General features: G+C 43.8%; 1 protein-coding gene across 1 annotated transcript; it reads right to left on the minus strand.

Moving 5' to 3' along the window:
• Window positions 1–828: 828 nt before the first annotated feature.
• Window positions 829–38,863, minus strand: CBX6 (chromobox 6). The gene is made up of 5 exons (XM_073592541.1): window positions 38,712–38,863; window positions 15,129–15,172; window positions 8,726–8,791; window positions 8,339–8,405; window positions 829–5,832 (listed from the first exon to the last, which is right to left on the minus strand). Exons 1-5 carry the CDS (start codon window positions 38,778–38,780, stop codon window positions 4,987–4,989), a joined length of 1,092 nt encoding a protein of 363 aa, XP_073448642.1. The 5' UTR covers window positions 38,781–38,863; the 3' UTR covers window positions 829–4,986.
• Between the last annotated feature and the right edge of the window lie 33,226 nt (window positions 38,864–72,089).

Below are 72,089 nucleotides of genomic sequence, written 5' to 3' on the forward strand. Positions count from 1 at the left end.
CCAGGACAATTGCACTGGGTGTATAGAAGATGTAAAAGTTAACTTAGCACATTAGAAAACAGGTCACTATGCCCCGCTTATTAGCTAGCCATTTCATTCAACTCTTAAATCCTTCAGAACTTGTTGATAAAATAAAAACAAAACACACAAAAAAAAGGAAAAAAAAAAAAAAAAAGGATATACTCTGACTTTAGCACCAAGAAAGCCAATGGTTTTTGTTTTTTTTTTTTAGCAATTTCCCTTGCAAAACCATTTCATATATTTCAGACTTAAGTTAAACAGAAGGATAACCTTAAGTACCCAAATTAAATTTGTGCCCATTTGAAAAGAACGGTAACACTATTCTTTACCACTCTCTGCATACACAACAAATGCAATGTGGAAATCATTTTTTCCTTCAATGTCTATCAATGCAAAAGTATACTGGGATATTAGCACCAGGTGTTGACTTCCTATTACTGAAGAATCGTAGGAAGCATTGCAGAGCAGTGTCAGTTTACGGCTAGAAGCAGGCTAACCACTTTACCCATGCAGTTTACAGGCACCTATATATATATATATAATATATATATATATATATATATATATATATATATATATATATATAGGACATAAATAGGTGTTAGCACCAGTAATTCTAGAACACCATAGACCTTGAATTAATCGCAGAGATCCCATTTCATGTTATGAGATTCTCCATATCAAAATGTTAAAAGATGCATTCACTCAAAAGCTTGTTTTCAAGTTTTGTCTCAAAAGAGAAGGACGGGACTCTTTAAGACAATTAAAATATAATAAATTCAGAAATTTGAACAAAAGGCTACGAGCTACAGAACCATTCCAAAACATTTATTTTTTTTAACACAGCACCAGTGTAACGTTCTTGTGCTTGTTATTGAAATTTTGGAATTGGAAGCCTTAAATCAGAACATATTTAGATATAAAATGTGATGGAACAAACTATTACTTGGCCAAGGCAATGCCATATTATTTGTCTTCATAGTCCAGTCTGTTAACTTAATACAGTCGGTCAGACTGGAGACAGACTAAATCATGAGAAGGGAGGCACATGAGATCTGGAGGGCTGAATTTGAGAGCTGAAAGTCTGTGTAAATACTTTTCTGACATGTTCCAATACACTGCAACAACCATTTTTTAACCAAATCTGTACCCATTTCTAAAAAGCTGTCTTTGAAGCTCAAGGCAAGCAACTTTGCCTAGGCTGAGATGATGTCAGTCTGATCCATGAGAGAGGAAGCATTTCCTTAGTTTTCTCCCCCCGTGATCACACTGCAAATTTTTTTTGTAGGTCACAAGCTCAGAGGCTGCAGGGACTAATCTATGTGAAATTGTTGTGAACACAGCAAAGAACTGTGCAGGTACCAGGATTTACAGTGCACCTGGAAAGTATCCACAGCGCTTCACTTTTCCACACTGTTATGTTACAGCCTTATTCCAAAATGGATTAAATTAATTGAAGACTTGGACTTTTTAGGCATGACCACATGGGTAATTGATATATAAAACATTATTATACATAGAAAAAAACATTAAAAAAATATATCAACAATAGAAAAAGACTCCCGGCCACAGCTGTTCCTACCCGAGCGGTGGCTCATGACAGGGCTTTCACTTTACATGGTCATAATCAGGTTTCTGATCTGCCTATATACCCTTGGACTACCAGCAATTTGGCTATGCTGTAAAATCCTCCTTTTAAACTACTGTTATGGGATTTGCTATCCCTGCTGGAGGCTCTTTCTGCTTTAAAGTTTTCCTTACCCAGGAACTTCCTTAATGGGTTAATCCTGAGATACTTGTTTTAGTACTCCACCAACCTCTTTGGCGGTTACCAGTCATCTCAACCTGTATTGTTTATTGATACACCAGGTGTCATCAAGATCACCAATTATTTTGTGGTCAATTGTCTCACATCACTTTTTTGTATAGTTAATATAGCGTTTACTTTATAATCTATTTTGGTAATATCGCTAATATTCACAAAGTCTTTTTGATGCTCCTGAAGAAGTGCAAGGCGCGTAACATGTAGAGCCCAGGATATGAGTATCATCTTAACCTGTTACATAGCCTACTCTTGAAATCCAAAACTTGACTGTGGAACGAGTGGTTCTTCCCCTCCAGTATATACCATTCAACCCTGTTACTGACTTTTTCTATTGTCGATATATTTTGTTAATGTCTTTTTTTCTATGTATAATAAATAAAAAAAGTTATATATCAATTACCCATGTGGTCGTGCCTAAAAAAAAAAATCGAAGCCTTCTATTCCAAAAGAATTTGTCTCAAATTATAGGACGTGGCACAGAGTATTTTAGGAGTATCCACAGTACCACCCTGTGTTGATACTAAATATTTCATTCGGATTAAATTAATTATTTTCCTCATAATTCTACAAACAATACCCCATAATGACGACAATGTGAAAGAAGTTTGTTTGAAATCTTTGCAAATTTATTAAAAATAAAAAACAAAAAAAAAAATCCCATGTACATAAGTATTCACAGCCTTTGCTCAATACTTTGTTGAAGCACCTTTGGCACCACTTACAGCCTCAAGTCTTTCTGAGTATGATGCTACAAGCTTGGTACACCTAATTTTTGGGTAGTTCCTTCCATTCTTCTTTGCAGGACCTCTCAAGCTCCATCAGGATGGATGGGGAACGTCGGTGCACAGCCATTTTCAGATCTCTCCAGAGATGTTCAAAGTCTGAGTAACTCAAGGACATTCACAGAGTAGTCTCGTAACCACTCCTTTGTTATCTTGGCTGTGTGCTTAGGGTTGTCCTGTTGGAAGATGAACCTTCACCCCAGTCTGAGGTCCAGAGCGCTCTGGAGCAGGTTTTCATCAAGGAGGTCTCTGTACATTGCTATATTCATCTTTCCTTTGATCCTGAATAGTCTCCCAGTTCCTGCCGCTGAAAAACATCCCCACAGCATGATGCTGCCACCACCATGCTTTACTGTAGGAATGGTACTGGCCAGGTGATGAGCGGTGCCTGGTCTCCTCCAGACATGACGCTTGCCATTTAGGAGAAAGAGTTCAATCTTTGTTTCAGCAGAGCAGAGAATTTTTATTCTCATGGTCAGAGTGCTTCAGGTGCCTTTTGGCAAACTCCAGGTGGGCTGTCATGTGTCTTTTACGGGAGGAGAGGCTTCTGTCTGGCCACTCTACTAAACAGACCTAATTGGTGGAGTGCTGCAGAGATGGTTGTTCTTCTTGAAGGTTCTCCTCTCTCCACAGAGAAACGCTGGAGCTCCGTCAGAGTGACCATCGGGTTCTTGGTCACCTCCGTGACTAAGGCCCTTCTCCCCCCGATCCCTCAGTTTGGCCCGCTCTAGGAAGAGTCCTGGTGGTTCCAAACGTCTTCCATTTACAAATGATGGAGGCCATTGTGCTCATTGAGACCTTAAATGCTGCAGAAATTTTTCTGCACCCTTCCGCAGATCTGTGCCTCAATGCAATCCTGTCGGAGGTCTTCAGACAATTCCTTGGACGTCATGGCTTGGTTTGTGCTCTGACATGCACTGTTAACTGTGGGACCTTATATAGACAGGTGTATGCCTTTCCAAATCTAGGTCCAATAAACTGAATTTACCACAGGTGGACTCCAGTTGTAGAAACATCTCAAGGATGATCAGTGGAAACAGGATGCACCTGAGCTCAATTTTGAGTGTCATGGCAAAGGCTGTGAATACTTATGTACATGGGATTTTTTTTTTTTTTTTTTTAATACATTCCAAACCTACCTTTCATTTTGTAATTGCGGGGTATTGTTTGTAGAATTTTGAGGAAAATAATGAATTTAATCCAATTTGAAATAAGGCTGTAACATAACAAAATGTGTAAAAAGTGAAGTGCTTTGAATACTTTGCGGATGAACTATATAGGAATGTGTCAGCTCTGAGCCAGTATATCAGTTCAGAGATTAGATGCTAACCCTAGATGATGACAGAACAAATATTGTGCTGTCCTGGAAAGAAGAGCAGACGAGGGCATTGTCAGGAGTGCTGTGATCTCTAGATGTAACAAATACCTAAGCATGCAAAGAACATGAAAATAATATAATGCTAGGCCCAAATTAAAGACATCACTGTGTTCACATTAGTCCAACACCTTATCACTTTTTTTCTCTCTGGCTAAGGTACATGTATACAGGATAGAACAGCATAAAATTATATTGGGAAAAAGGCTGGATGCATAGATTATTATCCATAAAATTCCTTATATGCAACTATTTTTACTATCAAAATCTGATATTGATATAATGGAGAACGCTCATCTTTCTGCAACACTCACCTTTTGGCCTCATTCTGCCCACCTGAAGTTATGGTTTGTTTACTTCCATGAACTACTGATCAGCTAATTTTTCTACTTTGGTATTGGAAAGTCACCAAAGACTTCTGTATGTCCCATTCCAAATCAGACCAAGGTTTAAACTAGGGAGTTAATGAAGTGCATCAACAGGGGCCTTTAAATAGTGCTTTGAATGCTACTCCCTCAATTAGTTCTGCAATCCTGAAGAGTTTTTCAGCAAGCAGGCTGTAAGTGTGTGCGTGTGTGATATATAAATTAATTGTGTAATGTCCGCTTTAATAGCAAGCTATAGCTCTTACATAGTATACATGCACAATTCATTTCTGTGCTTAGCAGCCATGACAATATAAGCAAATATAGTAAATACAGTAATTTTGTTTCAGCTGTGCTATGCTATGAAATGTAAACTAGATGAAACTAGATATAGGGTGGAGAGGACATATGTAGATCCTCGGACCAAGTGCCATCACATTCTACATTTAATCTTGCCACACTGGGCAATGAAGTATAGGTTGTACTATCTTTTAGTACATCCTTATACATGATCATAAGGATGTAGCAAGAGGATATAGGGTGGTGCATTACAAGCTTTAGAGTGAAACAATCTTTAAATTGTTGTACATATTTCCTATTACTCGCCCCTCTCCTATTCTATTTGCCTACTGCTGCTACTTTCTCGAAGTCTTGTGCATTGCAAAACTCTTTGATGGTGACGGTCAACAGGTTACTGGTAACATCAGTCACCACCACATTGGAACATGGTGACATGTCTGGACGCCAATCTCCAGCTTCCTCTTCAGGTTCAGATTCTTCAGGCTCCCCTTGCCCACGTTTGCTTGCAGAGGATTCTGGTGGTATAGAAAGATCCAATGCCTCAGATTCCCTCCAGTCAGGAACAGCAGGGCTAAGAGTCTCAGGCAGTAATTTAGGGGGTCGATCATCTGATGGAGCTGGAGAAGGACACCCAGATGTGGCAGAGCTTTCATCCTCTAAGCCTTGGTGAGTGCTTTCATTATCTGCTTTCGCTTCATCTGGGCCTCGAAGGGCTGGCTTGTTGTACAGTGAAAATGACCCATATTTTATGTGACGAATCTGGTTACGCAACATGCTCTCACTGTACTTTTTACTTTTACCAATCACTCTATTTCGGGAAGGAATTTTGGGGCGTCCTAGAGGTGGCTTTGCAGCTTTATCAATGACCTTTAGATTGAGAATGATTCGATTACGCTTTGGCTCTCTGGGTTTTGCCTTGCGATTGATGATCCGCACAGTTTCTGAAAATGGTGACACAGGGGGGCGTAGACCAGAACTAGTACCAGAAGGCGCGGAAGGGTCTGGACGGGGAAGAGGGCGACGGGACATGCTATGGCAGCGTCGAATGTCCTTTTTTAATCGATGCACAGCAGCACTTGAGTGCAACTTAGCGGAGCCACTGGAGCCTGGTTTAACTCCATAGTGGAGATCATTTATACGAAGTGCTTCAGCCTGGGCTCTGGCCTGTTAACAATGACAGAAGATTAGTTACAAATAACCTGCTACTTTCTCCAATAATGTTGCTAAACATTTTCAGAATCTTACGTCTGTAACAGATTCCCAATTGGCAAACAATTAGTAAAAAAAAAAAAAAAAAAAAAAAAAACCCAACACACACCACATACATAAAGTGTTTTCAAGCAGCACATAATTTACATTACATTTCTTATTGTACGTACTACTGGGCCAGGGGGTCTGAAGATGTGCCTTTGACATGGATCTACTGACTAGTATTCTGCATAGATTACTGCGAACGAAGAAGACTGAAGGACACAAAATAGGATTCTTAATTATTTCCTTGCACCTATTACAGTTATCGGAAATCCTAATGCCCAAAATTGCATACAACGTTTTCCACAGTTATATTGGTGTGGCCCATCTACATAACATGTCCCTTTTAAAAGGATCATTTTGCTTAACTCAGCCTGCTTCTTCATTCGAATTTAACAAGCCTGTTCTGGTTTTAGCTGCTCATTTAAATATGGCTTGCATGGCAACTTTACCCAATATTCACCATACAGTCCCTATGAAAAAGTTTGCCTGAGCTGTAAAGCACATCTGAAACTTATCTTCAAATCAAGATTGAGGTTTTTTTTTTATCCACTTATTTATAAAGCAAAAAGTGTTATGCCGCATACACACGGTCGGACTTTCTAGAAAGCTAGGTCCGACGTACTTGCCGCCAGACTTCCGGCGGACTACCGCCGGACTTTCTGAACGGCCGGACTTGCCTACACACGGCCGGACTTTCCGGAATCCGGTCTTCCCGACGGACTTCCGCCGGACTTTCAGAATGAACGGACTTTCCCACACACGGACAAGTCCGTTCATTTTGAACGTGACTTGGGTACGACGGGACTAGAAAAGGAATTCAATCTCGCCGCTTTTTTTGGCGAGATTGAAACCTTGCGAGCCCCGTCGCAGGCCCTTAGGTCTGGTATGGAACTTTAAGGGGAACCCCCTACGCCGAAAAACCGGCGTGGGGGTCCCCCCAAAATCCATACCAGACCCCGATCCGAGCACGCAGCCCGGCCGGTCAGGAAAGGGGGTGGGGACGAACGAGCGCCCCCCCCCCCCCCCCCCCTCCTGAACCGTACCAGGCCGCATGCCCTCAACATGGGGGGGTGCTTTGGGGGAGGGGGCGCCTTGCGGTGCCCCCCCACCACAAAGCACCTTGTCCCCATGTTGATGAGGACAAGGGCCTCTTCCCGACAACCCTGGCCGTTGGTTGTCGGGGTCTGCGGGCGGGGGGCTTATCGGAATCCGGGAGCCCCCTATAATAAGAGGGCCCCCAGATCCCGGCCCCCCCACCCTATGTGAATGAGTATGGGGTACATGGTACCCCTACCCATTCACCTAGGTAAAAAGTGTCAATAATAAAACACAACACAGGTTTTTAAAATAATTTATTAAACAGCTCCGGGGGGGGGGGGGGTCTTCTTCCGTCTTCGGGGGTCCCTCTGGTTCATCTTCTCCCGGCGTCCGGTTGGTTCTTCTCCGCTCTCCGGCCTCTTCTCCCGGTGTCCCAGGTCTTCGGCCGGCCCCTCCGCTGTCTTCAGGTAGCTCTATTGCCAGCGGAGGTCCGGACTTCTTGGCTTCTTGTGTTCTCTTCTCTTCCCCCAGATGTTGACACGACGCTCTCTCCGGCTGGACTGGTCTCTGAGGGCTGCGTTGTGACTTATATAGGCGGAGACCCCGCCCCCATATGATGTCACAGTCCCTGGGCATGCTGGGACTGTGCCGTTTTAGGGGGTGTGGTCGACCACGCCCCCTAAAACGTCACAGTCCCAGCATGCCCAGGGACTGTGACATCATATGGGGGCGGGGTCTCCGCCTATATAAAAGTCACAACGCAGCCCTCAGAGACCAGTCCAGCCGGAGAGAGCGTCGTGTCAACATCTGGGGGAAGAGAAGAGAAGAGAACACAAGAAGCCAAGAAGTCCGGACCTCCGCTGGCAATAGAGCTACCTGAAGACAGCGGAGGGGCCGGCCGAAGACCTGGGACACCGGGAGAAGAGGCCGGAGAGCGGAGAAGAACCAACCGGACGCCGGGAGAAGATGAACCAGAGGGACCCCCGAAGACGGAAGAAGACCCCCCCCCCCCCGGAGCTGTTTAATAAATTATTTTAAAAACCTGTGTTGTGTTTTATTATTGACACTTTTTACCTAAGTGAATGGGTAGAGAACTTAGACATGCAAATGTATCTGGATTTCCCCAATATTTGTATTGTATTTAGTATTGCCTAAGGCAATGACAAATCAGATAAATACAATTAACATGCTGCAATTAGTGAGTACATTAAAAGGCCAAGTCCACCTTTTGCAAAAAATAAAATGCATCCATATTTGTAGCAACAGCTTGCAACCATGTTACAACCTAAATATCGATGTAACATATAATATGATCTAAAAGATCACCTTTAAGTAACAAAAACAAACAAAAAAAATAAAATACACACAGTTGGTTTACCTTTAATAAGAAAGTTTTTGGTTTTGGACCCCTTTTTTTCGGTCCATAGATCTCCTGTTCCCTCTCTCTGTACAAAACAGAAAACAAGATTAAGCAGAGATCAAAAGCAAGCCATGGTAATGGTATCAAAAGAATCTAAACAATACAATTCAAACGATCCATTCCAAACTCATAGACAAGCCTCAAAACATTCAGAAAAACGTGCTGCTTTCCAGATCAGTTTATATAATTTTTGTAAATAGACCTTGACCATGTTAAAAATTGGGTACATAGTGGCCACTGAAAATCATACACAATGCCCAAATCATTGGTGAAGAGCCAGGACACTAGAAATGTGCGTTATACAATTTCATTTTGTTACAGATGGGAAGTGACAATAAAACTTACTTTTGCTCAAATGCCACAATAAGGCGAGAATCCAGAATGTTCTCTTCCGGTTCCCAAGTGCTGTACCTGCAAAAAGTTACACATATCAAAATGTTAACAGTATTTGGTCCCTTCTTGCTTTTGAACATTGGACTTTAAAAATGTAGTCAGGTATTTAAAGGGGTTTTTTTTGTGTTTTTTTTAAAGCAAAAAAAAAAAAAAAATTGCAAGTGCCTCTCTGCAATACACGCACAAATGCATGTTAATCTCTGGGAAGTACAGAAAAAAAAAAAAAAATATAGGATTTTTACGTCATACCTGTAAAATCCTTTTCTTGGAGTACATCATGGGACACAGAGTCAGGCTAATATTCATTACCTGCTGGGTTATACTCCATCATTAGGTGAATGGACACTGGTAGACCAAAGGTCTTCAGACAGGAAGTGATCCCCTATATAACCCCTCCCATACAGGAAGCACTTCAGTTCTGTAGCAAGCACTGAATCCTCAAAAAAAGAGGAGAGGGATCTCTGTGTCCCATAATGTACTCAAAGAAAAGGATTTTACAGGCAAGTATGATGTAAAAATCCTATTTTCTTTTTCATACATCATGGGACACAGAGTCAGGCTAATATTCATTACCAGCTGGGACGTGCCAGAGTAATAGCCTTGAGGGGAGAGAGACACCCTGCCAAACAATAGCCATCAGAACTTATATAAGGCAGCCTGCAGTACACTGCGGCCAAAAGCCAAATCTTCGGCTGCTCGAACATCCACTTGATAAAATTTTGTGAATGTATGCATTGAAGACCAGGTAGCAGCCTTACAAATCTGAGCCACAGATACCTGATGGCGAAAAGCCCAGGAGGTTCCTACAACAATGGTAGAATGAGCTCTCACCCTAAAGGGAGGAGCTTTACGTTTTAGACCGTAGGCCTGAATGACTAATTGACGGACCCAATTGGCAACTGAAGCTTTGGAAGCTGCCTGCCCCTTCTTGGGTCCTTTTGGTGAAACAAAAAAACAAAAAAAAAATGACATTTAAATGAACGGCCGACACCACCTTTGGCAAAAAGGATGGAACATGACTGTCATGGTGAAGGATCAAGTACGGTTCCCTGAATGAAAGGGCCGCCAACTCCGACACCCTTCTAGCCGAGGTGATAGCCATCAGGAAGGCTAGCTTGTGTGACAGCAAGTCTAATGGAATTTCCTTAAATAGGTTCAAATGGTTGTTTCTGTAACACAGACAGCACCAAGTTCAAGTCCCAAGGACACATAGGTGACCTAATGGGGGGAAGCAAGCGAGTTGTCCCTTGCAAAAAGGTTTGGATCAGTGAATGGGAGGCTAAAGGCCTTTGGAAGAAGACTGATAGGGCAGAAACCTGACCTCTGATTGTACTAAAAGCCAATTTGATTTCCACAGCTGACTGTAGAAAAGAGAGAATTCTCCCAATCACATTTCCGAGGATGCCGTTTTCTGGCTTCACACCAAGCAATACAAAGTCTTCCAGACCTTATGATAAATCTTCCTAGTGAAAGCTTTTCTAGCATTCACTAAAGTAGACACCACTGGTCCCGAGATGCCACAGTCCTTTAACACCCTGGCTTCAATAGCCATGCCATCAAATTCTCACAATCTCCGGGAACCAGGGCCTTCTGGGCCAGGCTGGTGCTGCCAAATAACTGGAACCCCCTCTATGAATCCTGCGCAACAAAATGTGGAAGGAGTGGGATCAGAGGGAAAGCATAAACCAGGGAGCACTGGCTCCATGTAACTATCAGAGCATCTGCTCCAATTGCCAGAGGATCTCTTGCTCGAGACACAAACAGCTGTAGCTTGTTGTTGAACCTGGATGCCAGTAGGTCAACCTCTGGCCATCCACAATGTTGGAAAATTTCCTGGAACACCTCTGGGTGTAGGGACCATTCCCCCAGGCAGATCTGCTGGCGGCTGAGAATCCGCCTTGCAGTTCTCTACTCTCGGGATATGGATTGCCGATATCATTGGCACATGTCCCTCTGCTCAGGCTAGTATGTAGTTCACCTCCTTCAGAGCTGAACGACTCCTGGTACTGCCTTGGTGGTTTATATAGGCCACTGCCGTGGCACTGTCCGACTGTACCCTGATGGGGCAGTCCTGAAGCTCCACCATCCACGACCGCTGCCCGTAATTCTAGGACGTTGATGGGCAGGGTCTGCTCTGTCCCTGACCATTTCCCCTGAGCTGTGAGCCCATCTAGGGTCACTCCCCTGTCTGAGACTGGCATCTGTAGGTCAGCACTCTCCAAGTTACCGGGAGAAAGGATTTTCCCTTTCGTAGGTTCTGATCCTGCAACCACCAGTTTAAGCTTAAGCATGCCTGAGGAGATAAGCACATTGGATAATCCAGGGCTTTTCTTATTCTGTTCCAAGCCAAAAAGATGTCTTGTTGTAAAGGCCTGGAATGGAACTGGGCATAGGGCCCTGTCTCGGAGGAGGATACCATCCTCCCTAGAAGACTCATACAGAGCCGAATGGAGGGTTGTCTGGTGCTCTTTATCTGACACACCTGATCCTTTAGAGCACAGATCCTTACGGGTGGCAAGAATACTCTAGCTTGGACCGTGTTTAGAATCAGACCTAAATATCCTAGACTTTGAGCTATTTATGATCCAGCCTAAGCTTTTCAAATACCCCACTGTGTATATTGTGCTCTGTTCTAGAGCCTGTACTGAGTAATCTCTGAGCAGGAGGTCATCCAGATACCAAAGTACCAGGATCCCTTGGGCCCTTAAAAGACCCAGTACTGGTGCTAGGACCTTTGTGAACACCAGGGGAGCTGTAGCAAGCCTGAAATGTAGAGCCACAAACTGAAAATGACATTCCTCTACTGCAAAACGTAGGAACCTCTGATGAGCCTGAAAGATAGGTAGGTATGGAGTCTGTCCGCTCAGTAGTAGGTTACTACTGAGCGGATAGACTCCAGCCAAAAGGACTGAATCAATAGATACTTGTTCAGGGGGCCTTAGGTCCAAAAAGTGTCCCCGTTTCTGAACCGTAAACAGGTTTGAGTAAAACCCTGTGCCCCTTTCGAATACAGGAACCTCTAGAAATCACTCCTTGATACACTAGATGCTATAGTGCCTGAAGCAATAAGGTTTCTTTTTAGAGGATCCGAGGGAACGCTGGATCTTAGAAACCTCTGAGGAGGAACCCCCCCGTAACTTCAGATTGTAACCACGAGATACAATTGAGGTGACCCACTTGTCCTGAATTGTTATTTTCCAAATGTCAGCAAAGTGCAGCAGCCCCCCCCCCCCCACCCCATGGCTGGGGGCGTCCCCTCAAAGAGAGGGCTTGGTGCTGGGTTCAGAAGAATTCTGGACCCAGGGCCTTTTCTGGCCCTGGCCTTGCCCCTGGCCCTAGTGCCCTATTGGCGGCGGAACCGCCCTGACACAGACATTTAAGGAAGCAGTCCCTGGGTTTTTAAACAAGGGACGTTTGGTGCTTTTCTTTACAGGAAGTAGAGAACTCTTCCCCCTGGAAATCTTTTGGATATAGTTGTCCAAGTGATCACCGAATAAACATTCCCCATGAAACGGGAAACCTGCCAATAACTTTTTACAAGGAAGCTCGGCTGACCAGTTCTTAAGCCATAAAAGACTGCGCATATGTACAGACAAGAGAGCCAGACGAGAAACCTGCTGTATTGAATCCTTTAAAGCATCAACAGCAAAACACAGCACTCGAGGAATATCTGTCTTACTTTCAGGCAGATCATCCTCCTGGTTAGGTCTATCCGGCCGTTTGACTTGATCCTTTACGGACTGGCAAATACGAATTGCTGCAACAGCTGGCCGAATAGCTGAACTGGCCAAAGAAAAGGAAGCCTTTAATAATAACTCCAATTTCTTGTCAACAGGGTCTTTCAAGCCCTGTGCATTATCTACCGGACAAGTTAAGCTCTTGTTTAAGGAAGAGACTCCTGCATCTACAACTGGCATGCTCCATTTTTTGCCGAACTTTTCATCCATGGGATATAAAACGGAAAACCTTTTAGGAGGCAAAAAAGGACCAGGGGGGCTCAGTCACCTCTGCAAGAGGCAACTTAAAGGCAGAACGAACCATTTTGGTCAGAGTCAGGATCAAAAGCCTCTAAAACTGGGTGTAGTTAAAACACCTCAGAAGGGAGACCCTTTAATAGGGCTCACCAAGCCCCTATGCAACAATCCTGCTTGCAACTTTAGCCTGCCAAGCAACACCTGGTAAATCACGTGACCCAGCTAAAGAAAAAATGAACCACTGCAAGTGTCTGTTCAAAGCTTGCTCTGTGTCCCACAGCTGCCTTCTAGAAGCACCACATGCTTGGCCTATTCTATGTGTGTGTGCGCACGCATGTGCGCGGTCCCGGCAAGTGGGCACGACTTTATTCGCGTACGATGCAAATCTTCGTGCGCCCAGATAAATGGCTACGGCGCATGTGTGGTGAAGCCGTGTGCGCCATCGCCACCAAACAAACTGCTGAGCCCAGCGGCGCTCTTGCAAACACATGTGTGCCATGGCGAACCAAGGCGAAATGGCGCACTGCCGTGCACCATCATACAGGTAAAAACAGCCAAACACAAGCAAAAAAAAGGTACAATTTGCAAACACCCACAGCTAGCCCAAAACTTCCCCGTATGGTCACTGCACACAGGTGTCCAGCCTTTAGCTAGCTTGACTGATTGTACCAATCACTGGGACACCCCACAATAATAAAATAAAAGGGGTTTCACTTACCCATCCAGGCGCAGGGCCACTTAGAAGCTAAGGGTCCAAAATCTTCACCCTTCACGGTGGGTTCCTGTCACTTGGACCTTCAAGGACTGGCTACCCTTTCATGTTTAGGGTCCACTCCCTTGGACCTGTACAGCACCCTGCATGAAATGCCTTAGCACTGTAGTGTCCAGGATATCCACTCCGCAGGGTCCAGCGCCCGGAGGCAAAACCTCGCAGGATCTTGAGTCTTCTTTGCGAGGCTCAGGTACCATTTATCTAAGCATAAAAGCCTGTGTCAAATCAGAGAGCTCAAACAAACTACTTCCTGTATGGGAGGGGTTATGTAGGGGATCACTTCCTGTCTGAAGACCTTTGGTCTACCAGTGTCCGTCCATTCACCTGATGAAGTATAAACCAGCAGGTAATAAATTACCTGTCTCTGTGTCCCATGATGTATGTAAAAGAAGGTGTCTTTTCACCCCCCCAAATAATTTTTTTTTTAAAATCACGTTTGAAAAATTGCTCTGCAAATACTGTGCGACATAAAAAATTGCAACGTCATTTTATTCCCTAGGGTCTCTGCTAAAAAAAATATAAGGTTTGGGGGTTCCGAGTAGTTTTCTAGCAAAAAAAAAAAAAATAGATATTTACATGTATGAGATGAGTACCAGAAGAGGCCTAGGCTGGAAGTGGTTAAGGACCTGTTGCTTCCTGTAGTCTACAAAAAAAAAAAAAAAAAAATCCACCTATGATAACATTTTCATCTTGCGAACCTTGAAATTGTAGCCAGAACAGCAGCTGATCCAGGAATTTCCCTTGTCTGCCCACAGATACAAGTTTAAAGGGGGTTTCCAAGGTGGCTCTTGGCCAACATGAAGATATACTGTACCTCTTCCCAGTTGGATATATAGTTTCAAAGAGCGCTTGTAGGAACAACTTTGAAAAAAGTCCAAACTGCTTCACTTATCTCAGTATGAAATAATTCTCTAGAAGACATCCCTGATACAAATTTAAAGTAGCATTTGACATTTTTTTATCTCCCAGCTAGATGCACCATCTTTATTATATGCATGCAGATGAAGCAACTGATTATGTAATGTTATACTTATGAACTGGTAGAACATTCCCTGTAAGCAGCCTAATGCTATGCATTAACATAAAAAACCTTCTGTGTGTAGCAGGCCCTTCAGCACCCAACACTTACCCTGAGGCCCATTCTCTCTCCAGCAATGTCCACAAATCCCTCGGCCATCTGGGACTCTTCTCCTGATTGGCTGGGGCACAGCCGCAGCCCCATTGGCTCCGGTGGCTGTAAATCAAAGTCAGTTAGCCAATCAGGGGAGAGAGGGGGTGGGACGGCAGCTGCATGTCTGAATGGACACAGGGCTGCAGCTCAGCTGCCCCCATAGCAAGCTGCTGGTCTATGGGGGCACTCATCAGAAGGGAGGAGCCAGGAGCAGTGAAGATGGGCCTAAGAAGAGGGGGATCCAGGCTGCTCTGTGCAAAACCAACTGCATAGAGCAGGTAAGTATAACATGTTTGTTTTGTTTTTTTTAAATCAAGACTTTACAATCACTTTAACTGCCAAAAATATATTACGGATACGAATGGTCATAGAAATAAAAGTACAGTTTATCCACAAAAGTGAATTATGATGAGAATGAGAAATAAAATAAGTTCTTACTTGATAGCCCAACCTTTCCATTTCACAAGGTATTCAATACGACTCTGAAAAAAATAAAATAAATAAAAAGTGTAAGAAAGGAAGAAAAAAACAAAACCAAAAAAAACTCTCAGTAAAAATGTTCCGCTCTGAATTTCCTCAGGGCTTTATAAATAACAAATATGCAGAATCTCATTGGTATCAAGCTTCCAAATATGTTTAAACTATTACGTTCAAAAAATTCACAAGCCTTGCTTTCCAAAGAGAAATATTGTAGCTACCATTTCTAAAACTCCTATTTGCCTAGCTATTTGTTTAATCCTCGGAAATACATTCCAACTCAGTGGCCCAGAAGAAGAAGTCCTCATATCAGATAAGCCAGATAAGTTGCAAGCTCCTTTGTGCACATTGTTCTGACTTAATGACTCCGAAGGATGGATGCCAGCATTTTTAGAATGAGAATTCTACAATTCCTTTGACGCAAACCTGTACTATGCGCATATGTGGTGCATACAAGGCACCTTAGACAGGGTGTATTTTCTTTACCCATGCCCCCCCCAGCATCAGGGCCCAGAGACACACCCAGTACTTCTGGCTAAAGAATAACAGGTGATAAACCCCCCCCAATCATCTACTTTCCAAAATATATTGCTTGGTGTACTTCTAGTTAAACACCCGGCTTGACCACCATCACATGTACTACCCTTTTAAAGCTTCCACAGCAATTTTAAAGACAATCTGGCAGCAGATTTGGGTGGAAGGGGAGGACAGAAGGAGGTACCAGCCAGCCTACTGGCGCCTCCTTTGCCTTGTAAAAGCAGTTACAGTACGTTGAATTAATATATGCCACAAATCAATGCCATCTATCCATGCCACTCACTGCATGTATTCTACTGAATGGTAATGTGTTATTCTTCTGCTCTTCTGTCATTTGTTCCACAAATATGAATTAAAATTTTCCCAAACCAGTTTGTATTTAAAAATATGATAATATAAACACTGCAATTGGTGATCAATGATCCACACTTTATTGCCAATATACCTTTTTTTTTTCTTGTGGTATTTTTTTTTCTCCAAAACAGCACACTCATGAATGAAGAGTCCCGGGCCAGAACGACACCCAAGGGCCAAAAAGATAATCGGGGTAGTCAGGGGGCAGAACGGCCCTTGGGGGGCCAAAAAATAGCCCTCAGAAGCCAGAACGACCCTCGGTATGCTCAAGGGCCAGAATGGCCTGTGGTGGGTGCAGTGTTAGATTGAAATCTAAAGTCCTCTGTCACCAGATAACTCAACAGTGGTAATCTTCCAGTGCGGCAGGGGTTAATATGAACAGCTGCATCTGTGGCAGGCACTCTAGTGCCAACTATGCCTACACCATTCTCCATTCATAAAAGCCATACCATCAGTCCCCACAATAAGAAAAGTGTTCCATTAATGGAAGAGGTGGACCTTTCATTAATTCGCCCATCCTCCATTATAAAGTGCTTTATATTGTGGGAATCATTAGTAAGATTTCTATGAATGGAGCGTTGGTGGAAAGGGAGGTCATAGTCAACACTTTTAATGAGCGCCTACCACAGCTGCATCCACTCATATTAACCCGCTCAGCACTGGAATGTCACCATTGTAAGGTTAGGTGGTGGCAGAAGAATGAGGATTTCAATCAAACAGAGGCCACTTGCACACAGGACATGTTATGTACCATCTCTGGTGGCTCTGTCTGTAAAGCCGCCTCATACATTTTGTGAATGAATAGTTGCTAACACAGCAGGATGGACTGGTTCTCAAAAGAAACACTAGACCGCACTCTTATGCTGCATACACACGGTCAGAATTTCCGTCAAAAGAAGTGTGATGGGAGCTTTTAGTCGGATATTCCGATCGTGTGTATGCTCCATCCAACTTTTTCTGTCTGAATTTCCGCCAGCAAAAGAGAGCTGGTTCTCTATTTTTCCAACGAAAAAAGTTCCTATTGGAAATTCCGTTCGTCTGTATGCAATTCCAACGCGCAAAAAACACGCATGCTCGGAAACAATTCGACGCATGCTCAGAGGCATTGAACTTAATTTTTTCGGCTCCTCGTAGTGTTGTACGTCATCGCGTTCTTGACGGTCCAAATTTCTGAGAACTTTTGTGTGACCCTGTGTATGCAAGGCAAGCTTGAGTGGAATTCCTTCAGAAAAACCATCTAAGATTTTCCCGACGGAAACTCCGCTCGTGTGTATGGGCATTAGTCCATTGATACTTCCTCCAGAACTGTAACAGAAAGTCTGCACCTTGGTATGGACATACAGCTGGAGAAAGTTTGCAGAAGCCTGTGCAGGCTCATTTGCAAAAAAATAAAAATAAATTAATGCACTTTTTTTTTGCTGCAAACATGGGTGCGTTTATGTTTTTGTGCAAAAGCAAAATGCGAACCTAGCCTTTAACCACTTGCCGACCGCCACACGTCGATTTACGTCAGCAGAATGGCACAGGCAGACAAAAGGGCGTACCTGTACGTCCCCTTGAATTTGCCGCCTAGCGGGCACGCGCCCACGGTCCTGCAAATTTGATGTTCACCAGCGGCCCGCAATTGCGGCGAGGAGAGGCAGGACGGGGAGATGCCTATGTAAACAAGGCATTTCTCTGTTCTGCCAAGCAACATGACAGGGATCTACTGCTCCCTGTCATCAGGAGCAGTGATCTCTCATGTTATAGTGAGCCCATCCCCCCTACAGTTAGAATGCATCCAGGGAACACAGTTAACCCCTTGATCACCCCCTAGTGTTTAACCCCTTCCCTGCCAGTGTCATTAATACAGTAATCAGTGGCTATTTTGTAGCTCTGATTGCTGTATAAAATGTCAATAGTCCCAAAATAGTGTCAAAAGTGTCCAATCTATCCCCCATAATGTTGCAGTCCAGATAAAAATCGCAGATCACTGCCATTACTAGTTAAAAAAAAAGAAAGAAAAAGGATTAATAAAAATGCCATAAATCTATCCCCTATTTTTTAGACGCTATACTGTATACACTCGAGTATAGGCCGACCCGAATATAAGCCGAGGCACCTAATTCTACCACAAAAAACTGGGAAAACTTATTGACCCGAGTATAAGCCATGGGTGAGAAATGCAGCAGTTACTGTAAGTGGAAAAGAGGGTCAACAATGCCCATCTGCAGCCTCACTCTGCCCATCTCCCTGCCTCATGTACCTGATCTCCAGAACACCGGCACTGTGACATGCAGTCTAGTCGGCGGCTGTCCAGTGTAACAAAGCCCCGCCTCGTCCATGGCGGAACACTGATTCAGTTTCCCAGCAGTGAGTCAGTGTTCCGCCTATCACGGACGAGGAGAAGAAGGCAGGGCTTTGTTACACTGGACAGCCGCCGACTAGACTCGAGTATAAGCAGAGGGGGCTTAAAAATGTGCTGAAAAACGTCGCTTATACTCGAGTATATGCGGTAATTTTTGCGTAATCAACATACACTTATTGCGATTTTTTTTTACCAAAAATATGTAGAATACATATCGGCATAAACTGTGGAAGAAATTTGTTTTTTTTATATATATTTTTTTTATTTTATACCACCAAAAGAAAACTCTATTTGTGGGGATAAAAAAAAAAATTGTGTACAATGTCGCACAATCGCACAATTGTCAGCTAAAGCGACACAGTGCCGAATCGCAAAAAATGCTCTGGTCAGGAAGGGGGTAAATCCTTCTGGGGCTGATGTGGTTAAAGTGGTATTAAACCCAAAACCAAAAATGTAATATATTGCAGCTTACCCGTCAGATGTGGTGGCTGAGTTAGTTTTTTTTTTTTTTTTTATTCTCTCCCCCGTTTTCACCTGGTGATCTGGCCAGTAACACACCTTCTGTATTAGGGTGCCCCCACTCTGGATGAATGAGCACATGAGGCACAGTAGAATTGTCAGTCGGGGGGGGGGGGGTGTTAGATGTACTAGAATTAGATATATTAACAAATTGAAGCTAAACTCCAGCTTACAGATCATAATTAGTTACAGCATTTTTTTTTCCCCTTTTGGGATAAAGAATTTACATGAATAACTAAAAGCTAATCATTTTAAGAACCCCATTCAGTGTTTAAATGGTTTGTCAAACCCCTGTAAACGGATATTGAAAGAAAGCTTGTTATTTTGAGAAACAGACTTACTAGCTGGATCACTAGATGAAAATCTAAAAAAGAAAAAACTAATGTAGCCATCACATCTAAGAACTGGCAAGCTGCAATATGGTAATGGTTTGCTTTTGGGTTTAATATACTGCCTTAAGCATTGGTGACTTTCATTGAGCTAGCATGTTTGTGAATTTAAAGTTAAAAAAAAAAAAAAAATTTCAATAGCCATCAGCAAAACTTAACCACTTCAGCCCCAGACCATTTGGCTGCCCAAAGACCAGAGCACTTTTTGCAATTCGGCACTGCGTCGCTTTAACTGACAATTGCGTGGTCGTGCGACATGGCTCCCAAACAAAATTGACGTCCTATTTTCCCCACAAATAGAGCTTTCTTTTGGTGTTTTTTGATCACCTCTGTGGTTTTTATTTTTTGGGCTATAAAACAAAAACAAAAAAAAAGGCGACAATTTTTAAAAAAAAAAAAAAAAAAAAAGCAATATTTTTTACTTATTGCTATAATAAATATCCCCCAAAAATATATAAAAAAAACTGTTTTTTTCCTCAGTTTAGACCGATACGTATTCTTCTACATATTGTTGAAAAAAATAAATAAATAAAAATTGCAATAAGCATCTGATTGGTTTGCGCAAAAGTTACATCGTCTAACAAATAAGGGATAGTTTTATGGCATTTTTATTATTTTTTTTTTTCACTAGTAACGGCGGCGATCAGTGACTTTTATCATGACTGCGACATTATGGCGGACACATAAGACACTTTTGACGCCATTTTGGGGCCATTGTCATTTATACAGCGATCAGTGCTCTATACATTGCACTGATGTAAAAATGACACTGGCAGTGAAGGGGTTAACCAGTAGGGGGGCGCTGAAGGGGTTAAGTGTGTCCTAGGGATGTGTTCTAACTGTGGGGGGGATGGGCTACGTGTGACACGACACTGATCACTGCTCCCGATCACAGGAAGCTGTGATCAGTGTCCTGTCACTAGGCAGAACGGGGAAATGCTAGTTTACATCAGCAGTTCCCCGTTCTTCCTCTCCGTGAGACGATCGCGGGACTCCCGGCGGACATAGAGTCCATGGAACCCACGGTCACACTCACAGAGCTCGCGGCGGGTGCCCACAATGCATTGTCTTAAAGGCGACGTACCTGTATGTTGCTATGCCCAGCCTTGCCATTCTGCCGATGTATATCGGCATGACACAGTACTTAAGTGGTTAAAGTGAAAGCCAAACAGAACAAAGCACAGAAAATAAATATCTGTTGTGCGCACATCTTTCTGCTTGCTGGAAAGTTTACCTATAACTTAATTACCTGTTCTGTAAAGGATCACCATTTATCTCATCCCTTGGGCTATAAAGGCTTATGAGCCTAACAATTCTGGTTTTAAGTCTTGCATAACAATACAACGCAGAGGAAAAAAAGGTAATCTAATAATCCTAGAAGACAACCCATCTAACCTTGATGTTACAAAATCTGCTTGTTGGTAATTACTGCAAATCCATCATTTGAAACAGGTCTTGAATTGCATACATTCCTAAAATAAAACAGAGTATACGTTTTACCCACCCCTCCCCAGTCTACAATAGAAAGATTCCAAAAACGTAAATATATCAGCGCTTATACAGGTCTTAGTACATTCTTGCATTAATATGAATGGGAATAACAGTGCAAAAAAACATAAGATGAAATGAAAATTTTGGACGAGGTCAGGGGGAACATGGAGGAGGTTTTTTTTGGAAATGTAAAAGTAAATAGAAAGGTGACGGCTCTTGAGTTAATTAAGAAGAAGAAAGCCAAATGCTGAGGCTGGAGGGAAAATCTCAAGCATAATAAAATGAATTCACTTGCAGATATAGATATGTATTTGTAGGGAGACCCGTCAGTGCAGGACTAATGGACTGGGGGAATATGGGGGGATCCAAGTAATTTTCTAGCAAAACGTTTGGAAAAATAGGCCTGGTCCTTAAGTGGTTAAGGAAACACTGTTCTACATGTTTTAAAAGTGTCATCTTGTTGATGGGTAAGCGGTAATAAAAAAAATGTTTTTTTTTCCCCCAGGCAAGATTATAGAACAACAAAAAAAAAAAAAAAAAAAAAAAAACTTTCTGGATTACTACCCAGGTGGAGATCACAGATGCCGGCAGGCGAATGCAACAAGCCTTTAAGATCTCTATAATTTGATATCCTACAGATTCGAATTACACTATTGGCCCCCTCTTCATTTCATGTGGGTTATGTCCGAGGACGCCTAAGCTTCTATATGGAGAAGATGCCCCTGGGAAAGAACCGCTAGGATTCCACCTTTTGTCTGTCTTTGGTGTCCTACCTCCACTGCCAGTGAGCAACTTAAGCCTGTTTGACCCATACAGCATACGCTCTGTGGGTCCCAACTTTCTGGTAAGCCTCCAGTCATTTGGGTGGTGGTGCTGCACAAGTGTATATCAACACATATCGGATTGTATTCGAACGTTTCCACGATCATATATTTTGGTGTTCATCATCATCGCAACAATTTTGTTTATCGCACGCCTTTATTCAATTTTGGGACAGTCTTGTCACTATTTATTTGTTGATACACATGGTGCCCTTAAGGGTTCATACTATGATGGACTCTTTATTATGAACATTCATTAATATGCAACATTAATTTTTGAATTTTTTTCCTTTATTGCATGTGTCATTGCATCATTCATTCTCCATATTTTTGTATCACATATTAGCGCTGCACTTGGGTGTATAAGATTATAGAATATATTTATATTATTATTTTGTTATGTATTTTAAGCAATAGATACTTCAGAACCATTAGTAATTGTAATGCCGCGTACACACGACCGGACTTTGCGGCATACTTTGCTCGGTGGACTTTTCAACGGACTTTCCGAATGAATGGACTTGCCTACACACGATCAACCAAAGTCCATCGAATTCGTACGTGATGACGTACGACCGGACTAAAACAAGGAAGTTCATAGCTAGTAGCCAATAGCTGCCCTAGCATCGGTTTTTGTCTGTCGGACTAGCAAACAGACGAGCGGACTTTGACCAGACTCGAGTCCGTCGGATAGATTTGAAACATGTTTCAAATCTAAGTTCGTCAAACTTTTGAGAAAAAAAAAAGTCCGCTGGAGCCTACACACGATCAAATTGTCCGACAGACTCCGGTACGCCGGACCAAGTATGCCGGAAAGTCCGATCGTGTGTACGCGGCATAAGACTAAATCACTGAACGTTTAGGCCTCATGCACACTAAGCTCTTCTGAACACCTTTCTCCAATCAGGAGAAAAGCTGCATTAAAACTCGCTTTTAAAAGACACGTGTTCCATAATGCGCTTAGACGCGTCAAGTGTTTGGGCGTTCATTTCATTAGGCAGAATATTAATTTATTCTGGTCATGAAAAAGGAATGTACACTGAAGCACTATACATGCCTAGCGTTTAGCCGCATTTACACAAATGCTCCTCTCCTAAACGAGAGTTTGGTGCATTTAGATTTCTGCCCCTTATGGCATTTCTGCCCCCCTGCATGGACACAGGCTAACAGAGGGGGCATTTAGGGGCAGAAAAAAAAAAACCCATCAGACGCCTATAAAGCAGGTGTTTGACAGCTGAAGTGTGCAAAAGTTCTATCAGTATTCCCTAAAGTGGACTTTTCTGCTACTTTACAAACCTGCGTGGATGAACTCCTGACATGTTACAGTACACAGCAAAGGTATCATTTTTCAGAAAAGTGGCACATTTTATCATTAAAAGGCCATCCTTGGGCACCAGTCAGTAATTTTGCTTAAAATGGCAACAAGTTTCTTCAGCCTCCTCTTCCTAGTGATCAAACATTGTAACGTGTAGTAAGTCACAAGATGGGGAGCTGCCCTCTGACAGACATTTGTCAATACTGCCAAGTAGAGAGTGATCATGAATGATGTCTGAACAAAGATGGCTCCATCTCCTGGAGGGAAAAGCTGACAAAGGCATTGTCAGGGAGGTGTACTGTGAACTCTGGAAGCGGTAAGAAAGTAAGTGTAGTGCAGACATTACTTTGCATTCATGTACTTACCTTTGGAAATATACCTTATGTTTACATCTACTTACCAGCCAAAACATTATGACCACCCAATATGGAGTAGGTCCCCCTTTTCCAGCCAAAACAGCCCTGACCTGTCAAGGCATAGATGCCACTAGACCCCTGAAGGTAGGTAGTAGTGACTTGTTTTTCCAGCACATCCCACAGATGCACTACTGGATGGAGATCTTGACCTCCAAATTCTGCAGTCAATGCCTTAAAGTGAGATTGTAATGGCTTGTTTTTTTCCCCTATAAAAATAACAAACATGTTATACTTACCTGCTCTGTTATAGTGGATTTGCACAGAGCAGGCTGAATCCTCTTCTTCTGTTGCCTTTTTGCTGCTCCTGGCCCCTCCCTCCTGTTCAGTGCCCCCACAGTACGCAGCTTGCTATGGGGGCACCCGAGCCAAGTCACAGCTCCGTGTATCCAGACACGGAGCCCCGATCCGGCCTGCCCCGCTCTCCCGATTGGCTAGCTGACTTTGACAGCAACGGGAGCCAATGCTGCCCACTGCAGGTGTCTCAGGCAATCAGGAAGGAGACTGTCGGACAGCTGAGACATTTGTGGAAATCGCTGGACAGAGAGGGACCTCAGGGAAGTATTATGGGATCTGGGGGGAGCTGCTGCACACGGAAGGCTTTTTATCTTGATGCACAGAATGCATCAAGATAAAAAACCTTCTGCCTTTACAACCCCTTTAAACTAGGCATTCCAGTTTTGATGCGCCCATTGTAGGCACTTTTGGCTGTGGACATGGGTCAGCATGGCCACCCTAACCAGTATGTGGCTACGCAGCCCTATACACAAAAGCGCAATGCACGGTGTGTTCTGATACCTTTCTATTTATAAGCAGCATTAACCTTTTCTGCTATTTGAGCTACAGTATCTCTTCTATTGGATCGGACTACACAGGCCAGCCTTCCATGTGCATCAGTGAGCCTTGGCTGCCCATGACCCCTTTGCCGGTTTTCCTTCCTTGGACCACATTTGGTAGGTCCTGACCACTGTAGACTGAGAACATCTCACAAGGGCTGCCATTTCAGAATTACTCTCACTCAGTCTAGCCATAACTTCACCCTTGATAAAGTTGCTCAAATCCTGAAGTGGAGTACACACTATAAGAAAATCAGAAGGAAAATTCTGTAAAGGCATGATCATTTGATCTGTCAGTGGTCATAATGTTATGGTTGACCAGTGTAGATCTGATAAGAAGTCCACTTTAAAAGTATGCTCAATCATGCCACAAATCCAAACCAACCATTAAGTTATTTACATCTGTTATAGACAAAACTGACAAGCCTCGGTGTATAAAAGTGACAAATAGAAAAATGCGTAATATAGACCGATTCAAGTCATGTGGTGAATCATTTACTATGTCACTACTATTTTATACTTTGAAAAAGTAGCTAGCCTAGAACGTATAGTGTAGAGAGCTCTCAGAATAATCAAAAACATTTTGGGGGGAGGAGTTCTTTTAGCCGTCATACTTCTCAGCTCTGACAATGAACAGACATTACATCTCACCCGCACTCCCAGTCTACACAACACAATTTAAGGCACATCACCAGCCTACAACTTCCATTTAGGGATGTGTACAAATGAGCATTATTTTTTTTTCACAAACCATTCTAAAAAGATTCAAGTAACAGCAGCTGGTGAATAAACTGCTATATGTCTGCTACAAGCTAAACAGTAAAGATCCATACGCTAACCCTATGTATACCAAAAATATATCATTTAGAGAGGCAATGAAAAACAAATACCCAAAAACCTCTAAAAGGGACTGAAAACATTGATAGCACCTGTAGAATATTGCATAGCTGAAACAATATATGAAAATCTGAAGTCTAGTAAAACATATTTTGGGGTATACAGAACTAGTCACATAACCTATCACTTAGAGCTGCACCATTCTGGCCAAATGAGTCACAATTTTTTTGCTTAGAATAAAAAGATCACGATTTACAATTCTTGCAATGTAAAATCTTTCACACTATACAAAAACAAAAAAAACAAAAAAAAAATTGGGCTAACTTTACTGTTTAGTTTTTTTTTTTAATTCATTAAAGTAATTTTTTCCAAAAGAATTGCATTTGAAAGACTGCTGCGCAAATAAAGCGTGACATAAAATATTGCAACAACCACCATTTTATTCTCTGGGGTCTCTACTAAAAAAAAAAATATGTTTGGGGGTTTTAAGTAATTTTCTAGCCAAAAAAAAAAAAAATGATTTTAACTTGAAACCAACAAATGTCAGAAAAAGGTTTATAGTGTTTAAGTTGTAAACTTTCCTCACTTACACACGAAGTCTATTCCTTTGACAAATTGTTACAATGTTTATACTTAAGTTCCACTGCTAAAGAATGTTGTGATTCTTGGCAGACTGCCCTTTTTTTTCTTCCTTTCTTTTGAGGGCTGTGGCTTCAGAAGTGCAGAGAGAATTCTTTGCATAGCAAGAATCGTAAAAAACACTTGTCAAGATCACAATGTGGAAAAAAAAAAAATTGCGATAACGATTCTTGGCGATTAATCGTGCAGCTCTACTATCACTAATGACGTGTATCCTTTATCTTGCCTGCTGCTGGTTACCGTAAAACTCCTCTTCCATGAGGCCAGATCTACTCATAATCGTAATATTACAGCGCTGCAGGGGTTAAAAACAGCACAAAAGTGCAGGGATTGCACCATTTGCCCTCCCCTTGCTTAATTAACATAAATGCCTTGTATTCTGTGAATAGATGAGGGGAGAGGCAGACGAATTATAGGAGCTCTCCTTCTCCATTCACAGAATTCCTTACAGTGAAAAGAATAAAAGACAATTGTTGTGAAGGAGGGGGAAGAAAGGAGTGCAAACACAATGCCTTCACTGTCACAGCAGCTGCTCCTAAAGTGGAACTAAACCCTTCTTATTTTTTTATATTTAACCACTTCAATACCAGGCACTTACCTTCCCGCCTAGGCCAATTTTCAGCTTTCATCGCTGTCGCAATTTGAATGACAATTGCGTGGTCATGCAACACCGTACCCAAACAAATTTTTTATCATTTTGTTCCCACAAATAGAGCTTTCTTTTGGTGGTATTTAATCACCTCTAGGATTTTTATTTTTTGCGCAACAAATAAAAAAAGACCAAAAATTTTGAAAAAAAACAAGTTTTTCTTTGTTTCTGTTAAAAATTTTTGTAAATAAGTACGTTTTCTTCTTCAATGACGGGCACTGATACGACAGCACTGATGGGCACCGATGAGGTGGCACTGGTATGCAGCACTGATGGGCACTCATAGGTGGCACTGATGGGCACTCAAGCGGCACTGATGGGTACTTATGGTTGGCACCAATAGGTGGCACGGATGGGCACCGATAGGTGGCACAGATGGACACTGATGGGTGTCACTGTTGACGCCGATTGGTGGCACTGATCACATTGATGGGTGGCACTGCTGGGCATCACTGATTTAAAATGGTTCCAGTCAGTGCCCATTTGTGGGCACAGATTGGGCACATGTGGATGGCCATGGGGTACATACCTGGCCATCCACATGTTGCCCGGCTCCCTGGTGGTGTAGTGTGGGCATCTGAGGGGGGGCTGCGTATATAAATAATCAGTGCAGACCCCCCCTTGCCAGGAGAGCTGCCGATCCCGAGTGAGGAAAAGCCGATCAACGGCTCTTCCTATTGACATCGTGATCAGCCGTGATTGGACACAGCTGATCACGTGGTAAAGAGCCTCCGCCTAAGGCTCTTTACCAAGATCGGTGGAGTGGTGTGTCAGACTGACACACCACTCCACCGAACACCGCGATGCGCGCCCCTGCGGCGGCATGTTATCCTGCTGGACGTCATATGACGCCCAGTCAGGATAACTGAACCACCGCCCGGCCGTCATCAGCTATGGGCCGGGCGGTAAGCGATTAAGGAAGCTGCCATCTTAGCCTCTGATCTGCTGTTCCTGTATGTAATCAGTTATAACAGTCTTGATGGGTTGACACTTCGAATGAGAACACAATCAACTGACAGTTATTAACAGCCTGCCTTAAATGTAAATGTCTTTGGAAACCGTTCAAGCCGAAAGCTGCAATTGCCTGACGCTTGGTAGGTTCCTTGCCAGCATCTTCTCTCCGGCTTCTTCTAGATGCTAGTCTTCAACCATGCAGATTGGCCAGCATGGGATGACTTCACTCCCAAGCATGCGCAGGAGTACAGTCATCCCAGCACACAGGCACTGCGCCAAAATGTAAACTGAGCTGCGCATGTGCAGCTCAGCGTACATGCTACAGAAGACTGAACAGACAGGTATGTTTATTTTAATGCAGAAGAGACATTGAGATTGCATTCACACCTGGGCATTCTGAATTGCAGGCAGAATTGCCGCTATGCTGCCAGCGATCGTGAAACGCTAAAATGACAAATCATACACATTTCAGATGCCATTTTAATAGCACCTTAAAAGTGGATCAAATCAAATGGAATCGTGGCAAACTGACTCCCGACAAGTTTCACGATATGCAGTGTGCCGCAATTGCAACTGCAGAACTGCACTGTGTTTTAAGGTGCCATTAAAATGAATGGCATCTGAAATTCGGCGTTGCGCGATTTGTCATTTTAGCCGAGCATTTTGAAATAAAATTTAGCTCCACTTTAAAATAGATGGGGTTTGTTCTGCTTTAGCTCCTATGGTGCTGTATTAATATACTTTTGTGAGTAGATCCATCTTCAGGCTGCATTCACACCTTTAAAGTGAATGTAAACCCGATTCGTGAAATTTGAGCTGGGCACATATATCCAGTGTTTCTCTCTTCAAAGCCCTATGTCCCCTAGCTGTCTCCTGCTCTGTTCTTAGCCTGATAACTCCTGACAAGTTCTCCGTCACATATGATAAAGCAGCCTGAGTTTTGTGTTGGGGAGGTTGCTATAAACAGATTAGCAGAGCCCTGAACTATTCAAGGAACAAAGCTGAAAGTCCCTACCTATGAGGAGAGGGGGTGTGTGCTTTTCCTCCAATCAGCTGTCTTGGCTGTATGCCCAGGCTTCACTGCAGTGCTGACCAGGAAGAGAAAAACTCCTAACACAGTGTGCACTTTCTAAACAGTATATAAAGATGATGAGAGCAGATATACATGTAAAACGTATATAGGGAGATTTGTCTGTATCATCTGAGGCTGTTCACTTCACTGGGTATATGTGAGAGTTTACATCCACTTTAAGCGTCACGTTTGAGCATTTTTTGAAGCAGAATTGCACATTTTTTCAGCTTTGGTCAGGTGTTTTTCAAGTAAAAGTTGTGGAGTGCTTTTGAAAAAGGGCCAGAGAGCTGCTGTTTGAGCAGAAAACATGCAACAAAACAACAAAAAAAAAAAGTTGCACTCTTCATTGAAGTCTATGGGGATAAAAACACTCAATTCTGCCTGAAAAGTAGCTTGTGCACTCTAGCGACAGGCGTTTTACTACAAGCGACAGGACGCTCAAATATGAACAAGGGCTATTGAAAACAATGGGTTTTTGCATGTTGAATGTTTTTGAGCTTCAAACTAGACCTTGGCTTGAAATCTAAAGTCGTATTTTTAAAACATAGGTGTCATTCATATCAGAAAAACAAATCTACTTGGTGATTCTCAAGGTCTATAAATTTCACTCAACAGAAGAAATAGAAAACATAATTAAGCCTGAGATGTAGAAGGTTCCCAGGTGCAAAACATACAGTGCCTTGCAAAACTATTCACCCCCCTTGGCATTTTTCGTGTTTTGTTGCCTCACAACCTAGAATTAAGAAGGATTGTTTGAGGATTTGCATCATTTAATTTACAGAACATGACCACAACTTTGAATATTTTTTTATTGTGAAGCAAACAACAAATAGGACAAAATAACAGAAAAAGTCAATGTGCATAACTATTCACCCCCTAAAGTCAATACTATGTAGAACCACCTTTTGCGGCTATTACAGCTCCAAGTCGCTTTGGATACATCTCTATCAGCTTGCCACATCTTACCACTGGGATTTTTGCCCATTCCTTGCAAAACTTCTCCAACTCCTTCAAGTTGGATGGTTTGCGTTTGTGAACAGCAATCTTTAAGTCTGACCACAGATTTTCTATTGGATTGAGGTCCGGGCTTTGACTAGGTCATTCCAACACATTTACATGTTTCCCCTTAAACCACTCAAGTGTTGTTTTAGCAGTGTGTTTGGGGTCATTGTCCTGCTGGAAGGTGAACCTCCATCCTAACCTCAAATCACACACAGATTGGTACAGGTTTTGCTCAAGAATATCCCTGTATTTAGCACCATCCATCTTTCCCTCAACTCTGACCAGTTTCCCAGTCCTGACTGCTGAAAAACATCCCCACAGCATGATGCTGCCACCACATTTCACTGTGGGGATGGTTCTTTGATGGCCAAAAAGTTCAATTTTAGTCTCATCAGACCAGAGCACCTTCCTCTATACATTTTGGGAGTCTCCTACATGCCTTTTCGCAAACTTGCCATTTTGTTTTTTTGCTGAAAGTAATGGATTTCTTCTGGCCACTCTGCCATAAAGCCCAACTCTATGGAGCGTATGGCTTATTGTCATCCTATGTACAGATACTCCAGTCTCTGCTGTGGAACTCTGCAGCTCCTCCAGGGTTACCTTAGGTCTCTGTGCTGCCGCTCTGATTAATGCCCTCCTTGCCCGGTCCGTGAGTTTTGGTGTGCGCCGTCTCTTGGCAGGTTTGCTGTTGTGTCATGTTCTTTACATTTGGTTATGATAGATTTGATGGTGCTCCTAGGCATCATCAAAGATTTGGATATTTTTTTTTTATAACCTAACCCTGACTTCTCAACAACATTGTCCCTTACTTGTTTGGAGAGTTCCTTGGTCTTCATGTCAGTGTTTGGTTAGTGGTGTCTCTTGCTTAGGTGTTGCAGCCTCTGGGGCCTTTCAAAAAATGTGTGTATATGTAATGACAGATCATGACACTTAGATTACACACAGGTGGACATCATTTTACTAATTATGTGACTTTTGAAGGTAATTGGTTGCACCAGAGCTTTTTATGGACTTCATAAAAAGGGGGTGAATACATACACACGTGCCAATTATCTGTTTTTATTTCGTAAAAATAATTTTATGTATATATTTTTCTAATTTTACTTCACCAACTTAGACTATTGTGTTCCGATCCATCACATATAATTCAGATTAAAAAAAAACATTGAACTAAAGGCTGTAATGCAACAAAATTGCATGAATACTTTTGCAAGGCACTGTATGCGTCTGACATTATCTATTTCCATCCTTTCTACATAAGCAGAGTGTTCTAGAAGGGCAAAAAGCACACCGCTCTCATTAAAAACTTACTATGAGCCTAGGTTTACATTGGAGCGATTTGAAATGTCAAATCGCATGCCAAATCGGCAGCAATTGCATTTGCAGCGCTGTACAGATTCCCAAAAGTAGTTTCTGTACTACTTTTGGCGACTTCGGGGTGCGATTTCCAAACAAATCTGTGCAGCAACCCGCACAGATGTCTCTGAAATTGCCCCCCCCCCCAAGTTGGACTGACATGCGGGAATGAACTTGCACAATTTCATACCTGCTGTCAGTGTGAACCAGGGCTAAATCTAATAACTCCAACATGGGGTACGCAATGACACATGGGCACCTTCCCCACAATATCAACAGCTCCAAAGTAACGACTGATCAGTGGCAATACTGGAAATGGGTAGGGGTATTGAAAGTAAAAAGCCTTTGTAGTGATCAGACAACAGCTATGTGAAAAAGTAACATACACAGAAGATGTTGGGGATTTGGACCCCTGTAATGCACATATCTTCTACCAAGCTTAACCACCTCAATACCAGGCACTTACACCCCCTTCCTGCCCAGGCCATTTTCAACTTTCAGCGCTGTCACACTTTGAATGACAATTGCACGGTAATGCTACAATGTAGCCATGTAAAATTGTTATTTTCTTCACACAAATAAAGTTTTCTTTTGGTGGTATTTAATCACTCCTGGGTTTTTTGTTTTTTTTTCCTAAAAAAAGAAATCAGACCAAAAATTTTGAAAAAAAAAAAAAAATTTAAAAAGTTTTAGTTTCTGTCAGTAAATTTTGTAAATAAGTAATTTTTCTCCTTCACTGATGGGCGCTGATGAGGCAGCAATGATTGGCACTAATGAGGTGGCACTTATGGGCACTGATGAGGAGGCACGAATAGGCAGCACTGGTGGGCACAGATAGGCAGCACTGACTGGCATCATTTGTGGGCACAGATTGCTGGCACTTGTGGGCAATCATTGCTGGCACTTAATGATGATCAGTGCCCTGATTACATACCTAGCTGTCCCCTGTGAGGAGATGCCACCCACCGGCTCTCCTCTCACTCAGTCAGTGTGAGGCGAGGAGCAGCAAATGCCGGCATCTCCATGTTTACATGTGACCAGCTGTGATTGGACACAGCTGATCACATGGTTAAAGAGCCGCGGGTCTTTACATAGATCGAGGTTGCGCAGTGTCCTAGCAACGCGGCCGCGATGCGTGCCCCCGGGGGTGCACGAGAGCGGTCATTCTGGGAGGCCGTCATAGGACATCCACCCAGAACGAGAGCCGCACCACCCAGACGCCATTTGACGGTGGGCGGGTGGCAAGCGGTTAATGCGGAGTTCCACCCAAAATTGGAACTTCCACTTTAAAGGGAAGGTGACCCCCTTACATGTCACCTCTCGGCAATCATCTGGGACACGTCACAGGTCCCAGATGACTGCCTGGCCAGTCACAGCACGCAGAGTGGCTTGCGCATGCACAGCTGGGCACCCATAGTGACAATGCCGGCGCCGCAGAGAGGAGGGGGAGAAGAGCGGAGCTTCGTTCCCCCGCATAGCTGGACCCTTGGACAGGTAAGTGTCCGATTATTAAAAGTCAACAGTTGCAGTATTTGTAGCTGCTGACTTATTTTTGTTTTTTAGTCGGAACAACGCTTTAAGTTCATATTGCTGGTTCCTGCACAGATGTCTATACAAATCGCCTCCCGAAGTTGCCAAAAGCAGTACAGGAACTACTTTTGGGAATCAGTGCTGCGCCGCAAAGTCGGTGCCGCACCGATTTTGGCATGTCAAATTGCATGCCTAATCGTACCAAGGTTTTACTTAAATGAATAAAAGATGAACATTGTAAGAACCCCAGTCAGAGGTAAATGATTTGTCTCAACTCTCTAACTGCCACTTTTGCTGTACAGCTTGGACACTGCTCACACTACACCCACTTAAAAAAACATCTTCAAAGTACACCGGGTGTGTGTAGTATGTCCATTCCTTCTGCCCTGCTGTTTCCCCACCTCCCACTTGCCAGCAATTCCCAGCTCAGAAAATGGGATTAGCTGTGCAAATCTGCTGCTCTATATAAACAAAAGCCACTGACATCCAAAATAGAGAGAGATACAAAGTAACATTGCTACTTTTGTATCTACTTGGTTTAATTTATCTGCAGAGCAAAGGGATGACCTCCCATCAACAGATTATGCCAATTACAGCAACTGGACAAATGTATAAGGCTAGGTTCATGCTTGTGCAGGTGGTTGTCGCTGCGAGACCACACCTATTCCCACAGCCGCAACCACCAGCACAGGATAATGCGCTGCCACTCAGATGTGCAGGAATACCATTTATCTTAATGGCACCCCCATGCACTGGAAACTGCACTGCAATAAGGGCTGCGACTAAGGATTATTTTCATAATCAATTAGTTGGCCGATTATTTTTTCGATTAATCGGAAAAAAAATCATACAAAAAAAAACAAAAAAAAAAAACGTAATATGCCATATTTTCGTTTACTTAAAATAATAGTGAAAAAAAAAAAAAAAACGGACTGTTACACAGGTCATATACAGGTATCCTGTCATGATGGGGTTTATAGTACAAGAACCCCCCTCGGAACACCAATGATGGGGCACTATCCCCCCCCCCCTCCCAGCAACACCAATGGGGCACTAACCCCCCCCCCGCCAGCATCACCGATGGGGCACTAAACCCCCCCGCCAGCATCACCGATGGGGCACTAAACCCCCCCCGCCAGCATCACCGATGGGGCACTAAACCCCCCCCCCGCTAGCATCACCGATGGGGCACTAAACCCCCCCCCCCGCCAGCATCACCGATGGGGCACTAAACCCCCCCCCCCGCCAGCATCACCGATGGGGCACTAAACCCCCCCCCCCGCCAGCATCACCGATGGGGCACTAAACCCCCCCCCGCCAGCATCACCGATGGGGCACTAAACCCCCCCCCGCCAGCATCACCGATGGGGCACTAAACACCCCCCCCGCCAGCATCACCGATGGGGCACTATCCCCCCCCCTCCCAGCAACACCAATTGGGCACTATCCCCCCCCCCTCCCAGCAACACCAATTGGGCACTATGCCCCCCCCCTCCCAGCAACACCAATTGGGCACTATCCCCCCCTCCCAGCAACACCAATTGGGCACTATCCCCCCCTCCCAGCAACACCAATTGGGCACTATCCCCCCCTCCCAGCAACACCAATTGGGCACTATCCCCCCCCAGCAACACCAATTGGGCACTATCCCCCCCCCCCCAGCAACACCAATTGGGCACTATCCCCCCCCCCCAGCAACACCAATTGGGCACTATCCCCCCCCCCCCAGCAACACCAATTGGGCACTATCCCTCCCCCCCAGCAACACCAATTGGGCACTACCCCCCCCCCCCCCAGCAACACCAATGGTGTATTCCATTCTGTTTATACTCAGTCACTATGAGATAGGTTTTCTGTATTCTGCGAAAACCTGTTTGATCCTGCTGCTCTCCATCTCCACCTTCTGTTCATGGCCCTAATTCACCTAGGGATTTTGCAGCTGTGGTGGCAACTCTGCACACAGTGGTAAATGACAGCCCATCCCCTCCTTCCCAAATTGGCATTCAAATATATATTTTGAAATCAAATCTATTTTGGCAAGAACAAGGTGTGGGTGGATTTTTGCCAGTCACAGACTGGAGGAGGACTCCATGCCCACTAACCAGCTACACACAATGGGGCATGATATTACATGTAGATTAATGGTGGCTTCAACTCCCTGTTATTCTAAAACACAGCCTGTGCTGGCAAAAATCCACGCACAGCACGTTATTGGACTGGAAGCGCCTCCTACTTATGTTTCCCTGCAGGGAGGCTGAGAAAGGTCTGGGTCATGTGACAATTGTACACCAATTTTAAAAAACTACCTTTTTCCTATTAAAATAATTACAGCGTCATCATTCACATATTGAGATAGAAGGGACAATGCACATTAAACAGTGTGTTTAGAATTTTTCTGCTGGTTTATTGTTATGTTATTAACCATAAATATTTAACCTTTTTGTGTTTGCTTTGTTTGCTAATTTTTTGTGTCATTAAAAAAATTCAAAACAAAAAACACAACACACACACTACAGCTAATTTTGCAATGCTTTGTACCACAATCATAATGTCAGTGACATTTTACACGGGACAAATTAAAGCCCTGGCCATAAGTTTTGAGAATGACACAAATATTAATTTTCTCAAAGTCTGCTGTCTCAGTTTTTATGATGGCAATATACTGGATATACTCCACAATATTTTGAAGAATGATCAGATTAATTGAAATTTCAAAGTCACTCTTTGCCTTGGAAATGAACTTAATCCCCAAACATTTCCACTGCATTTCAGCCCTGCCAAAAATGAACCAGCTGACATCATGTCAGTGATTCTCTTATTAACACAGGTGTCAGTGTTGGAGGACAAGGCTGTAAATCACTCTGTAATGCTGACTGAGTTAGAATAACAGACTGGAAGCTTTAAAAAGGAGGGTGGTGCTTGAAATCATTGTTTTTCCTCGGTTAACCTTGGTTACCTGCAAGGAAACATGCGCAGGCATCATTGCTTTGCACAAAGAAGGATTCACAGGCAAGGATATTGCTGGATTGCACCTAAATCAAACATTTATTGGATCATCACAGGACCGTCTCCTACAGTTGATTCACCTGGGGGGGGGAGACAGACTAAGATTATGCAAAAGGTACAGGGATTGGACTGCTGAGGACTGGGGAAAAGTCTTTTTTTCTGATGAATCCCCTTTCTGATTGTTTGGGGCATCTGGGAAAAACCTTGGCCAGAGAAGAAAAGGTGAGAGCTACCATCAGAACACAGCCACGAATAAAGAATGGTACAAAATCCTCCAAGAGCAACTTCTCCCAACCATCCAAGAACAGTTTGGTGAGGAACAATGCCTTTTCCAGCATGATGGAGCACCTTGCCATAAGGAAAAAGTGATAACTAAGTGTCTTGGGGAAAAAAAAAAAAAACATTAAAATTTTGGGTCCGTGGCCAGGAAACTTCCCAGACCTTAATCCCATTGAGAACTTGTCAATCCTCAAAAGGCGGGTGAAAAAAAAAACACCCACAAATTCTGACAAACTCAAAGTATTGATTATGCAAGAATAGACAGCCATCAGTCAGGATGTGGCCCAGAAGTTGATAGACAGCATGCCAGGGCGAATTGCATAAATAAAACGATAAATAGTGTGCTAAAAATTAACTTCCTATTATAGATATAGGATAATGTGTATTAAGGCAGATAGCAATACCATAAAATAACAACCTGCATGAGATAAGATCATCCTAAAGATGAGGGCAAAAAAAAAAAAATATATAATATATATATATAGTTTACGGCTGCTTATTCATTCATTAGACAGCTGTCTGCACCGTAGGTTTCTCCACTGCACTGCTGATAAACCAGGCTAGTTGTTTTAAGATTCCTCCAGTCGTGTGTTTCATTCATGTAACCAAAAAGGAGAACATCATTGCTCAATGAACCAAACCACTGTATCAATCTCCTTACTAAACATAAGTGATTGCACTCACATGAGATACAAAGTAACAGCGCATACGACCAATCAGTCACTCACCGCGATCTCTCTCCTCGCACCGTATGCAGTGTATAACGAACAGGCACATAGGATGAGGTCACTGGCTCCTCCCTTAATTAATAATAATTAACTGATAACTAAGTGTCTTGGGGAAAAAAAAAAAAAAACATTAAAATTTTGGGTCCGTGGCCAGGAAACTCCCCAGTCCTTAATCCCATTGAGAACTTGTGGTCAATCCTCAAAGGGCAGGTGAAAAAAAACACCCACAAATTCTGACAAACTCAAAGTATTGATTATGCAAGAATGGGCTGCCATCAGTCAGGATGTGGCCCAGAAGTTGATTGACAGCATGCCAGGGCGAATTGCAGAGGTCTTGAAAAAAAAAGGTCAATGCAATTGTCAAAAAAAGCCTTTGACACAAATTAAATGTTTGTAATTATACTTCAGTATACCATAGTAACATCTGACAAAGATCTAAAAAACAATAAGGCAGCAGACTTTGTAAAAATTAATATTTGTGTCATTCTCAAAACTTTTGGTAAGGGCTGTACAAAATAAAACATTTATTTTTCTTATCTACCGTAACACTAATTTTTTGAACAATGGTCAAAAGAGAATTGTTTTAGTTCTGCTACTTTTTTGAGCGGGATCTGTATCACATGACCATTGCAATTGCCTCTCACATCGGTCACGTGTTCAGGAGTCTGTTCCAGGGGCTCCGGATCAGAAGCTTTGACCAAGAACTGTCGGTGACAGCTCAGTCAGTGTGCTGGGAGCACACAACCTCATGCCGCCATGGATGCATATGCTACATTAAAGCCCACCCCTTTCTTATGTGGTCAGCAAGATGTTAATATACTGAAGACGCTGTAATGCTTGGGGATGTTTTTGGGAGAAGTCAGTAAAGGTGAACTAACCCTTTAAATCAAAGCACTTTCTTTTTCAAGACACAAATAAAACGGTTTCAACACAAAGAATGAAAATACGGAACACTAGAAACAGAGGCAAACAAAAGCAATCCATGGACTCGGCATGAACCTTCCCACCTAATAAAATCCCCACTAATGCTGCATTTTCTATGTAGATCCCCATGTATAGGAATTCCCAGCACGATCCGCACAGAGCACGGAGCAACTGCCGACGCACAGACTAGTGCTGACATGGATGCTAGGATCTCAGTAACAGCCAACAATGATACTCTATTAGTTTTGGCATGTTACCAGAAATTATGTACTGTTTACTTCTGTACGCTGTACAACATGAACAGGAATCCAGCCTTGTCCTCATTTTAACTTTGTCAGAGGAAATAAGCACCAGCAGATGTTACAGTGAGTTTTCCCTATATAAATGATCAGAGGATCCCTATATAAAATGATCAGTATGACTCTTATATTATCATCATAACACCCCTATATAATGATCAGTATGCCCAGCTCCAAGGATGTACACTTCCATAAATGGTCGCCCTCTCTTTCGTTTGATCTCTTCCGATAGAGAAAAAGACAAAAAAAAAAAAAAGAAAATCATACCAATCTAAAGTCGGCAACCCATTTGATAAATTTGCCACAAATGAACAAGTGGATTTTGATCTATAGTTAAAATACAATTGGAAATGATTGATCTGATCTCTGTTTCCATCTTGGAATCTCCAAATCTGAAATATGACTGTATTCGTGAACCAAGTGTCTCAGTGCTGCTGATCGATCATTTTCTACCATCGACTCAGATTGATTGAATCTGATCAAAACCGATTCGAAATTGATTGGGAGGGAAGTTATGGCTGTGGGATTGTGAATTTGATGGAAAGGCACATGGATCGGATAATATGACATATAATAAATGAGGAGGGTGTGCGGCCAGCATTAAATGGGAGTAGTATGGGCTCCCTGGAACAATGACAAGGAATGGGGACAGCACACAGTCACCCTGGTGAGATGTGATGGAAGGTGAGGATGGAACATGCTATGAATGGTAAGAAGTCTGGGGGGGGGGGGGGTCTGGCAGTGCAGAGGGCATATGAGGTCAGTAGATTGATCGCACGTGAGGATCTGACGTGTGTGTGCCAACAATTCACATCTCACCGGATTCTATACACCCCCCCCCGAGAGGAAATCACTAAACAAGTCAGCTTTGTGACGTCAGTAGCTCAGGATGACGTGATCACCACATTCTATAGAAGTGCGGACGTATAGAGGCGGATCGAGGGAGGCAATGATCACAATCTGATGATCAGATCGATGCTGTCAGCCATCAGATCGGTGTGGGGGAGGGGGGTCAGTGCTGGCATTGGGCCACAATCACCCGGCGGCCGCCTCCGCCGCTATGTCTATTTAGGGGGCTGAGAGGTGACAACGTCAGAGGAGATGCAGAGCCGCCATGGCGATGCTGCAGGGGCCTGTCCTCTGACTGCGCACTTCGGTGCTAAACAAGGAGCCGGCGAGGGAAGATGGAGGATTCGGAGGTCACTAAGCGCCAAGCCGGCGGCGGCGATGCTGGGCTGAGCTCTCACCTTCCTTATGCGTCGTTTAATGATGGATTCGGCGGCGAAGACCCGCTCCCCGACTGCAGACAGCTCCATGTTCAGCGCGGCCCCGGCGAAGACTAACAGACAGCTCCTCCCTCTCCGAGCTCCGCTGTCACCTCGCCCGGGGCCACGCCTCTTTCCGCTGTCAACTCTCTAACCCCACCCCTCTCCTTGTCAGTGTCTTACAGCACCTCCCACTAGGGGAGGGGGCGCGTGCACGAGGGCAGATGAGGGGTACGCGGAATGTCCGTGCTCCTTGGCGGGAAGACAATGTGTGTGACTAGAACATTCCTTCCAAAGGATGCACATTGTCATACAGACAGCAACAATGTATAATTAAAAAGACTTTATCGCCTAATACTGGATTCTTGTACCTTTGTTGGGGGACTTTTCCATGGGTGTCCCTACTGTGGAACTACTACTACTTCTCAGCTGCCCCTTTTTTTAGCAGGTTTATAGACCTACTAATACATGTATGTAAAGCAGCGTTCACCTCTACCGAAAAACTGCCTATACAGACAGGGCCGGATTTATAAGGGGGCAATTGCCTTGCCCCCCCCCCTCTATATACATAAATTATATGAAACAATTAGAAATAAAAAAATAATACAAAAAATGTACTTTATTTTATTAAATGTATTTTGAGAAGTAATATTTTGCTAACCATTCATCATCCAGTGCCGTGCCCTGCATCGCAGCTCGCCCGCAGGCAGTTCTCACTGCCCTCTGCGAACCGCTGCTGGTGTCAATACACTGTTAATGACACCCCCAGATCGGTTCACAGATCGCAGTGCGAACTATGAACTCGCACATGAATCAGATCACATGGGTGATTCTAGTGCGAGGAAAAAAGTCCCTGCACTATTTTCGTGTTAATCTAATGTGGTCTCCGTTTGGCTGTCGTGAGTCCTGCCCCTTCAGCTCCCAGTTGGAACGCCCTCCGCTGTCGCCATCGGGGTCAGTCCTTGGAACCAATTTACCATCAAGTAAGTATGAAGTGTCCTGCCGAGGCCCCCTGCTTTCTGTCTAACCATAATCAATACTGTATGTTATATCTTATTTACATTTCATCTTACAGACATTTTGCACACACATCAATTCCTGAAGAAGCGAATAGAGCTATCAAAACGCGTAGAGTTAACAGATGTATATGTATACTTTATACTACCACCATTGTATGCCAACATATTTATGGTTTAAAGTTATTTGTACCATGCTGTTCTTTTTTATGGGTTTCGTCATCCATGTCCATGTCTATTTTTTATGATGACGTATATACACCTTCAAAAAAATTCAGAGATTTTATATACTCTATATACTTGCCTTGACCATTACGATGACCTCATTTAAAGTCCCACAGGCCATTGTTTGTTTTATTGACCTCAGAATGAAGTGTCATGCATTTTAAAAATGTGTGAATGTCATTGATAATGTAAACCAATTGTGTGTATAAGGGCCCCCCAAAGTCTAGATTTAGCTCTGTATACAGATAAGGGGCACCTGTATATAAAAACCAACTGTGCAGCTTTGATCAAAGTTGGATAATGCCCTTGCATATGTGTGGGCCATTTACATACCTCATGAGGCCTGACTGGAGAACTCGTAGGATGTTGTTAAAGAGGTTGTAAACCTCCAGAAAAAAAAAGCCTGCAAGACAAAGGCATAATGAGCTAGTGTGCATCACATACTAGCTCATTATGAAATACTTACCTTAGAACGATGCCCTGCAGTGCCTCCTGCATTCCGCTCCCACGGCCGACATATTTCACCGGAGTTACTTGGGATTGTCCAGAGCTGCGATGACGTCACTCATGCGCATTCATGCGGGTGGCACAAGTCACGGCACGGGGACTGAGGAAATGACACGAGTGTTCCGTTTCTTCAGTGCGCATGTGCCGATGATGTCGGCAGCAACGCATATGGTGAATATCTCCTAAACTGTGCAAGTTTAGGAGATATTTACAGTACCTACAAGTAAACGTTATTATAGGCTTACCTGTAGGTACAAGTGGTAGTACAGAGTTTACAATCACTTTAAGAGAAGCCCAGCAGTTACAGTTCACCATCACAGGAGCATGCTCTTCCTCTGGTTCACACCCCCTCACATGCGTTTTCTCTCCCCTGGCTCAGTAGGTTTAAACTCTTTGCTTGAGAGCTCACTCCTGTGGTAAAGGTTAATGCCTTTATGAGGTACATAAATGGCCTACACCTATAGGAAGGGCTTTATTCAACTTTAATCAGCGCTGCAGTATGTTTTTATCTACAAACACCCATTATCTGCATAGGCAGTTGTTTGGTAAAGGTGAACTAACCTTTTAACCCCTTCATGCCATCACCTCCTGACTCTGTTCTCAACGACAGAGACGGGCATTCCAATCACTTGAACGATGTGATTGGCTGTCGCAGTGCTCACAAAGCTCCTGAACGCAAGTATGCTGTGACAGACCTAGCCGGGAAAGAGACTTTTGGAGGGGACTGTATGCTAGCCTCTTGCCGATCGATCGGGGGCCCTTGCATTTGGGGGAACGGTGCTCTTTGTGAGCTGTATGCCTGGGGACCCTTGAGGTGGTATTACTGTGGATTCGGGTCCTGGTCCCCCAGGACACACAGACTCTGGGGACCCTGGATTTGCCATATTGGAATAGTGGCTGATTCATAATGCTGGGACAGATACTGTTAGGAGATGCTGATGTAAATTCCAACACCTGTCTGTCTATTGTCTGCTAAAATGTGTATTGTAAATAAGTCTACTATGGGATCTAAGAGTCATTAGATCCCCATTGTTATTTGTGTTAATTAACTCTGCTATTGTGTGAAGAAGAGTCTATGTTGATTGTGATAATGTTGATTGGATTTTCTGAACTACAAGACGGCCAGTCTGGCCTAACGGTCATGTCTGAGTCACCTAGGCTGTCTAAAGGGATTAGTTAATTAGCTCATGTTAATTAGGTTACAGCTGTATTGTTAGAGTAATATGAGCAGGAGGTCTGCACCTCCACTTTGAGTGTATAAAAGCCTGTATTTTGCAATAAAGGATATTCCTGTTTGAACTTACATACAGCCTGCCTGGTGTTTGTTCTGCGCTATCACAACCGGGTTAGAACGGCACATAGCTGTAGTTCTAATCCCGGAACATTGGATGACCGAACAATCAGATGTTGCGATCTGCAATCTGATTCTATAGCTGCCGAGGAGTGTCGGGAGAGTGGAACCGAGCGAGCAAAGGGCTCGTTACATATGCATCAGGAGCTTTCAGGTATCTGTGCTGGGAGCATGCAGGGTGATGTTTATATAGGGTCACATATATGCAGCCTCTTGGCATTACAGCCCACCCCCTAAGAGGATGCATATATGCGTATGGCCAGCGGGAAGAGGTTAAATAAATGTAACCATCAATAGTGTTCTATTGCAGGGGCGGACATACAGGAGTCGCCATCGCGACCGGGCCCAATGCTGTAGGGGTCCTGTGCGGGCCCCCTGTGTGCCTGGATAGGAAGAGCAGCGAGGCTGGCTGAGACCGAGCTCCCCGATCCCCAGCCGAACTGCAAATTGGCACTGCGGGGAGCTCGTCACACTGGTTATCCCTAAAGTGAAAGCAATGTGTGCTGTGCTCTTTGATTCCTCCTACCGTGCAGTACCCGGCAGGAAGAGAGGAACAGTACTGCCGTTTTCTAAAAGGCTATCAATCTACTGTATGTGTGTTTATATGTGTGTGCGTGTGCAGGTATGTGTGTATGTATGTATATATATATATGTGTGTGTGTGTGCATATATGTGTATATGTGTGTGTGTGTGCATGTATGTGTGTATATGTGTGTGTATGTATGTATGTGTGTATGTATATGTGTGAGTCCACGTGTGTGTATGTGCGTACAGGTGTGTTTCCTGACCCCCTATATGTGTACAGTCAGAACAAATCTTTTTTATACTGCGTGTTCAAAGCACCAGCAAGAAAATGCAGTTTCTGCATCTTAGCATGGGTCGCTTTTCAGAGGCATTTGACAGACGATAAAGAGGCAATATGTTGCCTGCTCACCGCCTGTTTTAACCCGCTAAATGCATCCTCACTATACTGCAACTGTGCGCAATGCACACAGTTGCATGGTGGTTACAGTGCAGCCCCATTCACCTAGGGGTTTACTTCAAGGGTGCGCTGACTGGATAAAGGTTGAGAAACACTGGGATAGAGGAACCAATCTTTCAATTTTCCTCCTGCAGCCACTGAATGCCTGCAGGAGGGAGAGGAGGAGAAGCAGGGGGAAATTGAGAGATCGGTTCCTTTATATTCAGCCGCACCCTGCCGCTCCTCCGATCCAGCTTCTTTCTGCTGCCCCCCTGTGTGCTCTCCAGCCCCCCAGTGCTTTTTCCTGATCCCCCCCTCCGCACAGCTCTGAAGGAGTCTCCCCTCTCCCGCCGGCTGCTGTGGGGGATCTGTCAGGATGAAGCCTTTTCTGAAAGGAGAGTCAGTGATCTGTACCGATCACTGACTCTGTCTATTCATAACTGAAACATAGTAAACTGTGTTTACTATGTTTCAGCTTGTGAATGAATGGGAAGCTCTGTACAGAGCTTTTCCTAACCATTTATTCTGTGCAGCTGAAGTGTCCTTAATCTCCTTTCTCTGTCTCAAAGGTGAAACATCAGAGGTCTTTTTATACCCCTGATATTTTACCAAAGCCCCCAACGGGGCTCCTAAAAAAAAATGTAAAAAATATAAAAAAAAAACAAAATTGTAAAAAAATGAATAAAACAAATGGTAGAAAAATAGAATAAAGAAAACTACTGACACCTGTGGCAGAACTACCACACAAACATCACATTTGCGACTGGGCCCTGGTGTTCCACTACCGGGCTCGGAAGGAAGGGCCCCGTCCGGGGGTCAGGGGGGCCCTTTATGGTTTCTTGCATTGGGGCCCTAAAGATTCCAGTTACACCACTGTTCTATTGTATTAACTCCTTCACTGCCTGTTTACCCTCCTGCGCCTCATGTGGCTAGACCAGTTTGCACACGTGCATTACTGAGAAGATTGTCAACCCATCCCCTATACATTTCCTGAAAATATAGGACAAAAAATGGTACAGCAAAATCTGAAATTTCCCTACAAAATATACAAGTATATTTTAATTATCCAGACATAGACTGGGCGGAGGGAACCACACAATCGTCTAAGGCTTGCCAGTTCCTTAATCTCTTGCAGGACAATTTCATGGTTCAGATGGTAGACGCACCAACTAGAAATAAAGCATTACTGGATCTACTGATTACCAACAATACAGACCTGATCACGGATGTGGAAAAATGGGGCAATTTAGGAAACAGCGATCACAGGTCAATTTGCTTCAGTATAAATCACACAAATAAGAAACATAAGGGGAATACAAAAACACTGAATTTCAAAAGAGCCAACTTCCCTAAACTACAAACTTTGTTAGAAGGCATGAATTGGGGTAAAATCTTAGGAACAAAAAACATGAAGGATAGATGGATTTGCTTCAAGAGCATATTAAATAAGGGCATTAGCCAACGCATCCCACTGAATAATAAATTTAAAAGAGCAAACAAAAGTCCTGGATGGCTTAACTCCAATGTTAAAATGCATATAAAAGCAAAGGAGAAGGCCTTCAAAAAATACAAAGTTGAGGAATCATCATCAGCATTCAGACTTTATAAAGAAGGCAACAAGAAATATAAGGGTGCAATTAGGGTGGCTAAGATAGAACATGGAAGACATATAGCGGAGGAGAGCAAAAAAATGCCAAGAAATTCTTTAAGTATGCAAAAACAGTAAAAAAAGGGAAGACAGACCATATTGGTCCCATAAAGAATGAGGAAGGACATCTCGTTACAAAGGATGGGGAGATGGCGAAGGTATTCAATTTATTCTTCTCCTCAGTCTTCACGAGGGAATTTGGGGGGGTTTCAGTAACCAAAACTGCAGTGTTTATCCTTATGACACATCACAGGAAGCACCTCCATGGTTAACAGAGGACAGAATTAAAATTAGACTTGGGAAACCTAACACTAATAAATCACCGGGACCAGATGGCTTGCATCCGAGGGTACTTAGGGAACTCAGTCAAATAATTGCCAGACCATTGTTCCTAATTTTTACTGACAGTCTACTGGCTGGAATGGTACCAGCTGATTGGAGAAAAGCCAATGTAGCACCATGGATTGAAAACTGGCTACAAGGGCGAGTTCAGAGGGTGGTGATAAATGGGGAGTACTCGGAATGGTCAGAGGTGGGTTGTGGGGGTCCCCCCAGGGTTCTGTGCTGGGACCAATCCTATTTATTTTGTTCATGAACGACCTGGAGGATGGGGTAAACAGTTCAATCTCTGTATTTGCAGATGATACTAAGATAAGCAGGGCAATAACTTCTCAGCAGGATGTGGAAACCTTGCAAAAAGATCTGAACAAATTAATGGGGTGGGCGACTACATGGCAAATAAGGTTTAATGTAGAAAAATGTAAAATAATGCATTTCGGTGGCATATGAATGTAATCTATATACTGGGGGAGAACCTCTGGGGGAATCTAGGATGGAAAAGGACCTGGGGATCCTAGTAGATGATAGGCTCAGCAGTGGCATGCAATGCCAAGCTGCTGCCAATAAAGCAAACAGAATATTGGCATGCATTAAAAAGGGGATCAACTCCAGAGATAAAACGATAATTCTTCCGCTCTACAAGGTCACCTAGAGTATGCTGTCCAGTGCTAGGCACCAGTCCACAGGAAGGATGTACTGGAAATGGAGCAAGTACAAAGAAGGGCAACAAAGCTAATAAAGGGTCTGGAGGATATTAGTTATGAGGAAAGGTTGCGAGCACTGAACTTATTCTCTCTGGAGAAGAGAGGGAATATGATTTCAATTTATAAATACCATACTGGTGACCCCACAATAGGGATAAAACTTTTTCGTGGAAGGGAATTTAACAAGACACGTGGCCACTCATTAAAATTAGAAGAAAAGAGGTTAAAGCTTAAACTACGTAGAGGGTTCTTTACTGTAAGAGTGGCAAGAATATGGAATTCCCTTCCACAGGCGGTGGTCTCAGCGGGGAGCATGAATAGTTTAAAAAAACTATTAGATAAGCACCTGAACGACCGCAACATACAGGGATATTCATTGTAATTCTCACGTACCAGGCTGGAGGCTGAGGTGACGAGAGGGCTTCCCTTGTGGCTGAGTGCAGAGTATCCCTGGATTTGGAGACAGAGGGTGCTATGCCCAGAGATGCACGGGTTGCCTGCCGGTGAAGCTGTCTGATGGTTCCAGAAGCGGACACCCAGGAGCAGAGAAGGTGGTCACAGCCAATGGTTCCCTGGAGGTACTGGCGGATCTTAAAAGATGGAAAAGCAGAGACGTCGTCAGAAGCCAGGCCGGGGGTCAAACACAGGAAGGCAGTCCGAAGCAGAGGCAGGAGAAGTAGTTGGGATCAAGCCGGGGTAAAAACACAGGAAATCAATCTTGAACAGGTAAGAGCAGGTCCGTGAAGCAAGCTGGGTTCAGAGCCAAGAGAGAAGCCAGACCAGGTCAGAGTAAACCGGGCCGGTAACAGGTAATCAAACAGGAGCAAGAAACACAGGAACACAGGATACAGAGCTGATGATAATCCAGCGATTTATGAGAGCAATTGGTGTCCTTATATAGGCCAGCAAAACACTGGTAATTAGCACATTTTGCATACGCACGTTAGCCATCGCTAATGTGCATTCGCCGTTACGCGACGATTGCCAATGCGCATGCGCGGATTCGTGCGGCCATAATTATTTGCTGGTTCCCATGAGTTTTCTTCAGGTGGATATATATACTTTCCATTTAATATTGCACCTATCTCCCTATCCTTCGAGCATCCACAATGGCCTCCACCTCAAACTTCGTGTCCTCCCCTACAGTAATTGGTGATGGAAGTGGCTCTGCTCTTTCAGGAAACAAGCTAAACACTGCTGGTTTGAGTAAGGAGACGTGGAAAACTGGATGAATTTTATATGAGTTTGGTAGGTTCAGTTCAAATGCTACAGGGTTGATATCTCTCTTAATCTTGAAAGGTCCAATAAACCTTGGGCCAAATTTCCGAGAGGGGCATGTAAGTCTGAGGTGTGCTGTGGAAAGCCAAACTTTGTCCCCAACCTTCAGTATTGAATTATCTCTTCTCCTTTTGTCAAAGTGTTTTGTGTAATCCTCCTGAGCTTTCTGCATGGAATTTTGAAGTGTTTGGTAGTTGGTTTGAATAAAGGTAAGCCTATCCTGGACTGCGGGTACTGAGGCTTCTGGGATAACATCTGACAGAAAGGACGGGTGGAAGCCGTAGTTTGCCCAAACTGGTGATTGGTTAGTGGGTGCATGGGGTGAGTTGTTATAAGCGAATTCGGCACATGGGAGGAGGGATGCCCAATTGTCTTGGGTAAAAGAAGAGAAACATCTCAGGTACTGCTCCAAAGTTTGATTAGTTCTTTCTGTCTGTCCATTACTTTGTGGGTGGTATGCCAAGGACAGACAATTTTTTTCAGGGCTGTGCACAGAGCTTTCCAGAAACTGGAGGTATAATGCACCCCTCTGTCGGAGACAATACTGCTGGGCAATCCATGCAACGGCACAATCTCCTTGATAAAACAGGTGTGCCGTATCTGGGGCTGGGGGAGTACTTATCATGGGTAAAAAGTGGGCCACCTTGGACAATTTGTCAACAACCACCAGTGGTGATTCCCCCTGAGGGAGGTAAGTCAACAAAAAAATCAATTGACAGCATTCTCAAGGGCTATGCTGGTACGGGACGAGGTCTTAGCAGGCCCCAGGCTTTGGTATTATTACCTTTGTTGCGAAGACATGTTACACAAGAATTTACATAGTCCTTACAATCTTGTTGTAGATTGGGCCACCAGGATCTTTGAATGAGTTCACATGTTTTCCAAACTCCAAAGTGACCTGCAAGCAGACAATCATGACAGGCCTTAAGGACTTGAGCTCTTACTTCCTGAGGAATGAAGATCTTGTCCTCATGCCAAAAGAGTCCTTCATGTCCTTCATGTTTCCTCAATGAGAGGGTTTTCCAGATTCAGGACATAGAGCAGAAGCTTGCTTGATTGATGTACCTAGATCAGGTTGAATTAGTAGAAAGTTATGAGGTGACAGGATGGTACTGGGAGCAGCTATTTCGGGAGTCTCTGGAAACATACGAGAAAGAGCATCCATTTTTCCGTTCTTGGACCCTGGGTGATAGGTAAGATGAAAATTTAATCTTGAATAGAACAAAGCCCAACAAGCCTTTCGTGGTCTTAATCGCTTGGCAGTTCTTAGATATTCAAGATTTTTATGATCAGTAATTATCAAGATGGGGTGAGCAGCATCTTCCAGCAGGTATTGCCATTCTTCCAGGGCTGATTTGATGGCCAACAATTCCCGGTCACCCAAATCATAGTTCTTCTCAGGCTGACTCATCTTGATTGAGAAGAAAGCCACTGGGTGAAGCAGAGCTTTGGTCCCCTGACGTTGTGACAGAATGGCTCCTGTGGCAATTTTTAAACAAAGTCTTTAATTTATCAAACGCCAACTGGGCTTCCTGGGACCATTGAAACCGGACATGTTGCTGGGTGATGTAGCTGGGTGATGGGAGAGATGATGGTGGAAAAAATTTTTGACAAATCTATAAAAATTGGCAAAGCCCACAAATCTCTGGATGCCTTTCTTGTTAGTGGAAGCAGGCCAATTAATGATGGCAGCCACCTTTTGTGGAACCATGGAAATCCCATCCGTGGATATGATTAGCCCCAAGAATTGAATTGATAGTCTCTCCAATTCACATTTCCCTGCCTTTGCATATAGTATGTGCCGCCTTCATGTGGACAGAACTTTCTTTACAAGTATCCTGTGGAGATCCAGGTTGGCAGAGAAAATGAGAATATCATCTAGGTAAACTATCACAAAGTGATCTAGAAACTCTTGGAAGATGTCATCCACAAAGTGTTGAAAAGTGGCTGGGGCGTTGCATAACCCGAATGGCATGACAAGGTAAGCGCCCGAAACGGGTTCGAAATGCTGTCTTCCATTCATCACCCTCGCGGATGCAAACTAAATTGTAGGCACCAAGTAGATCAAGTTTTGTAAAGACTCGGGCAGATCGAAATCTTTGAAAAAGCTCAGGAACGAGAGGGAACAGGTAACTATTCTTGATCGTGATCTTGTTGAGCTCCTGTTAATCCACACAAGGTCTACATAGTGATTGATCCTTCTTCTGGACAAAGAAAATACCAGCACCAGCAGGTGAAGAGGATGGCCGAATGTATTTCTTCTGGAGGCTCTCATCAATGGAGAGTCGTAAGGCTTCAAGTTCATTTTCAGATAGCGGAAAACTCCGCCCAAATGGGACCTCTGCACCTGGAAGTAATTTGATAGGGCAATCATATGGCCGATGAGGTGGTAGCCCATCAGCCTTCTTTTTGACAAATACGTCCAAGTTCTCATGGTAGGCTGGTGGCACTATTTGGCCAGTACTGGCTACAGGCATCTTGAAGGATTACTGGATTCCGGGGCAAAACAGTGCCGCAAGCAACATTCAGATTGGAAAGAGATTTTTCTCAAGGACCAATCAATCTGAGGGTTATGCGCACGAAGCCACGAAATCCCCAGAATAATGGGGAACATGGGGGAACATAGTATGTCAAAGCAGAGGAATTCCTGGTGACCAGAGTCTGTTAGAGTAAGAATGGGGATAGTCTCTTGTGTCACAGGTCCAGATCTGGGAATGGTCCCATCAGCCAGATGAACCTCAAGTCTCTGTTTCTTGTTTTTAAGCGAAATTTGCAGTTTTCTTGCCAAAGTAATGTCCAGGAAGCAACTGCATTCCCCGGAGTCAACGATTGCTTGGAAATGGACTATTCATTACGTCACCTGCAATGAGATGGGTAAAACAAGGTGAGCTGGAGAAAATCCTGAAACTTGGAAGTAGACAGGACATGGAGGGAGGAACTTACTGGTTCTCACTGGACAGTTATGTAAGAAGTGTCCAGTACCTCCGCAGTAGAAGCAGAGGTTAGCCTGACGTCTTCGCATTTTTTTATCTGGAGACAAAGCGTTGCATACCAGTCCAATCTGCATTGGTTCTCTTTCAGTAGCGGAAGCAGGTTGGGGGGGGGGCAGGCATAAGTGGAGGTGCGGATGGAATCCTGGGCAGCATCCAGGTGGGTCTGTAGGAGTTAGTTTTTCCTGATCGTTGCTCCCGCATACAGTGGTCGAGCTGCATAGCGAGTTTGATGGGGTCTTCAAGGGTAGCGGGAGACTCAATTCTTGCTAGTTTGTCCTTAAGAGTTTGGACAGACCGAGCCAATACTGGTACTTAAGGGAGGCCTTATTCCATCCGTTATCTGAAGATCATTTACGGAAATCAACGGTATAATCCTCAACGGGGTGTCACCCTTGTTGCAGGGTATGAGGGGTAGCTTCTGCCGTGGCCACGCATTGAGGATCATCGTAAAGCTGTGCCATGGCCTGGAGGAACGTTGCAACAGTATTGGTCAGAGGGCTTTTCTGCTCCAGTAGGTGGTGTGCCCATGACTGGAGTTCTTCTCAGAGGAGGGAGATGATGAACCCGACTTTTACCGATTTCAGAGAAAAAGTCCTTGGCTAAAGTGCAAAATATAGAAGGCACGCATTCTGGAATGCCCTGAACTTTCGCCGGTCCCTCGAGAAGCGTTCGGGGACTGGAGCAGAGGCAGAAAGTTCTTGGGCAGGAGCTGCTGAAGCAGAGAGAGCAGCAGAGAGATTCTGGCTAACGGGTGCAGATGACACAGCAAGGTTCTGTAGGCGACCTTCCAGCTGAAAATTAACATTCTTGCAGGTTCTTCACCGCTTGGGTAAGGGCGGTAACTTGTTGGCATAGAGTCTCTAATGGGGAAGCACCTCTATCAGCCTTTCAGGCTTGAGGCTGAGGTGACGAGAGGGCTCCCCTTGTGGCTGATTGTAGAGTACCCCTGGAGTTGGAGACAGAGGGTGTTATGACCAGAGATGCACTGGTTGCCTGCCGGTGAAGCTGTCTGATGGTTCCAGAAGTGGACACCCAGGAGCAGAGAAGGTGGTCACAGCCAATGATCAAGCCGGGGTCAAACACAGCAAGTCAATCTGGAACAAGCAAGAGCAGGTCCGTGAAGCAAGCCGGGTTCAGAGCCAGGAGAGAAGCCAGAGCAGGTCAGGGTAAGCCGGGTCAGTAACAGGTAACAGCGATTTATGAGAGCAATTGGAGTCCTTATGTAGGCCAGCAAAACACTGGTAATTAGCACGTTTTGCATACGCACGTTAGCCATCGCTAACGTGCGTTCGCCGTTACGCGCCAATTGCTAATGCACATGTGCGGATTCGCGCAGCCATAATGAATATTGGCATATCTGCCAGTTCTTCTCCAGTTTCTTCCCTGACAGTAATACTGACATATAATCACACACATAGGTTGGACTTGATGGACTTGTGTCTTTTTTCAACTTCACCTACTTTGTAACTATGTAACTATGAAGCTACAATTAATATTGTGCATTTACATGGCTTTCAACTGTTCCTGATTTGCAGAGACCATCCCTCTTTCAGACAGAGTCCCTCTGTCCTTCTTAGTTGTCTCTTTTTTCTGGCCGGGTGTATAGACCTCTAATACAAATGTACTATTTATCAAAAATGTTATACTGCAATAAGCCTTTCACCTAACCTCTACATTTACGCATATGTTATCGCGAAAAGCTGGCATAAAGGAAAATTAGTTAGGAAATCTGTTAAAGCTATTATTTGTTCATATTATATCTTCATAGTCCATGTAATTGGGGGTGTGGTAGGGGTGTGCTCCTTGCCTACATACTTTAAATGGTGTGACACGGAACCCCTCTTCCACATTTCAGAAAGTTGGGAGATATTCATTGACTGAAAACAATGAAGATCCCAGGTGCGTATAACTATAAGAAAGGGAATTTGAACTAAAACATACCTCCAAAACTATACCCTCCTCATCACAAGAACTGCAACATTTTGTGGAGTGGCAGCTGGGTGCCAGGTGCCAAGACCCTTTTTGTGTTCCAGCCCCCCAGCACTGAACACCTTGGTATTGTCAGATGGACTGGTCTCCGCCAAACAGTTCAAGCATAGAAAAATGGCTTGTTAAGGGAGAGAAACAAAAAAGAAAGCCACAGTTAATGTGTTATTTTAATAAAAACATTTTTTTTTACTTTAGTAACAAACATGTTATACTTAATGCCTTGAAAAAAGTATTCATACCCCTTGAAATTTTCCACAGTTTGTCATGTTAAAACTAAAAACGTAAATGTATCTTATTGGGATTTTATGCGATAGACCAACATAAAGTGGCACATAATTGTGATGTGAAGTGGAAGGGAAATGATAAATGGTTTTCAAATTTTTTTACAAATAAATATATGAAAAGTGTGGCATGCATTTGTATTCAGCCACCTTCACTCTGATACCCCTAACTAAAATCTAGTGGAACAAATTGCCTTTAGAAGTCATTTAATTAGTAAATAGAGTCCACCTGTGTATAATTTAATCTCAGTATAAATACAGCTGTTCTGTGAAGCCCTCAGAGGTTTGTTAAAGAACCTTAGTGAACAAACAGCATCATGAAGGCCAAGGAACACACCAAACAGGTCAGGGATAAAGGTGCGGAGAAGTTTAAAATAGGGTTAGGTTATAAAAAAATATCAAAAGCTTTGAACATCTCACAGTGTACTGTTCAATCCATCATCCAAAAATGGAAAGAGTATGGCACAACTGCAAACCTACCAAGACATGGTTGTCCACCTAAACTGACAGGCCGGGCAGGGAGAGCATTAATTAGAGAAGCAGCAAAGAGACCCATGGTAACTCTGGAGGAGCTGCAGAGATTCATAGCTCAGGTGGGAGAATCTGTCGACTGGACAACTATCAGTCATGCACTCCACAAATCTGGCCTTTATGGAAGAGTGGCAAGAAGAAAGCCATTGTAGAAAGAAAGCCATAAGAAGTCCTGTTTGCAGTTTGCGAGAAGCTATGTGAGGGACACAGCAAACATGTGGAAGAAGGTGGTCTGGTCAGATGAGACCAAAATGTAACTTTTTGGCCTAAAAGAAAAACACTATGTGTGGCAGAAAATGAACACTGCACATCACCCTGAACACACCTTCCCCACCGTGAAACATGGTGGTGGCAGATTCATGTTGTGGGGATGCTTTTCTTCAGCAGGGACAGGGAAGCTGGTCAGAGTTGATGGGAAGATGGATGGAGCAAAATACAGGACAATCTTATGCCCCGTACACATGATCGGATTTTCCGACAACAAATGTTGGATGTGAGCTTGTTGGCGGAAAGTCCGACCGTGTGTATGCTCCATCGAACATTTGTTGTTGGACTTTCCGCCAACAAATGTTGGCTAGCAGGTTCTCAAATTTTCCGCCAACAAATTTTCGCTGTCAGACTTTCCGATCGTGTGTACACAAGTCCGTTGGACAAAAGTCCACGCATGCTCGGAATCAAGTACGAGCCGGAAGCGCTCGGTCTTGTAAAACTAGTGTTTTTAGTAATGGAGATATCACATACGTCTTGTAGGTCACTACGTTCGTAATTGTTGGCCAACATTTGTGTGACCGTGTGTATGCAAGACAAGTTGGAGCCAACAACCTTCGAACAAAAATGCACGGTTTTGTTGTCGGAAAGTCCGATCGTGTGTATGAGGCATTAGAAGAAAACCTGTTAGAGCCTGCAAAAGACTTGAGACTGGGGAGGAGGTTCCCCTTCCAGCAGGACAATGACCCTAAACATACAGCCAGAGCTACAATGGAATGGTTTAGATCAAAGCATATTTATGTGTTAGAATGGCCCAGTCAAAGTCCAGACCTAAATCCAATTGAGAATCTGTGGCAAGACTTGAAAATGGCTGTCCACAGACGCTCTCTATCCAATCTGACAGAGCTTGAGCTATTTTGCAAAGAAGAATGGGCAAAAATGTCACTTTCTAGATGTGCAAAACTGGTAGAGACCTACCCAAAAAGACTTGCAGCTGTAATTACAGCAAAAGGTGGTTCTACAAAGTTTTGACTCAAGGGGGCTGAATACAAATGCATGCCACACTTTTCAAATATTTATTGTAAAAAATTTTGAAAACATTTATCGTTTTCCTTCCACTTCACAATTATGTGCCACTTTGTTTTGGTCTATCACATAAAATCCCAATAAAATACAATTATGTTTTTGGTTGTAACATGGCAAAATGTGGAAAATATCAAGGGGTATGAATACTTTTTCAAAGCACTGTACCTGCTCTGTGCAATGGTATTGCAAAGAGTGGCCCCGATCCTCCTCTTCTGGGGTCCCCTGGCGGCGATCTTGTCTCCTCATCTTCTTCTTGGGACAACCATAGCCAGCCACTGGCTATGGGGAGAGTGTAGTATTCGTGCTCCCGACCTATGTGTCTTTGGAGCCACACTCCATAGCTTACACAGCGGCACTTAGGCCCGCCCCCCACTTCTTCCTGCTGCTGCTCGAATGCTGTGTTAAGAGGAGAAGAGGGGAGAAAAGATGCAGCCGTGCACAGCATGGGCGTCCGCAGAACTTTTTTTAGGGGGGGGCATCATTTTAAAGTCACCCATGCTCCGCCCCTTTTTGACAATGTCATTGTCACGGTCAGAGACTGCAGACATACTACAGGAGATGATCAGAGACTGCAAATGTAGTACAGGAGATGGTAAAAGACTGCTGACATAATACAGGTACACCCAGATACATTACATCTCCCACACACACAGATTACACCCAGATACATTACACCCCCATACACACAGATTACATCCAGATACATTACACCCCCATACACCCAGATACATTACATATCATACACACAGATTACATCCAGATACGTTACACCCCCATATACCCAGATACATTACACACTCATACACACAGATTACATCCAGATACATTACACCCCCATACATCCAGATACATTAAACCCCCATACACACAGATTGCACACAGATACAATATACACCCATACACACACAATCATTAGTATGGAGAGCTCCCCTCCAATCAATTTCTATATTGCAAGCTTCAGATGACATTAGAGAGAATTAAATGGACTACTAACCCCACAAAAGACAGATGGAAGGCTCCAACAACAGCTACACATGCCAAGCAACTGAGATGAGGCTGGGGCCCCATGCAGTGGGTGTTCTCGGGGCCCCTATCTAGGGGGGCGATGGGCCTCTCACACATGTCTAGGTAGAGCACACACAGCCAGCAGTTGAAGGAGGAGGGGAGGGGAGTTAAATTATTAGTGATCTGGTTGGGCTGAGCATTAGCAGACACTGTCTGTTCCAGGCAACAGCTGAAAGGTAACAGGCAGCTGTGGGAGAGCTTTTTATTTCCTGCCTCTGGCCGCACTGCCTCCCCCCAGCTCAGGGGTGGCAAACACCATCACTCTGTGACACACACTCCATGTTGTGTATGTGACTAATGGCCATGGGACATGCAGCGCGGCGCCCCCGACAGATGTGCACACTTGCTTATAGGTAGCGCCGGACCTGTCAGGGGGGGCACTTGCAGTGCGTCCTCTGCACAGTGTGCACCTAAAGCTACCTGAAGAAAATTAGTGGTGTTCTTCTGATCCTATTAGTACAGTACCGCAGGCAGCTGCAGTATTTACAAGTTAGTGTAGTGCGTCCTCTGCACAGTGTGCACCTAAAGCTACCTGAAAAAAATTGGTGGTGTTCTTCTGATCTTAATCGTGAATGTTTTTTGACCATGTTGTACAAAACTGCATGTAAGGCAAAGGGGTTTGCGGCATTGATGCATCCCAATCATAAAAAAGAGTTGGAGTGAAGATGACGTATTTGTTTTCTTTTTGAGTTTGCTTGGGGCAATCTTTCCCTTAATGTTAGGTGCTTTCCTATATGAAAATTTAAGTTTATTTGGTATACTGTCTTTGAGATGGGGATCCTGCAGTAGTATTGGCCAATGTTTATGAACTATGTGTTCCATATTTTTGTATTTGTTATGAAATTGAGTCGTGAACCGAATGTCCTTTGATGAATTCATTTTATGGGTATGAGTATCAGGATTGACGTATGTGGTGTAGGCTTGTTCGATGAGTGAAGGAGGGTAGCCTTTTTCAATAAATTTTTGTTTGAGATTTATGCTTTGTGTCTGATAGTCTGACTGCATGGTGCAATTATGTCTGAGATGGCAGAATTGACTTTTTGGAATGTTTTTTAACCAACGAGGGTGATGGCAACTATTGTAGTGCAGATAGGAATTCCCAGCAGTGGGTCTGTCACTTCCCTTATCATTGTGTATTTAGTATCTGCCCACACTCCTCCCCTTGCTCCTCCCCCTCACCATTTATAAGCCAGCTTGAGGAGTGTGGGCGTAGGTCTGACGAAGGAGCCGCACATGCTCCAAAACTCGTTACCGCCCCCTTCTCTACACTGACACCATCAGCCTTGTGTCACAGGCAGCTGTAGTATTTACAAGTTAGTGTAGTGCGTCCTCTGCACAGTGTGCACCTAAAGCTACCTGAAGAAAATTAGTGGTGTTCTTCTGATCCTATTAGTACAGTACTGCAGGCAGCTGCAGTATTTACAAGTTAGTGTAGTGCGTCCTCTGCACAGTGTGCACCTAAAGCTACCTGAAGAAAATTGGTGGTGTTCTTCTGATCCTATTAGTATTGCAGGCAGCTGTAGTATTTACAAGTTAGTGTAGTGCGTCCTCTGCACAGTGCACCTAAAGCTACCTGAAGAAAATTAGTGGTGTTCTTCTGATCCTATTAGTACAGTACCGCAGGCAGCTGCAGTATTTACAATTTAGAGTTGTGCATCCTCTACACAGTGTGCACCTAAAGCTGCCTGAAAAAAATTAGTGGTGTTCTTCTGATCCTATTAGTACATTACCGCAGGCAGCTGCAGTATTTACAAGTCAGTGTAGTGCGTCCTCTGGACAGTGTGCACCTAAAGCTACCTAAAGAAAATTGGTGGTGTTCTTCTGATCCTATTAGTATCGCAGGCAGCTGCAGTATTTACAAGTTAGTGTAATGCATCCTCTGCACAGTGTGCACCTAAAGCTACCTGAAGAAAATTGGTGGTGTTCTTCTGATCCTATTAGTACCGCAGGCAGCTGTAGTATTTACAAGTTAGTGTAGTGCGTCCTCTGCACAGTGTGCACCTAAAGCTACCTGAAGAAAATTGGTGGTGTTCTTCTGATCCTATTAGTACATTACCACAGGCAGCTGCAGTATTTACAAGTTAGTGTAGTGCGTCCTCTGGACAGTGTGCACCTAAAGCTACCTGAAGAAAATTGGTGGTGTTCTTCTGATCCTATTAGTACAGTACCGCAGGCAGCTGCAGTATTTACAAATTAGTGTAGTGCATCCTCTGCACAGTGTGCACCTAAAGCTACCTGAAAAAAATTGGTGGTGTTCTTCTGATCTTAATCGTGAATGTTTTTTGACCATGTTGTACAAAACTGCATGTAAGGCAAAGGGGTTTGCGGCATTGATGCATCCCAATCATAAAAAAGAGTTGGAGTGAAGATGACGTATTTGTTTTCTTTTTGAGTTTGCTTGGGGCAATCTTTCCCTTAATGTTAGGTGCTTTCCTATATGAAAATTTAAGTTTATTTGGTATACTGTCTTTGAGATGGGGATCCTGCAGTAGTATTGGCCAATGTTTATGAACTATGTGTTCCATATTTTTGTATTTGTTATGAAATTGAGTCGTGAACCGAATGTCCTTTGATGAATTCATTTTATGGGTATGAGGCAGCTGCAGTATTTACAAGTTAGTGTAGTGCGTCCTCTGGACAGTGTGCACCTAAAGATACCTGAATTAAATTGGTGGTGTTCTTCTGATCCTATTAATATCACAGGCAGGTAGCTACAGTATTTACAGTTAGTGTACTGCGTCCTCTGCACAGTGTGCACCTAAAGCTACCTGAAGAAAATTGCTGTTGTTCTGCTCCTATTAATACCAAAGGCAGGCAGCTACAGTATTTACAGTTAGTGTACTGTGTCCTCTGCACAGTGTGCACCTAAAGCTACCTGAAGAAAAATAGTGGTGTTCTTCTGATCCTATTAATATCACAGGCAGGTAGCTACAGTATTTACAGTTAGTGTAGTGCGGCCTCTGCACAGTGTGCACCTAAAGGTACCTGAATTAAATTGGTGGTGTTCTTCTGATCCTATATTAATACCACAGTCAGGCAGCTACAGTATTTACAGTTAGTGTACTGTGTCCTCTGCACAGTGTGCACCTAAAGCTACCTGAAGAAAATTAGTGGTGTTCTTCTGATCCTATTAATACCACAGGCAGGCAGCTACAGTATTTACAGTTAGTGTACTGCGTCCTCTGCACAGTGTGCACCTAAAGCTACCTGGAGACAATTGCTGTTGTTCTGCTCCTATTAATACAACAGGCAGGCAGCTACATTATTTACAGTTGGTGTACTGTGCCCTCTGCATAGTGTGCACCTAAAGCTACCTGAATTAAATTGGTGGTGTTCTTCTGATCCTATATTAATACCACAGGCAGGCAGCTACAGTATTTACAGTTAGTGTACTGTGCCCTCTGCACAGTGTGCACCTAAAGCTACCTGAAGAAAATTGCTGTTGTTCTGCTCTTATTAATACCACAGGCAGGCAGCTACAGTATTTACAGTTAGTGTACTGTGTTCTCTGCACAGTGTGCACCTAAAGCTACCTGAATAAAATTGGTGGTGTTCTTCTGATCCTATATTAATACCACAGGCAGGCAGCTACAGTATTTACAATTAGTGTACTGTGTCCTCTGCACAGTGTGCACCTAAAGCTACCTGAATAAAATCGGTGGTGTTCTTCTGATCCTATATTAATACCACAGGCAGGCAGCTACAGTATTTACAAGTTAGTGTATTGCGTCCTCTGCACAGTGTGCACCTAAAGCTACCTGAAGACAATTGCTGTTGTTCTGCTCCTATTAATACCACAGGCAGGCAGCTACAGTATTTACAGTTAGTGTACTGTGTCCTCTGCACAGTGTGCACCTAAAGCTACCTGAATAAAATTGGTGGTGTTCTTCTGATCCTATATTAATACCACAGGCAGGCAGCTACAGTATTTACAGTTAGTGTACTGTGTCCTCTGCACAGTGTGCACCTAAAGCTACCTGAATAAAATTGGTGGTGTTCTTCTGATCCTATTAATACCACAGGCAGGCAGCTACAGTATTTACAGTTAGTGTACTGCGTCCTCTGCACAGTGTGCACCTAAAGCTACCTGAAGAAAATTGCTGTTGTTCTGCTTCTATTAATACCACAAGAGAACCCCCCTAGACGGGTGGGACTTTTAAACAGTGACTGTAATATTAGAAATACATATTAGAAAGTAGCAATTAACAATAGAGATAAAAAGGGTCATATGAATGTGCAAATACAAAATTAGATGGTAAAATTGAATATATGTAGAGATTCTCTTAGCTCGACCCAAAAAAAGAGTAACCAGCAGCGAAACAGCTGTCATGAAAAATTCTACCGGCCCCGCCAAACGGTGCCTCCAGCGAGGATCTCACACGCAAGGCACGTCCAGGAAAGGTCTAAAAATGTAAATAATAAATGGCTTTTTGTATGTAATATAGATTAAAGCATATGTCAAAAAGAGTGGCCATAGTGGGATAAGGACAAATGGATGCACCTACCATATAATAAAAAAGGTGGACATAGAAGGCAGCAGAGAGGAGGTTAAACAATCTGCCATATAAAAAAAAGGGGATTCAAGTAAAAGCCTCTTATCTACGGAGTATGCCTGAAATATAGCAGATAAAGACTAACGTTTAACATGTAGCAATCATGTCCCTAATAGAGCTTGTAAATTACCTGTCTGTCACCAATGAGCGTCACAACCACCACAGCTGGGATACGCTGGGATGACTGTGGCTATTTATGCTAACAGTGTGGATGCCAATGCAGGCGCAGAGATGAGGCGCCGGCGTCACCACGTATCTCAAAATGAGGAGTTGTGTCCCAGTTGAAAGAATGTCAGGCCGCAAGTGCACGCACGCATGCACAATAGCCTCGCGGCGATGGAACGTGTACAACAAATTAGAAGGCATAGCTGGGCATGCGTCATAGGGGATCCACTGCCCAGGTAGCGCAGGGCCCCGCCCCAAAAGGAATGGAGCGGAGACCAGTGCTGAATGGGCACCGATGCAGAGAGCACCACTGAACAGTGGGGTAAAGCATGGGCACATCTCAATGGGGAAAGCCCCGAGATGTGCCCCCCCCGCGCTGGGTGGAGGACAGTGAAATGTGGGGGAGGAGAATTACAAAGTGGTCAAAAAGCAACAAAGAGGGGGTCACGTGAGATGATGGGGAGGTCATACAAATAGATCCGATAGTTACAAAATAACATAAAAGGAGAAAGACATAGCAATGAACAGATGGTATACATGATAACAATGAAAAATATAAAGGCCACCAGATGAAGCATAGGTGTACATATCAATACAGAGGGTAAAGTTTGAAAAAGTACATAAAAACTAAGTGAAAAAGAAAATCATAGACTATCACTTCCCAAAGGGTTACTCCTCCCATACACCCAAGGAGAACCCCTCAAGGAAGGGCCAGTAACTTTTGATATCATTCAATCCAGGAGATACGGTGGCACTCAGGTTTTTGTATCCACCGTGATTCACGTTCTAGTAAAATTCTGTTCCAATCTCCCCCACGGGTGTTTGGGTGCACTCTGTCGAGAATAAGAAAACTGATTCTCGGAAAAATGCCACCATGAACCTCCCTTACATGGCGTCCTAGAGGAAGCTCAGGGCAGGACTTCCTCATGGAAGCAACATGTCTGGAGGCCCTCTTATGGAAGGGTTGTTTTGTCTTACCTACGTAAAATGAGCCACATTGGCATTGAAGCATATATACAATGCCTATGGTCTTACAGTTAACAAAATGGGATGGTTGAAATTGTCTGCCATTCGGTAAAATGATACCAGTATGCATATATTGACATAGGTTGCATCCTCCACAGCGAAAAGTGCAGAATCGTTTGCAAGGATCTGAGCGAAATTCACCAGTGAATTCGCTCTTAATAAGAATGTCTTTAAGGGATCTAGATCTACGATACAAAACAGAGGGTTTTGGAGGTATGAAAGGGCTGAGGGATGGGTCAATGCAGAGAAGATGCCAATATTTGGAGATCATTTTATTTATCTGTTGGTTTTGTCTAGTGTATCTAGTAATCACTCTCAGGGTGTTTTAGACCTTTCCTGGGCGTGCATTGCGTGTGGGATCCTTGCTGGAGGCACCGTTTGGCGGGGCCCAGTAGAATTTTTCATTACAGCTGTTTCGTTGCTGGTTACTCTTTTTTGATCATGTGAGGTCTCAGGTTGGTTTTTGTTTATACAAGATGTCTATCTTTATATGATTTGTGTATTGCTGTATTAACCTTGAATATAACTTGGTATATGATATAACAATTATATATACGCTAATATTTACAAGCTATGTTTTTTAGTCAAATGTAATATATGTGTGACCTACATAATACTCAAGACCAGATATACATAGGTTAATCAGACAGTGGGTGGAATGTAATGTATTCTTATACCAAATATAGATGAATTCAGTACAATCATAAAGCCATCAAATACAGCCCCAATGGCATATGTCACATCATTATTTTAAATTAGAGTAATCCCCGGAAATTCATGGTGATAAATATACGTAGTTTTATGGTTTTGTGGGGTGTTATATTAGGGAGGAAGGTGAGAATGACGCATAGTGAATATATGGGTTGGGGCGTCATTCTCACCTTCCTCCCTAATATAACACACATTACATTTGACCCACTCTCTGATTAACCTATGTATATCTGGTCTCGAGTATTATGTAGGTCACACATATATTACATTCGACCCAAGCATTGAATTGCAGAAGATCCAATTGACGCCCATCATACGTCTCTGGTTTCAACCTATACATTCATTATGCATCATCTCCACTCTTTTTAATTCAATAAAATACTCCACAAAATCATATAACCACACAAATTCCAGTACCATTAGAAACTTCCGTGGATTATTCTAACTGGAATACAAATAATGATGTGGTATATGCAATCGGGATTGCGTCTGTTGGCTTTAAGAATGTATCATATTCGATCCAATTTCTTACGATGAACCCTCTTTTTTGGCAAACCCATTTATATTTGGATAAAGAATATATTACATTCAATCCACTTTTCGGATTGAATAACAGGTACCCGTGTTATAAGGATTACACACATATGGGGTTTACGAATTCAAAGGGAACATTGGGATAAATACATATTTGTAGGATACCCGTGTAACATTTAAGCCCAGTATGATTTCTTACATAAGGACATAGCTTCAGCATGAATTCAAGAGAATAGTGCTTCATCAATCTGCTCATCCCCTAACCCAGATAACCTTTATGTAATGCCTCCTTCTCTCTTCGTAGTAAATCCCTATGGATTCAAAAGATCTCCAATCTCAGTAAACACTTTCATATACACTTTTAGGGACTTCTTATTTCTTAATAATATGGAAATATCTACCAATTAAGATATCGTCCCTATATGGTTTTAGTCATATGTGTTTTTATTTTATTTTATTTTAATTTTAATTTTATCTATATATATTTTATATATATATTTTTTTATTTAAACTTCTTTTATCATTGTATTTTATATGTTGTTTTTTATAATAGTTAACCTAATAGACCCTGTTATGATATAGAGTATTTCATTTAAAATCTGCCTTGCGCAAATAATTACACCAATTAAAGTACCAAACGAGCGGTGTCACCAACTGGAACATGATTAATATGCTTGCGGAGTCACCAATTGAAACATAATCTTAAATCACATTAAGTGGGAATAAACTTACAAACCGCAGCAGATAGGAAATCGGTACGGACTTCGGTCTGCAACAATCACAGGCAAAATGGCCGCCACCAAATCAAATGCGCAAGCGCAGTATGAATACCACACACTATATAAGGGCAGGATATGTAGCAAGCGGCACGCTCCCGTAGATGTCCAATGACAAAACGCGCAGGGCGTGGCCTGACCAACGTCTTGCGTCATCTCCTAACAGATCGAGCATAGGTTTTTCTGACGGTTCAAACCCAGATCTTTCATGCTTAATTTACACTGTTACAATGTGAGTACCATTCTATTTATTTTGAAATAAACGTTTTTAAACGTTTTTACGTTATGGGCACCCCTTCTTTTCTATGTTAATACAAACACGATCCGGAAAGCCAGGAACTGCTGCACAGTGGCACAAACTGTGACCGCGCAATACCCCTGCAGGGGTGATAGGATCCGGTGAGTGTTTGCACAGTAGGAGCACGTTTAAAGGCACAGTCACTAAAGAATACTGGATTAAGAAGATTATATTGTACAATATTGTTTTACCAAGAAGAACAAGCTTTCAAGCACAGTATCAACTGTGGTCTTTCAATTTGGACTATATTGTCTTTTTGGATATCACTTGCTAATTTTGAGCACAAGTCACTTTATTACTGTCTTGGTTTTCCTACCCCCCCTTTCCCTTTCCCCCTTTTTTCTCCTATCCCAACCACCCTCCCCCACCTCCGTCCTTCCTAAATATTTTAGTTTTTGACCAATGCACGTTATGAATGTGTGGTTGCACTTTGCTACAATAGCTCCACATGGTAAATGGTGAGCTGAAAATAGTCAGCCACTATCTGATAGAAATCACATACATTATTTCCAATTTATTTACACTAATTTTGGTCTGAGAAACTCCCCTTGTTTGGAATAAAGGGTTTTAGGAATTCAAGCCACTTACTTATTGAGGTGATTATCACAGTGGTATACTACTTCACCTGATACCAGAATAGCGCCATACCCACACGTAAACTTTCTTTAAAGAACAAAGAGGACCTCTCCTTGCTCCTCATCATCTGGGATCTCCAACCCCACTATACCTTCAGTCCTCTCTGAGACGTGCACTGAGAGGAATGAAGGTGTAGAATTAGGTGTGTCACAGCCAAGTACTTGGGGGCAATCTACTATCGGTACACCGACGTCAGATTGTACCAGGCAAATTTCCCTGCCCCAGCTGCTGCACCGCTGAAAGAAGTTCGCTCCCAGCCATCCTCATGCCCAGCGGGTAAAAATGCTAGCTTGGCTAAATTGCTAGCACTTCAACTGCTGCCTTTTCAGTTGGTAGACTCTGCCCCTTCCGTGAGTTTGTGGAATGTGCGGTTCCTCAGTGGCAGGTTCCCAAACGCCACTTTTTCTCACTGAAGGCGATTCTGGCTCTCTACCTGCATGTGGAAGGCAATGTCTTGGCCTCGCTGGACAGGGCGGTCAGCGGTAAGGTGCATATTACCGCTGACTCATAGTCCAGCAGGCACGGACAGGAACATTATCTAAGTTTCACGGTGCATTGGGTGACTCTGCTGGCAGCTGGGAAAAATGCAGGACAATGTTCAGTAGTGTTGGAGGTTGTTCCGCCACCACGCCTCCAAAATACTACTAGTGGTGATTCTGCCACACCTCTCTCCTCCACCCCCTCCTCTTCTTCTTCCTCCATGGCCTCTTCCTGTGCTGATTTGTCTTCAGAACCAGCGGTGCTCCGTAGGCGTTCAAGGAGCTACGCAAGCACGCAGACCAAACGATGCCATGCGGTGCTTGAGCTGGTGTGCTTGGGGGGAAAGGAGCCACACTGGGGCAGAGATTCTGTCAGCTCTGTGGGGGCAGGTTCAGAGGTGGTTGACGCCACGCCAGCTTAAGGCAGGTATGGTGGTTTGCGACAATGGCACCAACCTCCTCTCTGCCCTCCGACAGGGACAACTGACCCATGTGCCCCATTTGGCTCACGTCCTTAACTTGGTGGTGCAGCGGTTCTTGGGCAGGTACCCAGGCTTACAGGATGTCCTGAGGCAGGCCAGGAAAGTGTGTGCATTTCCGCAGGTCATATAATGCCAGTGCTCGGCTGGCTTACCTCCAAAAGGAATTTACCCTGCCCAAGAACCGCCTAATCTGTGACATGCCCACCAGGTGGAACTTAATGTTGGCCATGCTGCAGCAGCTGCACACGCAGCAGAGGGCCATCAATGAGTACCTGTGCAACTATGGCACCAGGACAGGGTCAGGGGAGCTTGGTTTTTTTTCCCACGCCAGTGGGCCATGATCAGGGATGCATGCACTGTCCTGTCACCATTTGAGGAGGCCACGAGGATGGTGAGCAATGACAGTGCATGCATTAGTGACACTGTCCCCCTTGTCCACCTGTTGGAGCACACGCTTTGTGGAATAATGGACATGGCACTTGAGGCAGAACAGAAGCAGGAAAAGGAGGACTTCCTTAGCTCTCAAGGCCCCCTTTATCCAGACAGTGTTTCTGCGTACCCGCCGATCACACAGGAAGAGGACGAGGAGGAGGAGGATTGTGTCAGTATGGAGGTGGAGCCTGGCACTCAGCATCAGCAGCAGTCTTTAAGGGATCATTTACAGTCCCAAGAAACCCATGGACTTGTACGTGGCTGGGAGGAGGTGGCTGTGGATCATGTCGTCCTTAGTGACCCAGAGGACTCCGGACCGAATGCCTCAGCAAACCTATGCTGCATGGCCTCCCTGATCCTGCAAAGCCTGCGGAAGGATCCTCGTAATCGTGGTATCAAGGAGAGGGATCAATACTGGCTGGCAACCCTCCTTGATCCACGTTACAAGGGTAAGGTTGCGGACCTTATCTTGCCGTCGCAGAGGGAGCAGAAGATGAAACATCTTCGGGAGGCCTTGCAGAAAGGTCTGTGCAATGCGTTCCCAGAGACTGGGAGGTTACAAACTCCTGTTCCTGGACAACGTGTTGCTGAGGCTTCGGTCAGTCAAAGAAGGAGCGGTGGAGAAGGTGGCCGCCTGACCAATGCGTTCAGACAATTTTTTAGTCTGTAGCCGCAAGGTATGATCGGTTCCAGCAACCATTGCTAGCGTCTGTTTTACATGGTACAGGAATACCTAGGGGCAAGATCTGACTTGGACACCTTTCCCACCGAAAATCCTCTGGGTTACTGGGTCTTGAGGATGGATCACTGGCCAGAGCTTGCACAGTATGCAATTGAGCTACTGGCCCGTCCTGCATCCAGCGTTCTTTCGGAACGCACATTCAGTGCTGCTGGAGGTTTTGTAACCGATCACAGGGTGCGCCTGTCCACCGACTCGGTCGATCGACTGACCTTCATAAAAATGAATCAGTATTGGATCACCACCAGCTACCAAGCACCTGATGCTGATGTAACCGAATAATTTTTTTTTGAAATGTCATATCCTTTCAAGACTGCCTATGCTGATGCTGAGTGACTATCCTGTTATGCTGAGTGACTATCCTCTTCCTCCTCAATGATCATGCTGATAGCTTGTAAGAATATTTTTGGTTCTGGGCGCCGCCACCAGTGGCTAAGGCCCAATTTTTCAGCCCCTGTTTAACAGGGGCGTGTAATTACAATTTTTGATGCAATAATTTGCAGCAGGGCTTGTTCCTGCGCTCCAACTAGAGTATATGTCAGGGGTTGCAGTGTTGTGGCACCAGCACCATTGCCTAAGGCCCAATTTTTCAGTCCCTGTTTAACATGGGCATGTAATTACAATTTTTGATGCAATACTTTGCAGCAGGGCTCGTTCCTGCGCTCCAACTAGAGTATCTGTGAGGGGTTGCATTGTTGTGGCACCAGCACCAGTGCCTAAGGCCCAATTTTTCAGCCCCTGTTTAACAGGGGCGTGTAATTACAATTATTGATGCAATACTTTGCAGCAGGGCTCGTTCCTGCGCTCAAACTACAGTATCTGTGAGGGGTTGCACTGTTGTGGCACCAGCACCAGTGCCTAAGGCCCAATTTTTCAGCCCCTGTTTAACAGGGGCGTGTAATTATAATTTTTGATGCAATATTTTGCAGGAGGGCTCATTCCTGCGCTCCATCTAGAGTATCTGTGAGGGGTTGCAGTGTTGTGGCACCAGTGCCTAAGGCCCAATTTTTCTGCCCCTGTGTAATTACAATCCTTTCACAGCAGGGCCCGTTTCTGCGCCCACCAAGAGTAACTGTGAGGACTTACAGTGTTGTGGCACCAGCACTACCACCACCACCAAAGGACCAATTTTTCTGACCCTGTTCAACAGGGGCATGTAATTACAATTCTTGATCTAATATTTCACAGCAGAGCCCGTTCCTGCGCCCACCAAGAGTAACTGTGAGGGCTTACAGTGTTGTGGCACCAGCACTACCACCACCACCAAAGGACCAATTTTTCTGACCCTGTTCAACAGGGGCATGTAATTACAATTCTTGATCTAATATTTCACAGCAGAGCCCGTTCCTGCGCCCACCAAGAGTAACTGTGAGGGCTTATGCCCCGTACACACGGTTGGACTTTGTTCGGACATTCCGACAACAAAATCCTAGGATTTTTTCCGACGGATGTTGGCTCAAACTTGTTTTGCATACACACGGTCGCACAAAGTTGTCGGAATTTCCGATCGCCAACAACGCGGTGACGTCAAGCACGTATGACGAGACTAGAAAAGGCCAGTTCAGAACCAAGCGCGGCACCCTTTGGGCTCCTTTTGCTAATCTCGTGTTAGTAAAAGTTTGGTGAGAGACGATTCGCACTTTTTCAGACTCATGGCTTTCAGATCGTTTTCTGCGGTTCAGTATGTGCTTGTGGGTTTGTATCTGCTCTTCAGTACGTGCAAGCAAGTTCCGCGTGACTTTAAGTAGTCATTGTGTTCTTGTTCGTTCGTTACTGTTTTTCAGGTCGCTCTTCACAGGCCTTGCTGTTCTTCAGTGCGTTCTGTTACTTCGTTCTGAGCAGCCGACCGTTTTCTAGCCATGTTTCGTATACGTACTCCTCGTAGAGTTCCTGCTGTGTGGGGGCTTGGTGTTGGGGTCCTGACCTTGACACAAGTCCAGTCCATGAACAGGGTGGGGAGGAGTTCATGGACCAAGAATTGGTTGCTTCAGCGTGACCAGTTCTCTCATATGCCTTTGCTCCGTGAGATCCGTGAGAATAATCCTGATGATTTCAGGAACTTTCTCCGGATGACGGACCCCGTATTTCACCGTTTGTTGGCTTTGCTGACTCCCTATATCAGCAGGCAGGATACCTGCATGAGGCAAGCCATCACTCCGGAGCAGAGGCTCGTCGCTACCCTGCGGTACTTGGCGACAGGGAGAAGCCTGCAGGACCTCAAGTTCTCGACAGGCATCTCCCCCCAGGCTCTGGGGATCATTATCCCGGAGACCTGTTCTGCCATCATCCAGGTCCTGCAGAAGGAGTATATGAAGGTAAGATTTTTATCCTTTAATATTACATTTGATTGTATTTAATGTTTGCTAAGATATTGTATATCTTTCCTCATTCCCTAATTACCATGATTGTAATATGCTGTGAATGTCCCCTTTGTCCTCATTCATGCTGGTTTTTTAGGTAATTATTTTTTTACTCCTTCATACATATCTGCCTTCACTTACCTCCCCAACATGCTCTCCTGCCCCTATAGTCACCTCATGTAGTCACTTAACAATGTATTTTATCAGCTCCATAGTAGTGCTTTACCCCAAACACCCCCTAAAATGTTTAGAAATTTGATTTTTGCTTTAAATTTAGGCAGAGTGCCAGAGGCTTTTTTTTTGTGGTGTCCCCAAATCATTTTTAGTAACCCTCCCTCCCCCCAACTGCTAAGTCAGCTGATCCCAATTCTCTATCTATCCTCAATCATCTATCTGCTGACTTTGCCAAACCCATACACACTACACCCATCTCTTTACTGGTCAGATGTATGGATGAATTCCCCAAAGCATGTAGTGCAAGGGCCTGCCTGTATACTTTCCAATGGTAGTGTTTAAAGTTTTTGTATTCTATTATTATCTTGATAGGTAATATCATAATGTCCAAATATCCTCAAATGTGTACAGTGTGTATTTATATCTTTGTATTATGACACTTCTTACCTGTCCAGTGGGCTGCCAATAGTGTAACTAAGGAGGGGCTGTTCCAAGTAATACCCTGTATTTAGGCATTCATCTCTCAATGAAGTGAACAGGGTTACCTGTCCAAGATTCCACCCCCCCCTATAATGTTAGAAATGGCCCATGAGAGGGGGGGGGGGAGGGGGAATATGATAGGTGTACCTTATACTTTGGTGTTAATTTTCCCTTAATAAATGCTATCTGGAGGTTGGCCAAGAATGTTTGTGCCTAATCTGCTTGCCATGTTTATGTGCAAAAATAGTAAATTATTTTTGTTTTCCTCAACAGTTTCCTTCCACGCCACAGGAATGGCAGACTGTGGCCTCCCACTTTGCCCAGCGGTGGGACTTTCCTAACTGCGGAGGGGCAATTGATGGGAAACACATCCACATCGTTCCACCACCCAACTCGGGGTCATACTATTTCAACTATAAGGGGTTCAATAGTATTGTGATGTTGGCGGTGGTGTCGGCTAATTACTACTTCTTGTATGTGGACGTGGGGAAGAATGGCCGGATGTCCGATGGTGGAGTCTTGGACTTGCCACCTCCAGAGGACAATGTGGAAGGACTCCCATTCGTCTTCGTTGCGGATGAAGCATTTGCGCTGGGGGACCATCTTATGCGGCCATTCCCGATGAGGACCCTCACCCCGGAACAGAGGGTTTTTAATTACCAGCTGGCCAGAGCCAGAAGAGTGGTGGAGAACACATTTGGAATCATGGCCAGCCGGTTCCGCCTGTTTCTGACACCCATCCATATGGCGGAGTATAAACTTAATCATCTAATCCTGGCGTGCCGTGTTCTCCATAACTTTTTACGCAAACATTCTGCCAACTATGCTGGCTCAGTTGGGCCTGAGGCCAGAAATCTACATGATACAACCCTGACGGCAATTGAAAGTGGCCGTCCTGGCTTGCCCTCCCTGAGTGCCCGTGATGTCCGGTTAAGATACCTTGAGTTCTTTGTGGGTAGGGGGCCATCAATATGCCAGACAATTTGTGAAGCATTTATCAAATAAAAAAAAAAAAATTAATCTTTGGTGACATTTACTGCTTGTGTTTGTTTTAGCTGACAGCAATGTGTGGAGTCCTGAAAATGGCGTGATTGTGTAACCTTATACAAAGCACTGTTGGCTGTTATTTACTAAAGGCATATACACTTTTTATACTACAAGTGCACTTGAAACTGCACTGAAACTGCACTTGTAGTGCAAAGAGGATTTGCCCTTAGGAAATAACCACCATTTTCTCATAAAACAGCAAGTACATCACCACAAAAGTGTTGTAACGTTGAGACAATAATGCACACATTCTTGATTAACAAACTTTTTAATACCTGCACAATCACATGTGCATTTAGAAATGGTTTTTAAAACAAACCAACATGTTTGTTGTATAACAATTTTTGGGGTGGCATTATCAAAAATAGAAATGTCCATTTACGATAAAACAGGCCTGTGTAAAACCAACAAGAAACACAAAAAACTTGAACTTACAAAGTTCACATATTGTAAAACTTGAAGGCAATATCAGACATGAGTATTTAGGAACTGTGTTTGATATTGCGTTCAGATGGGGTGAAGTCACCCCTTGAAAAGCCAAATTTGGAAGATGCACACCAATTTACGAATGTCAGCATGTGCTAGCTGCCATCACGGGGGATCAAGGGACGTGTTTTGGGGGAGCAACCCCTTCCTCACAGCTACTTTATTATTGAGGAAGGGGTTGCACCCCCAAAACGTGTCCATTGATCTCCCGTGATGGCAGATAGCACATGTTGGCACACTGTGTGCATCCTCCAAATTTGGCTTTTCGAAACATCGCTCAAAAATTTAAAAGATTGTAGCACACAAAAAAAGATAGTGATTTTGTGGGGTTTTAAATTCGCCCCAAAACATCAATGATGTTATTATTTTTTTGAATCACATCATTGATTTTTTTTCTTGAGGTTTTCCAATTCTAAATTACACCCCATGATCTCCCCGATCAGGATCTGGGCACTTTCTGATTTGAAAGGATCTCGATCCATAACATCACGATCACCTAAAAAGAGAGAAACCAAACAAAAACAGGTATAAAAAAACTGCCAGCATCCATCTCTTACCTGAGTCTGTGGTCGCAGACACCCACCTGTTGTGGTGCCAATTTCCACCACATCTTCTTCCTCCTCCTGCTCAGCTTGTGTTGGGGGTATTTCACCTTCTTCCAGAGGTGGGGGGGGGGTCTCTGGTCTCCTCGGATGAGGGGTGTCCTCCGAGTATTTTCTCCCCTATGTAAAACAAAAATGGTATAATTAGCACACAGATATTTGATGGCAGAACTATAAATAGGAAACATTGCTTGGAAGTGGGGTACAATTGTCAATTTTAGCAGAGTTCCAAGATGTAGCTTTTTTAGTGTCCTTTGTCAACCTGCAATACTTTACCTGTTTGGTACAAGCTTCACAGATGGAGCCCCCCCTATAGTATACACTGGAGCACCTGTGTGCCCCCCCTAATAAAAAGGGTGTTCTTGTGTCCCACACTAGTGCTCCAGTGTCCAGATGTGAAAACAGCTGCTGAGTGTCCTCTCCTTACACAGAATCTAGTTTACATTTCATTCTAGTAAAAAAGCCATCTACACAACCAAATATTTTGCATCCAAGTAGGCCCGAAAAAATGTAGGAAAATGCATATGGCCTAAACAATGGTGTTTTAGAGGCCGAAAAAAATGTTTGATACGAACGAATAATGGGCCCATGAACATTAAAATTGACATTTTAAACTGTACAACACTTAAGAAAAGCATATGGAGCAGCACGAACGTAATAAAGACAAAAACAATAGGAACACAGCACAGCTACTTACTTTTTTGCAGCACTCTCCGGATCTTTCTGTACTGCTCGGGCTCTCTTAATTTCAGGTCCGACCACCGCTTCCTGAGCTGATCTTTCGATCGTCGTACCCCGAAATTCCTGTGCAGACTTTTGACCACTTTCGCAATGATCTTGACCTTTCTGATATTGGGGTTGGGGTAAGGTCCATACTTTCCATCATAGTCGGCCTTCTTCAGGATGTCGACCATCTCCCCAAAGGACATATTTGTGGCCTTAAATCTTCTCCTTCTGGATCGGGACGTGTCCGGATCTGGGCTTTCCTCCCCCTCCTCCTCGTTCCTGTAATTAGCACGCACCTGCTCAGACTCCGCCATGTGCTCTTCACCCACTGCACCGAACGAAAAGGGGCGGGGAATAGACTAGAAAGAACGTCAGGGGCGGGCGGAGTTACACGCATGCGCAGTGTGTATAAAGCGTACCACACGTGCGTATTACGTACGATCTGTGAGCGGAGGAAGGAGCATTGGAGGCGC

The sequence above is a fragment of the Aquarana catesbeiana genome, linkage group LG07 (genome assembly GCF_042186555.1).
Source record: "Aquarana catesbeiana isolate 2022-GZ linkage group LG07, ASM4218655v1, whole genome shotgun sequence".
NCBI classification, from domain to species: Eukaryota; Metazoa; Chordata; class Amphibia; order Anura; family Ranidae; genus Aquarana; species Aquarana catesbeiana.

What these genes read in the sequence shown, in the direction of transcription:
- CBX6 (XM_073592541.1), bottom strand. Translation starts at nt 38,780, where the DNA reads ATGGAGCTGTCTGCAGTCGGGGAGCGGGTCTTCGCCGCCGAATCCATC. An exon ending in TTAAACGACGCATAAGGAAG is followed by an intron (nt 15,173 to 38,711) that starts GTGAGAGCTCAG and finishes TATTTTTTTCAG; the next exon opens with AGTCGTATTGAATACCTTGT. An exon ending in TGGAAAGGTTGGGCTATCAA is followed by an intron (nt 8,792 to 15,128) that starts GTAAGAACTTAT and finishes AACTTTTTGCAG; the next exon opens with GTACAGCACTTGGGAACCGG.